Here is a 72,089-nt window from a genome sequence, read left to right on the forward strand (position 1 = left end):
GCAATATCAAATACAACTGGATATTAATCAGGCCTAATTAACAAGCTGAAAGAAAAGAAGAAAAAGAGGGCGCACCAGCCTTGTGCATTATCCTTAAATGTCTTTTTATTAAAAATTCGATAAAAAACTACTCACAAACATGTGGGAAAAAGTTTGTAATACAAACGATCTCCAGATGACAGAAATTTGTTGACTGGCAAACAGACTCCAGATGGTAATGAGGGAGATATCAAGGGCCACTGCCGACTGACGCGTTTCGAAGCAGTACCTTCTTCCCAATTGCTCTCATCTGGAGATCATTTATATTGCGAACTTTTTCACACATGTTTGTGAGTATTTTTTTAATCAAATTTTTTATAAAAAGACATTTAAGGATAATGCACAAGGCTGGTGCGCCCTATTTTTCTTCTTTTCTTTCTGACTACTAGGATATCCCTATCCTTGAGGGCAGCAAGGCCTGATGCATCTTCCACCACAAACTCTAGTCCATCTGGTAACTCACTTGTGCACAGGAGTGTTTGTTTTTCTGCCAAATAACAAGCTATAGCAAGTCTAGTGCTGAGAATGTAAGGCATGTACACAGGACACTGCTAAATGTACGTTCAGAGGCAGTTGGACACTTTTTTCAACTGCCCCTGAACTCATTCAATGTTATCCTATGTGACCATGTACACAGTCTCGTTTATTGCCATTTTTAGGCAGTTGTATTTAACAGCATTTCTTTGAAAGCAAAAAAAATGGGTTCAGACGCAGAAGATTTCCACATTTCAAACGCAACTAAACGCGGCTAAACATGGTACCGGCATTTAGACGCATTTTAGTTTATACGCGTTTTTAAAGGTACCCAATATTGACCTGAAAAGACAAAAAAATATGATAGAAAACAATTAAAAAACATTAAAAAAATAGTTTAAAATGTTTTAATTACTTGCGATGATTCATAGACCATATATAGCCCTTGATGCAATGCAATAAACCACTAGAATTGCTGTATCCAAATTTTTATTGGAATTTGACCCATATGTTCAGATTTGACCAAGATGACCCCACCATTGAGCTTGATCCCCTACATGATATATTATAAAAAATGTAATTAACGTTTCAATTTGCATAAAATAGACACTTTTTTTTTTAAAGTAATTACAAAACAAAAATTCAATAAATATATTAATATTTAATTATTTAAAATATTTAAAATATTTGCCAAAAAAAGTTATACATTATAAAAAATTGAATTAATGTTTAAATTTGCATAGAATAGACAATATATATATATATATATATATATTTAAAAAAAAATATATATATGCACATACCTGATCGTCACCAACAGACGATCCTCATGTTGGTGTCCATGCGTGTCAGACTGGGTTGTACTTTTTCTAGTAGAAGGTCAAATGTGGCAATGGACATGTATGTGAAATTAAAAAATTTGTCGGGTAGGTATGCAGCAGTACATACATGTTGGAAAAATATCCTAGCAATATTCGCTGCGCAATCAATGGTTGGGTCCAATAGCGACGAACTCTGACTCTGGACCTCGCACGCAATTTTCTACATCATTCTAGCCTCATCAAGGACAACGTCAGGAGCATTTCCTCACATATGCTCATTATGGGATCCATTGCAAAAGCACAGAAATAGAGGCAAATATGCTCAAATTCATACATACAGTGGGGAAAATAATTATTTGATCCCCTGCAGATTTTGTACGTTTGCCCACTTACAAAGAAATGAAGGGTCTATAATTGGGTCAATAATCTTTCCAACAACTATGGCCATTGGTTGTCGGGGTCTGTGGGAGGGGGGCTTATCAGAATCCGGGAGCCCCCTTTAATAAGGGGCCCCCATATTCCAGCCCCCCACCCTATTTGAATGAGTATGGGGTATGATGTACCCATACCCATTCACCTGGGGGGAAAAAATGTTAATAAAAAAACACAACACAGGTTTTTAAAATACTTTATTAGACAGCTCCGGGGGTCCTCTTCCGTCTTCGGGGATCTTCTCGCTGGACTCCTCCACTAGCGGGGGCTCGGCAAGAAGAACCCAAGAGCAGGACAAGACCCCCGAAGTCAGAAGAAGACCCCCGGATGGCGGCGGAGACGAAGGAGAAAGCCTGGCTCTTCTGCTAGTAAAAGAGCTAGCAAAAGAGCAGAAGACAGCGGAGGAGTCCAGCGAGAAGACCCCCGAAGACAGAAGAAGACCACCGGAGCTGTCTAATAAAGTATTTTAAAAACCTGTGTTGTGTTTTTTTTCTTAACACTTTTTTCCCCCCAGGTGAATGGGTAGGGGTGCATCGTACATAGGCCGGAATCTGGGGGCCCCTTATTAAAGGGGGCTCCAGATTCTGATAAGCCCCCCGCCCGCAGACCCCAACAACCAACGGCCACGGTTGTCAGGAAGAGGCCCTTGTCCTCATCAACATTGGGACACGGCGCTTGTTGAGGGCATGCTGCCTGGTATGGCTGGGGGGGGGCGCTTGCTCGCCCTCACCCCCTTTCCTGACGGACCAGGCTGCGTGCTCGGATAAGGGTCTGGTATGGACTTTGGGGGGATCCCATGCCGTTTTTTCTGCATAGAGGTTCCCCTTTAAATTCATACCAGGTGACGGGGCTAGCAAGGTGTCAATCTCGCCCATGGAGGCGGCAACATTGATTTCCTTCGCTAGTCCTGTTTACCTGGAGCCACGGTCAAAATGAACAGACTTTACTCCGTGTGTGGGCAAGTCTGTTCATTTCAAAAGTCTGGCGGACTAGCACACAGAGGGGTGGATTGTCCGTTGGACTGCCGGACAATTTTGAGTCAAGACTTTTTTCTAAGTCAGCCGGACTTTTGAGAAAAAATCCGATAATCAGATCGTGTGTCCGCGGCATAAGGGGCATATTTATAATTTAATCACTGTCATTGCACCAGAAACATTTGTGCACAGTGAATATTTGGTGATTGTCAGATCAATATGCCCCTAAAAGGTACATCTTTTGTTGGCACTTTAAAATAAAATAGTGACCAAAAAAAAAAAACCTGATGTGTGTTTACACGTCTTATATGCGGGTTATAGCTCACATCCAGCCTTGCCTCTGTAATTGTTTCTCAAGTATATCTGCATTTTTAAGAAAACAAACCTGTTTTGCTTGTGTCTGCACAGTTTTGACTATCTTGGATACAAACTACCATCTTGCTTAAATTTTTGTAAGTGTCTCTGGCACAGCAAGCTTTTATTTTAGGTGTAACAAAACAGCTGCCTTATGTACCCTTTTCAATCGACTCAAAAAACTGTCATGCTGCTAGTCAATTTTTTGGAGATGATACACTTGAATTGGTTAACGCATTTTAGCAGATTCTACCTGGTCATTGTAATCTCATGTTGCTTACCAATTTTTTACAAGCCACGCCGAAGGGCTATAACTGACATTTTGGGAAAATTGGGCATATGGGGATATAGCAGGGTGTTGCAGTGAATCTGGGCTAAGGATATGCATTGTTTTGGATGCACAGTGGGGTTTTTGTTTCTCAAAAGCTGCAGAGAGATGATGTGAAAAAAGTAGCTATTAAAGCGGAGGTCCACCCTAAAATGGACCTTCCGCTCATCGGAACCCTCCTCCCCTCCGGCGCCACAATTGGCCCCTTTCAGGGGGGAGGGGGGTGCAGTTACCTGGATAATCCAGGTAACTGCACCCACTTCCGGGATAGCTCTCTGCGGAAAGGGGCGTCGATTACGCCCCTTTCCGCAAGTGCCCGCCCCCTTCCGCAAGTGCCCTGCTGCCTGCTGGGAAACACACAGATCCCAGAGGCAGCGGGGACCGTCCTTATTGCGCAGCGCTACTCGCGCATGCGCAGTAGGGAACCCGGGAAATGAAGCCGAAAGGCTCCATTTCCTGATTCCCATACCCAAGATGGCGGCGGCAGCACCCGAGTACCGATCTAGAGATCGGCTTCGGGTGCCGACATCGCGGGCGCGCTGGACAGGTAAGTGTCACTATTTTAAAAGTCAGCAGCTGCAGTATTTGTAGCTGCTGGCTTTAAAAAAAAAAAAAAAACGCGGAGTCCCGGCGGACTCCCGCTTTAAGTGGACTATCAACAACTGCCTAATGATCTTGTTTTATCCAAGTTAAACAATATAATAAATGTAACGCTACCCCTGTAGGAGTCGCTGGATAGGATGGGCCCTCTGTTCTTTACCTCAACCTTCTGAAGAACCTTAACCCCTCTGGTTCGCGAGGTCACACATGCAATATCACAGGAAATCACTAAAAGCAATAGTTAGTACCCAATAGTAGTGATATATCAAAGAAAACAGGCACCAAACCGGTTAGTAAAGGCAAACTTCATATATTGTCACCCAATATGGTTGGTAAGTAGGCAAGCATAAAATGGATTAACAATGGTAGTAACACAAAGTGAATAACAATAAGGACTAGGCATAAGATTGGTGTCCAGATCAGCATAACCAGTAGGAGGGCCACCTCAGGTGCAGCAGTGAGCAGTAGTAATGTTTATTCTGGAGTGCTGGAAGAATATTGCCAAAACACATTTATGGCTGAGCTGCTAGCCCTAGACTGACAGGGTATGCACTGTCCAAAAGAAAAGGAGGATGGTGTCCCAATATGAGGATTGGAACACCCGGGACTGTAAAACCCTGGGTCTAGAGGGGTTATAGGAACAACTAAATGGGTGTGCCAGGGTTACAGGTCCTAGAAAATACAGGAGCTGTGTGACTGCATGCAAACAGAAGTGTGTCAGAGTCACAGGATCTCAGGAGTTGCTGCACTGGAGGTGTGGCTGTTGCACTGTGAGGCAGCCCCCAGGTTGCTGCTCTCTAACACACCCATGCAGGCCCAGTGCTAACAAATAGCACACTGGAAGAACTCAAAGTACACACTGGATACAAGGTACCAAGAAAAGACTACGGCAGAAAGCTAAGAAATGACACTAGGGGGAGGATGCAGGGAACAAGTGAAGCACAGGAGAACGGGGGAAGTTGGGCAAAAGTGCATAGAAAGATGAACACAGCAAACAGGAATGAGGGGAAGGAGGAAAAACAAACATTGCAGTCGAGTGCACCCACAGTAACAGAAAACAAAGGAATACCCAGATACCTAAAGGAATAAGAGCGCAGCAAGAAAGAAAAAACTGAGAACAGCGATCAGAGTGAACAAACACACAGAATACAAGTGTACTAAAGGAGCAGCAAACATCAGAGGAACAGGGAGGTCCAGCGTCAGTGTGGAAACACGTTGCTTGAACACTAACCCACAGGTGCAAACGCTTAATGTTACTTAGGTTCAAGGCAGATTGGCAGGAACCTGAGAAGCTCAGACGGGGTAAAACCCAGATCCGGAGCAATGTACACGGAACTGTGACATTACACCTCCTTTTTCGGGGGCCTCTCTAGCCACTAAGGTCCAGGTTTCAAGGGAAAGCAAAGGTGGAATCTTTTCACCAGGCTAGTGGCAGCAACATTAGAAGCAAGAACCCAAGATCTTTCCTCAGGACCAAGGAAGGTAGGAATCTGTGACAGACCTACTCAGGACGGGGGCTTTTGGAGAGGTGACTATGGGCCCTGGCTTTTGGGTGAACACTGTTCTTTGGAAGGTGTGTGCCTGGGGGGTCCTTGGAGTGGTCTTGTTTATTCGGGTTTATGTCTCCCCGGAACACACATATTCAGAGTCTAGGCTCGGGATCCATGTTTAGGATCTAGATGCCACATTTCCAGCAATGACTGCCCCACACTGTAGGACTCATAGCAGATGTTAATCTCATCAGCTCAAACCATCTGCTTTTTACCCATTCTTAATTGTGCTAATTTACTCACCTTTTGTCTGCTAGCAAACTACTGTGGGGATTTTGAACTTATGACAATGTGTAGTGCACTTTGAGGTTGGTGCCAGCCAGTCTGACCTGGATCTCTAAGATCTCTGATTAATCGTAACATTGTCCAGGTGGTTAGTTGTTTAATTAACTTGATGCTTATAGTATATGGTTGGTTGTTGTTTAGCTATGGTAATTATATCCCTGTGTACAGTGTGTCCTCATTCCCCAGCCACAGATCACAGAAAGCATGGATTTAATTGACTTTTCATTGAAAGATGTAACATTTACTGAAATTCCAGCTGAAACACTGACAACCGGACAGAGAGTCTAGGACAGTGATGGCGAACCCATGGCACGCGTGCCGCTCCTGGCACGCCGAGCCCTCTCTGTGGGCATGCCATGAAAGGAGAGCCATTAAATGAGAAAAGCACACAGTGAAAGCATAATCGTCCGCAAACTACATCTCCCACAGTTCTGTAGGCGAGTGGGCGTGACAAAGAATAAGTGCCCAGAGGTGACGTGCGCATGCTAATCCAATCATAGAGGCTGTCTCATCCACACCGCACCCACCATCAAATAAATCAGCGGTGACGCGCTGGGCGTGACTGGGAGAACATGCGGCTGGGATCAGAGGAGACTTGTGGGCGGGAATGAACTACCGGAGAGACTGGAGACAGGTAAGATCAATGTGGAGTGGATCCATTATTTCCCTGCATCTAAACATTTCTAAAGTAAGCCTTTCACTGTTAAAGTTTATTGCTTGTTTAACAGTATGTAACAATCTCCAAAAAAATAATACAAACCAACTCACGAGAATGCTAACATTGTGCTCTGTACAGTTACAGATTTTACTCAATTTTGCAAAATAAAGGTGTTAATTCGGTGAGTGCATGTGTCAGGTAGGTGAGTGCATGTGTCAGGTAGGTGAATATATGTGTCGGGTAGGTGAATGTATGTGTCAGGGAGGTGAGTGCATGTGTCAGGGAGGTGAGTGTAATGGTCAGGCAGGTGAGTGCAATGGGTCAGGTAGGTGAATGCATGTGTCAGGTAGGTGAGTGCATGTGTCAGGTAGGTGAATGTATGTGTCGGGTAGGTGAGTGCAATGGTCAGGTAGGTGAGTGCATGTGTCAGGGAGGTGAGGGTAATGGTCAGGTAGGTGATTGCATGTGTCAGGGAGGTGAGTATAATGGTCAGGCAGGTGAGTGCAATGGTCAGGTAGGTGAATGCATGTGCCAGGTAGGTTAGTGCAATGGTCAGGTAGGTGAGTGCATGTGTCAGGTAGGCAAATGTATGTGTCAGGTAGGTGATTGTAATGGTCAGGTAGGTGAGTGCAGGTGTCAGGTAGGTGAATGTATGCGTCAGGTAGGTGAATGCATGTGTCAGGTAGGTAAGTGCATGTGTCAGGTAGGTGAGTACAGTGGTCAGGTAGGTGAGTGTAATTGTCAGGTAGGTGAGTGCAATGGTCAGGTTGGTGAGTGCATGTGTCAGGTGAGTGTAATTGTCAGGTAGGTGAGTGCAATGGTCAGGTAGGTGAGTGCATGTGTCAGGTAGGTGAGTGTAATGGTCAGGTAGGTGAGTGTAATGGTCAGGTAGGTGAGTTCATGTGTCAGGGAGGTGAGTGTAATGGTCAGGCAGGTGAGTGCAATGGTCAGGCAGGTGAGTGCAATGGTAAGGTAGGTGAATGCATGTGTCAGGTAGGTGAGTGTAATGGTCAGGTAGGTCAGTGCATTATGAGCACAACGCATTGCTGATCCCTGCATTCTGAGCGAATCTGCTAGAATTGTAGGTTTTTGGTCCCTTAGGATTTATTCAGAGGGATGATCAGTACCATCCTCTGTACAGAGCCGCTGGCAGGTTTAATTCTGTGTTGGCACTTTGAAAGAAATAAGTTGGTTTTGCGTTGCGGTTTGGGCACTCGGGCTCAAAAAGGTTCGCCATCACTGGTAAAGGACCTCTGCCCCACACCCGCGGCAGTTCCGGAGGCCCAGGGTGAGAGGGTGGCAGTCACACCCCAGCAACAGATCAGGATCCAGGGGGAGAAGGGAGAGGAGGTGTTCGTCCTCCTTCCCCAACGGCAATGTAGTGAATTAAGAGAGAAGGAAGTCACCCTTGCTCCACAGTGGGAGTCCAGGAGTCTGGTTGATGGAGCAAATGGCTCATCTCCCTCACATAAGATACACAGTTCAGAAGAGACGGTGGTCATCCTTCCTCCTCATGGCAGATCCACAGTCTGGGAGGGGAGGAAGCCAGCCTTCCTCCCCAACAATTAGCCGGAACGGATTATGTGGGGTCCCCAACAGAAGTGCTGGCAACAGGATAAAGTGCTACCAACATCTGCCCAGCACCAGCAACAACTGTGGAGTTCCAGGGAGCTGGGGGAGTCGACCCCTCTCCCCAGTGACAAGCTGATGTAGTGAAACTTCTACACCCAGCTGAAGCACTGGCAACCGGACTGATGACAACTATTCCCTGCAGCCAAGAATGGAGATCATGTGGACTGACTGTGAGTTCACTGTGGCTGACTAATGTAGGTACAGACCAGGTGGAGGTCTGGGACCTTGTTAGTTTACTTTTGATGGGGGAGAAATGTGACAGACCTAACCAGTAGGGATGAGCTGAACACCCCCGGTTCTGTTCGCAGAAGAACATGTGAACAGGCAAAAAATTTGTTTGAACACAGGAACACCATTAAAGTCTATGGGACACGAATGTGAAAAATCAAATGTGCTAATTTTAAAGGCTTATATGCAAGTTATTGCCATAAAAAGTATAAAAACACCAGATATCCGTGCTTAGGAAGAAATAACTGCAGCCTCCCCAATTGGGAACACCACCAAGGTGGAGTCCTGAAATATTAAAGCCTTAGTGAAGGGAAAATGGCGCTGTTCAAAAAAATATATAAATAATAGAAAAAGGAACCTATGTGTAGCTTCATGAATATAGTCTACTAATGTGAGTATTGCCAACGCTCCTTGTAAAGTGAATGGTGCTTCAATCAAAAATAAATAAACCAAATGTGTATAACATTCAACACATATGTAAACCAAAATGTAAAAAGATATATATATATCAGTCATACTTCAACACACCAAAATAATTAAGTGACAAATGCTTAGTCCTGCGTGAATCAGTCCCTAAAAATATGTGTGTGTGTGTGTGTGTGTGTGTGTGTATACAGTGCCTTGCGAAAGTATTTGGCCCCCTTGAACTTTTTAACCTTTTGCCACATTTCAGGCTTCAAACATAAAGATATAAAATTTACATTTTTTGTGAAGAATCACCAACAAGTGGGACAATTGTGAAGTGGAATGAAATCTATTGGATTTTTGAAACTTTTTTAACTAATAAAAAAATTAAAAGTGGGGCGTGCAAAATTATTCGGCCCCCTTGCGTTAATACTTTGTAGAGCCACCTTTTGCTGCGATTACAGCTGCAAGTCGCTTGGGGTATGTCTCTATCAGTTTTGCACATCGAGAGACTGAAATTCTTGCCCATTCTTCCTTGCAAAACAGCTCAAGCTCAGTGAGGTTGGATGGAGAGCGTTTGTGAACAGCAGTTTTCAGCTCTTTCCACAGATTCTCGATTGGATTCAGGTCTGGACTTTGACTTGGCCATTCTAACACCTGGATACGTTTATTTGTGAACCATTCCTTTGTAGATTTTGCTGTATGTTTGGGATCATTGTCTTGTTGGAAGATAAATCTCCGTCCCAGTTTCAGGTCTTTTGCAGACTCCAACAGGTTTTCATCCAGAATGGTCCTGTATTTGGCTGCATCCATCTTCCCCTTAATTTTAACCATATTCCCTGTCCCTGCTGAAGAAAAGCAGGCCCAAACCATGATGCTGCCACCACCATGTTTGACAGTGGGGATGGTGTGTTGAGGGTGATGAGCTGTGTTGCATTTACGCCAAACATATCGTTTTGCATTGTGGGCAAAAAGTTCGATTTTGGTTTCATCTGACCAGAGCACCTTCTTCCACATGTTTGGTGTGTCTCCCAGGTGGCTTGTGGCAAACTTTAGACAAGACTTTTTATGGCTATCTTTGAGAAATGTCTTTCTTCTTGCCACTCTTCCATAAAGGCCAGATTTGTGCAGTGTACGACTGATTGTTGTCCTATGGACAGACTCTCCCACCTGAGCTGTAGTTCTCTGCAGTTCATCCAGAGTGATCATGGGCCTCTTGGCTGCATCTCTGATCAGTCTTCTCCTTGTCTGAGCTGAAAGTTTAGAGGGACGGCCAGGTCTTTGGTAGATTTGCAGTGGTCTGATACTCCTTCCATTTCAAAATGATCGCGTGCACAGTGCTCCTTGGGATGTTTAAAGCTTGGGAAATCTTTTTGTATCCAAATCCGGCTTTAAACTTCTCCACAACAGTATTACGGACCTGCCTGGTGTGTTCCTTGGTCTTCATGATGCTCTCTGCGCTTTCAACAGAACCCTGAGACTATCACAGAGCAGGTGCATTTATACAGAGACATGATTACACACAGGTGGATTCTATTTATCACCATCAGTCATTTAGGACAACATTGGATCATTCAGAGATCCTCGCTGAACTTCTGGAGTGAGTTTGCTGCACTGAAAGTAAAGGGGCCGAATAATTTTGCACGCACCACTTTTTTTTTTTTTTTTATTTGCTAAAAAAGTTTAAAATATCCAATAGATTTTGTTCCACTTCACAACTGTGTCCCACTTGTTGGTGATTCTTCACAAAAAATAAAAATTTTATATCTATGTTTGAAGCCTGAAATGTGGCAAAAGGTTGAAAAGTTCAAGGGGGCCGAATACTTTCGCAAGGCACTGTATATATATACTATGTATGTGTGTGTGTGTTAATAAACACAAATAAACATGTTAGGAAAAAAAAAAATCCCCAAAAATATTTTCCATGGGCTGCTTCTGCACACAAACCCTATGTATGATAAAGGGACAAGTGCTAATGCCTGGTTGATAAGTTCCAAAAAATATATAATCTGTATATGATTATACACTATTAAATAGCAGTCTGTGAACAGTGATCTGTGCACAAGTAAAATAAGGTGACTCTTCAGTGCTCCCCTCTTACATCCGCATCACCCTCTTGTGCCTGCACTCACCAGAGTGCCTCACCCCTGCAGGAGTAACAGGCGTAATCCAAATAGCGATGTCCAATATCTGTATTCAAATGGCGATGTCCCCCTTTAATGAGGTATCCCTCTAGTACAGCTGCAATCCACCTCAAGCACCACATGGCATCTTTTTGTCGGACTGCTTGCGTAGCCCCTTGAAGGCTTACTGAGCACCGCTGGTTCAAAGGACAAATCTACAGAAGAGGCCATAGAGGAAGAAGAAGAGGAGGGGGTGGAGGAGAGATCTGTGGCAGAATCACCACTAGCATTTTAGAGGCATAGTGGCATAACAAGCTCCAACAATACTGAACCCTGTCCTGCATCCATCCCAGCTGCCAGCAGAGTTACCTAGTGCACCGTGAAGGAAAGGTAACTCCCCTGCCCATGCCTGCTCAACCATGAGTCAGCGGTAATATGCACCTTACTGCTGACCGCCCTGTCCAACGAGGCCAAAACGTTGCCTTCCACATGCCAGTAGAGAGCCGGAATGGCCTTCCGGGAAAAGAAGCCAGGTTTTGGAACCCACCACTGAGGTACAGCACATTCCACAAATTCAAGAAAGAGGGAAGAGTCTACCAGCTGAGAAAGCAGCAGTTGCAGTGCTATCAATTTGGCAAAGCTAGCATTTAGACATTGAGCATATGGATGGCTGGGACCGAATTTCTTTTTACGGTTCAGTAACTGGGGTAGGGAAACTTCCCTGCTAAAATCAGATGGTGATGTACTGCTAGCAGATTGGCTACACGTACTTAGGACACTTATTGCTATACCTTAATTCCTCTCAGTGCAAGTTTAGTGGGGTTGGACTGCATGGCAGGTCATCATATGTCTGGTCAGGCATGTGGTGCCCAAGCGGCTGCTGTTCTGGCCATGCTTGATCCGCTTCAGACATAGGTTGCAAACAGCAATGGCACAATCTGCTGCACACATGTCGAAAAAGGCCCACACCAAGGAACTTTTAAAAGTCAGTGGGGAGTCAGCAGAACCCTGAACCTGCGGAGCTCTGCGGTGTGATGTAATAGCATGGCTGCCCTTAAGCAGCCCCCTAGAGGACATCCTGCCACATTGATGTTGTGTCTATTCCTCCTCCTCTCTTCTCTCAGGCACCCAAGTGCAGTCAGTGACCTCATCATCTCCTCCCTCCTCATCACTGGAGAAAACTTGGCAGTATGCTGCAGCTGAGGGAACATGACTGCCATTTTTTTGTCTTTCTTGGGCATCCCCTCTCTTTAGGCTCACGTTACTCCCTTCCTCAACCTGGGAACCAACATCGGAGCCTTCAAATCGCTGCGCATTCTCCAACAGCATGTATCCGACACTGTGGTCGAATAATTCCGGGGACTCCTCCGTGCACGATGGTGGGGCTACGGAAGGAGTAACTGTGGACAATGAGCTGGTGAATAGGCTGCTTTGGCAGCTGCGTTAGAAGACAAACTACTCTGAGTCTGGGTGACAGAGGATGAGGACGGCTTTGTTATCCACTCCACCAACTCTTCTGCCTGTTCTGGCTCAATAACACGGCCAACGGCAGAAAAAAAAAGGACAACCCTGCCCCACGGCCACCTGTAGAGGAGGCACCATGTCCATGACCAGCAGTGTTGACTGTAGACACAGAGGCTGCTTGCCCTCTTTTAGTGGACTGTGAGCGTCTGCCTCTCTGGTGGCCTTCCAGACATGATGTATATTTTGTTTTGCAACACCACACTACACTGTATTAGATACTGTGTACACCACCAGAAGTGTAGTAGAAACTGTACATACTGTATTAGATACTGTGTATACCGCCTGCACTGTATTAGCAACTGTACTACGGCTGCACTGTATTTTATACTGTGTACACCACCAGACGTGTATTAGAAACTGTACACACTGTATTAGATACTATGTACACCACCAGAAAAGTAGTATAAATTGTACTATGGCTGCACTGTATTTTGTACTGTGTACACCACCAGAAGTGTAATAGAAACTGTACACACTGTATTAGATACTGTGTACACCACCAAACAAATAGTAGAAACTGTACTACGGATTCACTGTATTGTGTACTGTGTACACCACCTGAAGTGTCATAGAAACTGTACACACTGTATTAGATACTGTGTATACTACCTGTATTGTATTAGCAACTTTACTATGGCTGCACTGTATTTTATACAGTGTACACCACCAGAAGTGTAGTAGACACTGTACACACTGTATTAGATGCTGTGTACACCGCCTGCACTGTATTAGCAACAGTACTATGACTGCACTGTATTTTATACTGTGTACCCCACCAGAAGTGTAGTAGACACTGTACACACTGTTAGATACAGTGTACACTGCCTGAAGTGTATTAGAAACAGTACACCATGCAATGCACTGTAGATATAGGCGACACTGGATGCAGAGTATAAGAGTATATATATATATATATATATATATATATATATATATATACTGAATAACCTACCTGCATAATATAGCTGAAGCTATCTCTCTGTCCATAGCAACAACACTATGTTCGACTCGAACATCAAGCACATCCCTACTGTCGGGTATAAAGTATGTTTGAGTTTCAAATCATTCCTTTGGTTTTTACTAGGGATTAGACATGTGCATTCGTTTTCGTCCGAATGCATTTTGCACCCCTGAAGGGTCTGGTTATGGATATTTAGGGGGAACCCCACTTCAAATTTTTTCCTAAATTTGAGGCAGGGTTCCCCTTAATATCCATATCAGACCTGAAGTGCCTGGTAATTGAATTTGGGGGACCCCCACGCTTTTTTATTATTATTATTTTTTTTTTTTTTTAGCAATGACTTTCAATGAGTGTTCTCTGTATTACGGAGCCAACAATTCATAATAGCTGCGAGTGATTTTAAAGGACTTTTTTTACTGCATAAATGACACTTTGTGCAGGGACAGTTCTAAGCACCAGAAACATGAGCCCCTTCATGACACCGGGGAGGGAAAATGGCTAATTGGGCCTAATTTGGACATTTTCACTTAGGGGTGTACTCAATTTTGTTGCCAGAGGTTTAGACATTAATGGCTGTGTGTTGAGTAATTTTGAAGGGACAGGACATTTTACACTGTTATACAAGCTGTACACTCACTAGTTTACATCGTAGCAAAGTGTAATTTCTTCAGTGTTGTAACATGAAAAGATATGGTGGTGGTACTATACCTCCAGTCCTCTCAAAAAACTGCACTGAGAAGAATGAAGGTATAGCTGTAGGTGTCCCAAGTACTTGCATCCAACCTGATAGCAGTACACAACCATCTGATTTTAGCAGGCAAATTTCTCTATCCCAGTCGCTGGACCATAAAAAGAAATTCGGTCCCAACCATCCACATGCTCAGTGTCTAAATGCTAGCTTTGCAAATTTGCTAGCACTGCAACTGCTGCCTTTTCAACTAATAGACTCTGCCCCCTTTTGTGAATTTGTGGAATGTGCTGTACCTCAGTGATGCTCAGAGGTGGTTGATGCCACACCAGCTTCAGCAAGTAATGGTTGTATGCGACAATGGCACCAACCTTCTCTCCACCCTCCTACGGGGACACTTTACCCATGTTCTATGTTTGGCACACGTCCTGAATTTGGTGGTGCAACAGCTCTTGAGCAGGTACCCAGGCTTACAAGATCTTCTGAAGCAGGCTAAAAAAGTCTGTGGTAATTTCCGCCGGTCATACAATGCCAGTGCTCTGCTGGCTGACATTAAAAGGGAATGCAACCTGCCCACCAACCGTCTCATTTGTGTCATGCCCACCAGGTGGAACTCAACGTTGGCAATGCTGCAGCAGCTGCACACACAGCATAGGGCCATCAATGAGTACCTGTGTGAGTATGGCACCGGGACAGGGTCAGGGGAGCTTGGCTTCTTTTGGCCATGCCAGTAGCTACTGATCAAGGATGCATGCAGTGTCCCGTCACCATTTGAGGAGGCCACAAGGATCGTGAGCAGTGACAATGCATGCAACAGTGACACTGTCCCTCTCGTCTTCCTGCTGGAGCACGCACTTTGTGGAATCATGGACAGGGCAATTGAGGCAAAACAGGGGGAGGAAGAGGAGGACTTCCTTTCCTCTCAAGGCCCCCTTTATCTAGATAGCTTTCCTGTGGCCCCTCCAAACACACAGGAAGAAGAAAGAAGAGGAGGAGGAGGATTTTGTCAGCATGGATGTAGAGGATAACACTCAGCAGCAGTTTTCAAGGGGTGGTTTTCATTCCCCAGAAACACAAGGAATTGTACGTGGCTGGGAGGAGGTCGTTATATATAATATGATCCCTAGTGACCCAGAGGACTCGAATGCCTCTGCAAAACCTGCGAAAGGACCCTAGGATTGCTGGTATCAAGAAGAGGGATCCCCTTCTTGATCCACTTTACAAGGGTAAAGTTGCAAAACTCATCCTGCCTTCTCAGAGGGAGCAGAGGATGAAACATCTTCAAAAGACCTTATAGAAAGGTTTGTGTAGTGCATTTCCAGACCCAGGGAGGTTACCATTTCCTGATGCTGCACAACATGTTGCTGAGGCTTCGTTCAGTTAGAGGTAGAGAGGTGGAGAATGTTGTCAGCTGACCGATGCTTGTAAACAATTTTTCAGTCCTCAGAGTCAAAGTCTGATCGCTTCAAGCAACCATCGCCAGCGTCTGCATTATATGGTGCAGGAATAATTGATAAAGTATTGAAAAACCGCTGGGGCATTACAGAGGCTAAATGGCATCACTAGATATTCCTAATGGCCATCCCTGGTGATGAAAGCAGTCTTCCATCATCTCCATCTTTGATTATATGTGCCTCTTAAATCGAGTTTTGTGAAAACTTGTGCCCCACAAAGTCGATCACACAACTCAGTAATGAGTGGCAGCAGATAACGGTTTTTAACTGTAATGGCATTTAAACCCCTGTAATCAATACAAGGTCGAAGAGAACCATCTTTCTTCTTGCCAAAGAAGAACTCCGCTCCGGCAGAAGAAGAGGATTTTCAGATAAATCCTTTTTGGAGATTTTCTGTAACGTACTTGGACATGGCTTTGGTCTCGGTGGGATGCTGGATCCCGGGATAAAGTCTATGGCAAAGTCATAAGATCTGTGGAGTGAAAGTTGGTCCACCTTGCTTTTGGAAAACACATCTAAAAAGTCAGAGTAGTGCATTGGTACCAGGGTAGAGACCTTGACAGATGCCACTAGAAGGGATTTGGCTGAAACCAGCTTGGCTAGGCATCTGGTGTGACAGGTGGGACCCCAGGATATGAGCCAGACCTTGATGGGAGTGGTGCAGGGATGAATAGGACTAGAGGCCAGAATGGTACCATCAATAGCTGAAACTTGAAGGGCCTGAGGAAGAGGTTCTGTTCAGGCAAATTTATTTGCCAAGGACGCAGAGGGGAAATTGTCTGCTGCACAAGAGGCAATGAATGATTCCATAGTGACATTGGAAGTGGGAAAGTGCAACAGTAATAATAGTACGTAGACTTGAGGTTGGAAAAATGAAAGCATACCTCCCTCTGGGTACAGTAGACTTTTTGAAGTTTCCCAGGCGCTGTGGGTACTGTTTCAGGAAATGTGCCTTTTGTCCACAGTAGATGCACAGTCCCTAGTACAGGCAACGGTTCCTTTCCTCAATGGATAGGCGTGAATGGTCCACTTTTTTGTAGGCTCATTTTGAGAAGAGGGAGCGGGATGTTAGAAGGTACTAACGGGTACTGGAAAGTTGGAGCCAGACGAGGAGCCAAGAATTTGTGCTGCCGAGCCCTTTCTTGGAAGCGCTCCTGGAACCAGGTTTGGATCTAGACGGCCATAGAAATAAGGTTATCCAGAATGGTAGGAATTTCCTGACCAGCCAATTTGTCTATAATACAGTATGTTCCGCCAACCCTTGTGAGAAGGCTGCCGTTAAGTGCTTCATTGTATCAGGACAGTTCAGCTTCTAGGGTGTGGAACTGAATGGCGTACTGTTCAACAGTGAGGGTGCCCTAATGGAGACAAAGAAGTGCACCTGCAGCAGGGGATGCATGGCCTAGCTCATAAAAAATTATTTTAAAGAGAGCAGGGAATGCTATGATCTCATTGGTTACTAGATCAACCTTTTCCCACAGTGGAGAGGCCCATGCCAAAGCCTCTCCAGAAAGAAGGGAAATCATATGTGACCTTGACCCGATTAGAAGGACATTTCCACAGCTTTAAATCAAAGTGAATATTACGTTGGTTAAAAAACACATGGCAGGCCTTAGGATCTCCAGGGAATCTTGGTGGAGCCAGAAGATGAAGCATGGACACTGCCGGCACAGTGGTGTAGTGGGTAGCACTCTCACCTAGCAGTAAACACCACCTGCCTGGAGTTTGCATGTTCTCCCTGTGTCTGTGTGGGTTTCCTCTGGATACTCCAGTTTCCTCCCACACTCCAAAGACCTGCTGGTAGGTTAATTGGCTTCTGTTCAAAATTGGCCCTAGTATATGAATATGAGTTGGGAACCTTGGATTGTGGGCTCCTTGAGGGTAGGGACTGATGTGAGTGTGCAATGTATTTGTGGAGCGCTTTTGACGGTGCTATATGGGTACCTTAAATAATAATATAATAGATAAGCATTTTATTGAGACACAATGTACAGGAATAGGGACAATTGCAGACACACACCCACACTCACTCAGGTTGAACTGGATGGACTGGTGTCTTTATTCAACCTTACTAACCATGTAAACTATGCAGATGCCAGAAGTAAAGCTTTGAGTTGATCCAAACGAGTGGTTAGAGTTTGGAGGTGACAAATAACTTAAACTTGACTAGATTCTTGAGCACTGAGCCTTTGGAGAATTCGCTCATTAAAGTCTGCAGGAATTTGTCTGTCATAGTTCGAGCAAACTGTCACGATCTGAGGATTGGGACTGTAAAACTCCAGGTCTAGCGGGGCCTGTCAAAGTCACAGCATCTAAGGAGCGAAGTAGCAGCAGTACAGGCTAGTTCCACACTTGCCAGCCTCCCTCTGTACCAAGTAGTGACCGGTTCATGCACGTGAATAAAGTCTTCTATGCTATGTCTGTTATATGTATGGGTATCCAATCCCAAAAAGGTTGATCAATAATGAGATTGTATTATTGTACTGATGTTTAAATATGTTTATATTATAGAACATGTATGCTTTAGATGACATTGAGCATATGAAGAAGGACATAAGAGTCTGAAACATGTCAGGTGTCATCTTTAACTAGCTACATGGATGAGTCTTTCATACTAGAGGGCAACTATGGCCAGACCAGACCATACACGCACTGTCAATCAATTTTTCTGCCTTCTAATATAAGGACACTTACCTTTCCAGGGATCCAGCGATGCCGGAATCCAGGCAGATTTTTCAATCAGCTTCACGTGCAGGCGACGGGTTGTTAGGTAAGGGAAACCGACAGTGAATCCTTCCGACTTCACAGCCGGTTTCCTGCTGCATTTGTACAAGTTGCGCTGCGCTTTGTGTATGGTCCCCCAGGTGGCTGTGTTGGAGAAGGAGGAGGGGCCAAAGATCAACGTAGATCTCTGCGTCGATCTGAGCCAGAGGTAGGAGCAGGTGTGGTTCAGATGTGGTTCAGATGTGGTAATAATGCAGTATAGGGTTGATATAGATGCAGTCTAGGTTTGGAATTAGTGTGGTATAGTACATACTATGGGTTGGATACACTTGGTGTCCTGCTCTCAGTTACTCAGTCTGCTAACAGTGTCAGCGGTGGGCGAATAGTCCTCACACCAGTCCCTAGACCCTGGATGCTGCAGTGATCTCTCGCTGTAGAAGGGGGACCCCCTTGATCCCTTTCCGAAAGCCTCTGGTGATCAGTGGTGGGAAGCAGAGGGGGAGTAGACAGTCCAGCCGTGCAGGTGCCATGATGTGGGTGGTGCTGCACTGCCCCCAGGTGTCCTCACTCAGTTTCAGGCTCAGATCTCCTCTGATATGGTCTGTTATGGGCAGATGAATATCAAGACAGAAGTGCACATTCTCCACCTCCCTCGCTGCCAAAAAGATGAGCTTTCCCAGGCAGTTTAATAAATGTAATCTCTCTACTCCTCCAGCACCTGGCTACATAAAAAAGGAGTGCGACTAGACTGGATAACTTATCGAAGGCTCATTACTTTCCCTATCTGACGCGGATGTGGAAATATTGAGCTTCGTATTTACATCAAGGGTCTTCAAGGGAACTATTGTAGGGAAATTCTAATTAAATCACCACGCCCCGTTAGATGTATGTGTGTGTGTGTATTTTTATATATATATATACAGTGTATATATATATATATATATATATATATATATATATATATATATATATATATGTATATATATAAAATATAAAATGTATGTGTTTTTACAGGAAGATGATGTACATAATATATTTTATGATATTATGATGAGATATGGGCCTGACTCACAAGACTTTTTCCTGTTTCTCAAAAGCTGTTTAATGTCTTTAACCACTTGACCACTGGGCACTTAAACCCCCTTAATAAACAGACCAATTTTCAGCTTTCGGTGCTCTCACATTTTGAATGACAATTACTCAGTCATGCAACACTGTACCTATTTTAAATTTTTGTCCATTTTTTCACACAAATAGAGCTTTCTTTTGGTGGTATTTAATCACTGCTGGGTTTTTTATTTTTTGTGCTATAAAAGAAAAAAGACCGAAAATTCTGTAAAAAAAAAAATAATGTTTTCTTCGTTTCTGTTATAAAATTTAGCAAATTAGTAATTTTCCTTCATAAATTTTGGCCAAAATTTATACTACTGAATATCTTTGGTAAAAATAAGTACAAATTGGTGTATATTATTTGGTCTGTGTGAAAGTAATAGAGTCTACAAGCTATGGTGCCAATATCTGAAAATTGATCACACCTGAAGTACTGATGGCTTATCTCATTTCTTGAGACCCTAACATGCCAGAAAAGTAAAAATACCCCCCAAATTACCCCCTTTTTGGAAAGAAGACATTCCAAGGTATTTAGTAAGAGGCATGGTGAGTTTTTTGAAGTTGTATTTTTTTCCCATAATTCTTTGCAAAATCAAGATTTTTTTTTTCCTTTTTTTTTCACAAAATTGTCATATTATCGGGTTATTTCTCACACATAGCATATGCATACCACAAATTACCCCCCAAACACATTCTTCTATTACTTCTGAGTATGGCGATACCACATGTGTGAGACTCTTACACAGTGTGGGCACATACAGAGGCCCAACATGCAGGGAGCTCCATCAGGCATTCTGGAGCACCTAGGCCAATGATATTTTTCTCCTACACGTAAAAATCATCATTTATTTGCTAGAAAATTACATAGAACCCCAAAACATTATATATGTTTTTTTAGCAAAGACCCTAGAGAATACAATGGCAGTCGTTGCAACTTTTTATCTGACATGGTATTTGCGCGTTTTTTTGGAAAAGAAAAACAAAACAGTTTTGTGCTTTAAAAAACAACACAGTAAAGTTAAGATAATGTGAAAGATGAAGTTACGCCGAGTAAATAGATACCTAACATGTCATCCTTCAAAATTGCACACACTTTTGGAATGGCGCCAAACTTTGCTACTTAAAAATCCCCATAGGCGATGCTTTAAAATTTTTTACTGGTTACATGTTTTGAGTTACAGAGGAGTTCTAGGGCCAAAATTATTGCTCTCACTCTAACGTTCACAACGATACCTCGTGTGTGCTTTGAACACCGTTTTCATATGTGGGCGGAACTTACGTATGCGTTCGCTTCTGCATGCAAGCACACGGGGACAGGGGCGCTTTAAAAAATATTTATTGTTCATTTTACTTTATTTATTTTAGTTTGACACTTTTTTCCCCAAAAATAAATTTTTTGATCACTTTTATTCCTATTACAAGGAATGTAAACATCCTTTGTAATAAGAATATGGCATGACAGGTCCTCTTTACAGTGAGATATGGGGTCAATAAGACCCCACATCTCACCTCTAGACTTTGAAGCCTGAAATAAAAAAAAAAAAAACATTTCTGGCTTCGATCGTAGCGGTAAGTCAGTAGAAGCACCGGAGGGCGGCAGGAGGGGTGGGATGTCCCCTCTCGCCTCCCATAAGAAAGATCAAGCAGGGGAACAGCCACTATGATCATTCTTATGGTGTAGGGAATCGCTGGCTGAAAAAGCTGATATCTGAATGATGCCTATAGCTACAGTCATCATTCAGATATCCCTGTACAAAGTCAAAGACATCATATGACGGCCAGTGGGCGGGAAGTGGTTAAAATGCTTTTTTTTTTAACACAAAGTTGTCCATTTATACAATATTTCTAACACATAACTTGTACATACCAAAAATGACACCCTAAAATAGATTCTCCTACTCCTTCTAAGTACAGTGATACCACATGTCTGAGACACAGGCTAGCCACATACAGAGGCCGAGTACAGCTGAGTATGGCCGAGTATAGCCGAGCATGGCCGAGTATGGCTGAGCATGGCTGGGTATCACCGAGTATTGCAGGGTATCACCGAGTATGGCTGGGTATTGCAGGGTATCACCGAATATGGCTGGGTATTGCAGGTTATCACCGAGTATGGCTGGGAATTGCAGGGTATCGCCGAGTATGGTCGAGCATGGGCAAGTATGGCCGAGTATGGTCGAGCATGGCCGAGTATAGCCGAGCATGGCCGAGTATAGCCAAGTATGGCCGAGTATCACAGAGTATTGCAGGGTATCACCGAGTATGGCTGGGTATTGCAGGGTATCACCGAGTATTGCAGGGTATCAACGAGTATGGCTGGGTATTGCAGGGTATGGCCGAGTATGGCCGAGCATGGCTGAGCATGGACGAGTATGGCCGAGCATGGCCGAGCATGGCCAAGTATGGCCAAGTATGGCCGAGCATGGCCAAGTATAGCTGAGCATGACCGAGCATAGCCGAGCATGGCTGAGTATGGCTGAGCATGGCTGGGTATCACTGAGTATTGCAGGGTATCACCGAGTATGGCTGTGTATTGCAGGGTATCATCGAGTATGGCTGGGTATTGCAGGGTATCACCGAGTATTGCAGGGTATCCCCGAGTATGGCTGGGTATTGCAGGGTATCGCCGAGTATGGCTGAGCATGGCTGAGTATTGCAGAGTATGGCCGAGTATTGCAGGGTATGGCCGAGTATGGCTGGGTATTGCAGGGTATCACCAAGTATGGCTGGGTATTGCGGAGTATCACTGGGTATTGCAGGGTATCACCAAGTATGGCTGGGTATTGCAGGGCATCACAGAGTACGGCTGGGTATTGCAGGGTATCACCGAGTATGGCTGGGTATGGCAGGGTATCACCGAGTATGCCTGGGTATTGCAGGGTATCACCGAGTGTGGCTGGGTATTGCAGAGTGTGGCTGGGTATTGCAGAGTGTGGCTGAGTATTGCAGAGTGTGGCTGAGTATTAGCAGGGTATTGCAGAGTATTAGCAGGGTATTGGCAGGGTATTGCAGAGTATTGGCAGGGTATTGCAGAGTATTTGCAGAGTATGGCCGAGTATGGCCGACTATGGCTGAGCATGGCCGAGTATTGCAGAGTATGGCCCAGTATTGCAGGGTATGGCCCAGTATTGCAGGGTATGGCCGAGTATTGCAGGGTATGGCCGAGTATTGCAGGGTATGGCCGAGTATGGCTGGGTATTGCAGGGTATCACCAAGTATGGCTGGGTATTGCAGAGTATCACTGGGTATTGCAGGGTATCACCAAGTATGGATGGGTATTGCAGGGCATCACCGAGTATGGCTGGGTATTGCAGGGTATCACCGAGTATGGCTGGGTATTGCAGGATATGGCTGGGTATTGCAGAGTGTGGCTGGGTACTGCAGAGTGTGGCTGGGTATTGCAGAGTGTGGCTGGGTATTGGCAGGGTATTGCAGAGTATTAGCAGGGTATTGGCAGGGTATTGCAGAGTATTGGCAGGGTATTGCAGAGTATTTGCAGAGTATTTGCAGAGTATTGCTGGGTATTGCTGGGTATTGCAGAATATTGGCAGGGTATTGCAGAATATTGCAGAGTATTGCTGGTTATTGCAGAGTATTGGCAGGGTATGGCAGGGTTAATTGCCAGTGAGCAGCGCTGTGGGCACTACAGATCTAGACCACAGCGCTGCTGTCACTGATCTCTCCCTTCTCACACTGTACCGATCGGTAGGCAGGAACCGGCATCATGATATGACACCGGTTTGTTTACAAATGATCGCTCCGCGATGAGCGTCAGTTTACCGTGTTTTGTGATGCGCCGGGTACTGTGGACCTGGTGGTCACGGATGTTCTCGAGTGCATGCCCCAGGGGGGCGCACGAGAGTGGAATTCTAGGAGTTAAGCAACTGCCCTGTAGCCGTCATTCGGCTATGGGCCGGTTGTTAACTGGTTAATAGTCAGGTGATAACTAAGTTACCCTTTTGTTTGTAAAGAGCCATATCAGACTGTGTCACCACCTGGCCAGGGGTCCTTGACATGCTAATGTCGGAACTGGTTTTACTAGGATCAAAAAGGGTTGTTTACTTATCAATCATAAACATGGTAGACAGGAAGGCACCAAAAATGTGAGAAGCATGATGACCAACTAGGATTGAATTTTAGCCAATCAGGATAAAATGCCACATCTGAACCAATGAAACATCAAAATCAAAGCGCCCATTGATGCGGCCTCTCTCTTAGCTCTGTGTGGCTCCCGGCAAGCACGTGTCAGGGCTGGGCTCCTTCTCTGAGCTGGCGGCTCAGCTGTCGGCTAATTGCCAGCTTCCATCTCTCATTCACAGTTGCCCAGCTGTTGATGATCCTGCTTGTCAGTTCTGCCTACTTAAGCCATCCAGTCCAGAGGAGCTATGCTGACATCCCTTCTGGTTCCAGATCCTGCTGGCTGTTCCACTACTTTCATCCCTGACTTCTGCTTGGCTGACTATCCGCTCCGGTTACTGAACTTTGGCTATGTTTTGACTATGTTTGTGCTTTTTACTCTTAATATTTAACAAGTGTGATTTAACTGTACTTCTGTCTCCCATGAATTCAGAGGATACAGTCAATCCACTTGTTGGTAATATTTTTTCCAGATTGGATGAACAAGATCACCACATCGGTTTGCCATAGCATTACAAACGCTCCTGAGTCACACGGCTCACCTGGAATCCCCCACTGTGGCTGCTCCGGTACAACCTGAGTTGCAGGCCACCCCTGCTGCTGCACCAGTCCCTGTGCAGGCACCAGCCTCAAGTAATAACTCTATAAGAGGTATGTCTGGTTCCGCTCCACTTCCCCAGCGATTTGGGGGTGATACAGTTCAATGCAGAGGGTTTCTCAACCAGGTTGAAATATACTTTAAGGTGCTGCCCCAGGCTTTTCCCACTGACAGAAGCAAAGTAAGTTTTGTGATAACTTTGCTTTCTGAGAGAGCCTTGGCCTGGGCAAACCCTCTATGGGAAACACAAAAACCTGTTGTCTCGAGTTACCCTGAGTTTACGGCCTCCTTTAAAAGGGTATTTGACATTTCCGCATGCTCCCTTTCTGCTGCCAAGTGCCTCATGTCCATCAAACAGAGTATGAGAACTGTTGCCGACTATGCCATTGAATTCCGTACTCTGGCAGCAGAGGTTGCTTGGAACGAGGCCCTCGTGGCTGCTTTTTCTCGTGGTCTCAGGGATTCCATCAAGGATGAGATAGCAGCCCGAGATATACCAACTGAGCTGGAGAACTTGATCTCGTTTGCCATCCTCATTGACTTCAGACTCAGAGAAAGACTTTTTTTTAAGGAGCGCTTGCGGAAGCCTCCTGTAGGTTTGCCTCCAAGCTGTGCAGTCCCACCCGTGCCGCCCTCACCTCCCATGCCTCCTTGTATCGAGTCGGTCAGCGAAGGTGAACCCATGCACTTGCGCTTCACGCGTCTCTCTGTGGATGAGAGAACCTTTAAAGGAGGGAGAGATTGTGCCTTTATTGTGGCCAGGAGGGTCACTTTTTTGAATTCTTGTCCTACCCATCCAGGAAACACCCAAACCTTGAGGTCCTGTCACGGACAGACCTTAGGTGGCATTGTTTTGTCCCCAGTTATCTAGAAGGATAAGGATAAGCCCCTGATTTTGGTCAACCTTTCTTGGGCTGAGTCATCCATCGAGATACAGGCTCCAATCGACTCTGGGGCTGCAGGCCTTTTCATTGGTGCTGCCTTTGTATTGAAGCATTCGATTCCGCTGCAGCTCCGTGACACTCCACTTGCCATTGAGGCTCTTGATGGGAGACCTCTACAGCCTGCTCATGTGACTCATGAGACGGTTCCGTTGTCCATGGCCGTAGGGGCTCTTCACCATGAGATAATCCAATTCCAAGTTATTTCCTCACCTAAGTTTCCGCTGGTTATTGGTTATCCTTGGTAACAGAGGCACAACCGCTTTTGATTGGCTCCATGCTGAGGTTCTCTCCAGGTCACCTCAATGCAGTGAGACATGCTTCCGGAAGGTAGCCAAGGTCCTGTACATCTCAGGAGTACCGCGATTTTAGCGGTGGGCTTTTTTTTTGTCAAGTTTCAATTACATTGTCTCATTCTTACCCAGTACTAAGAATGTAAGGGCTGACTCCTTGTCATGACAATTTTACTCCACTTCCAAATTGGAGTCGGTTCCGGTTCCTGTGATTCCTCCTGATCGTATTCTGGCTGCTGTTCACATAAGTCTCACTTCTCCTTTGGGTGACAAAATCCTTGCTGCTCAGGTCCATTCTCCTCCTGAGAAATGGCTGTGACCGCTGCTTTGTCCCAGAGAGTCCCTGTACTGCCGTTCTCCAGACTTACCATTCTCCCAAGGCAGCTGGCCACCCTGGAAAGAATCAACTTGTTTGGGCCATTTCCCAACAATTCTAGTGGCCTAGTCTACGTGCTTATGTAACTGCCTTTGTAGCTGCCTGTTCCGTGTGTGCTCAGAGTAAGACTCCATGACACCTTCCAGTGGGCCTCCTACAACCCATACCCAATGGAGAGAGGCCCTGGACCCACCAGTCTATGGATTTCATTGTGGAGTTACCCAACTCCCAAGGCAACACTGTTATCCTTATGGAGGTTGACCGATTATCAAAGATGTGTCATTGCATTCCACTTAAGAAGTTGCCCACTTCTAAGGAACTGGCTTCCATTTTTGCTCGGGAGATCTTTTGCTTACATGGGCTACCCAAGGTGATTGTCTTGGACAGGGGTAATCAGTTTGTATCCCGGTTCTGGCGAGCCTTTTGTGCACAGTTGGAAATTCAGCTTGCTTTTTCCTCTGCATATCACCCGCAGTCTATTGGGGCTGCAGAACGAGCCAATCAGTCCTTGGAGCAATTCCTACATTGCTATATTTTTGACCATCATAACAACCAGTCAGACCTATTACCGTGGGCAGAGTTTGCTCACAACAGAATTCTGCTTCCCGATTGTCCCAGTTTATGGCAAATTATGGTTTCCAACCTTCCATGGTGCCTGACTCATTTGTTCCGCAGAGTATTCTCGCGTTAGAGGAGCATCTCCAAGGTGTTCGTTCAACTTGGGCACAAGTCCAGGAGGCTTTGCGTCATGCTAATGATAGGTACAGACTCCATGCTGACCGCAGACGCCTGCCTGTGCCTTTCTACCAGGTTGGGGACCGGGTCTGGCTGTCATCTTGCAACCTCCGACTTCGTGTTCCCTCACTAAAGTTCGCACCTCGGTTTATTGGGCCTTTCCGCATCCTTCGCAGGATTAACCCAGTGGCTTACGCATTAGACCTTCCTTCTAATATGTGTATTTGCGAATGTATTTCATGTCTCCTTATTAAAACCTTTGGTCTGCAAGCACCACGTCCTTACCCTGTACAGGTTGAGAACCATGAGGAGTATGAAGTACAGTCCATTGTTGACTCCTGTAGGTTCCATGGGTGCATACAGTACCTGGTGCATTGGAAAAGGTATGGTCCAGAGGAACGCTCTTGGAACTCATCCTCAGATGTACTTGCCCCGTCCTCCTCCATGATTTCCATAGACGTTTTCCCCTCAAGCCTGGTGGTCCTCTGAGGGGGAGGGGTCGTTGAGGAGGGGGTACAGTCAGGGCTGGGCTCAGCCCTTCCTTCTCTGAGCTGTCCGCTCAGCTGTCGGCTAGTTACCAGCTTCCATCTCTCTCCACAGTTACCCAGCTGTTGATGATCCTGCGTGTCAGTTCTGCCTACTTAAGCTGTGCAGTCAAGAGGAGCTGTTCTTTCGCCTTGGTCACATCACAAGAAACTATCTCCTGCATATCTTACAAAGACTGGCTTTGCTGACATCCCTGCTGGCTCCAAATCCTGCTTGCTGTTCCACTACTTAGGTACCACAGATATTGGGGTGCTCCTGTACCTTTAAGAAGGGGTGGCTCCCCTTCAGTCCACCTGCTTTCACCTATCCATCAGAATGCATGTGCCTCCACTGTGGGGACACTTATAAGGTAGTGTTAGGTACCACAGATATTGGGGGGCCATGGCGCGGCTCTGTGGCTTACGCATGCATTTGAAAATGAGGGCAGACTAAACCCCTGTTTTTAACGCATACTGTTAGACAGGTTATCTGGTTGTCTGTGGGCTGGTGGTAAGTAAAGCTTGGTTTTTTCCTCGGTTTATCCTTGGGTTTGTTTGTATCTGTTGTTAGCCTTCCAAGCTTCTTACTGCGATAGCCAGCTCTAGGTGTGAGCGGGTGGTGTCTTTTTGTGTCACAGGTTGTGTTTTTTGGTCAGGCATCTCACTGACACCTGTGTTGCCATTGTGCTGGGTGTTCAGTGTGCTCCTGTACCTTTAAGAAGAGGTGGCTCCCCTTCAGTCCACCTGCTTTCACCTGTCCATCAGAATGCATGTGCCTCCACTGTGGGGACACTTATAAGGTAGTGTTAGGTACCACAGATATTGGGGTGCCTTGGCGTGGCTCTGTGTGTTACGCATGCATTTGCAAATGTGTGCAGACTAAACCCCTATTTTTAACGCATACTCTTAGGCCGCATACACACGCGCGGACTGTTCGCCCAACTTTGTCCGTCCAACAGTTTCAGCAAACAGTCCGCTCAAAATTAGCATGGACGGACATGGCCACACACGACGAACGAACAGTTTGCTGAAACCGTGCGCGATGACGTGAACGGCACGTACGACGGGACGCAAAATACGACGTCCTATACACTGCATTATAGCTTTCGGCGTGAAAATCCTTTCTGAGCATGCGCGCAACTTTGTTTGACGAACAAGCCTACACACGAGCGGGCTGTTCGCTGAAACAAGGTTTCAGCGGACAGTTTTTCGGAAATTCCGAAAAACCTTGTCCGTCCAACTGTCCGCTGAAACTGTCCGCTGAAAGCCCACACACGAGCGGACTGTCCGCCCAAACACTGTTCAGTGGACAAAGTTGGGCGAACAGTCCGCCCGTGTGTACGCGGCCTTAGACAGGTTATCTGGTTGTCTGTGGGCTGGTGGTAAGTAAAGCTTGTTTTTTTTCCTCGGTTTATCCTTGGGTTTGTTTGTATCCACTACTTTGATTCCTGACTTCTGCTTGGCTGACTATCCATTCCGGTTACTGAACTTTGTTTATGTTTTGACTATGTTTTTTTTTTTTACTTTTATTATTAAACAAGTGTGATTTAACTGTACTTCTGTCTTGGTCTAATTTCATGGTTTCTGACAGCATGGTAACGTAAGATATGTGACACTCCTTGCTACTACTTGGATACTTTTAAGTTTATCAAGGAGCTGGGGCTGCATGCAGTTAAGCCCGATTTGTGGAAGCCAAAAACTATCCACAAGTTGATTAGAGCATCAGACATTGTTGAGCCTGTTCCAGGCCTCCCTTCAGCCACTTGCAAAGTGATCTGGAGGAATGTTTATTCAAAGAAACTCACCAAGAGGCACACAGATCTGACATGGATGGCAATCTAAGGGGAGTTACCACTCAGGACATTCATGCATGCCAGAAACCTGTGCGGATACAGGCTCTGCCCTTTTTGTATCATCCAGGAGGAAACCGCTTTGAACGTTTTCTGGGTGTGACCCTTTGCACAGGGCCTGTTGAGGGCCATGGAACACGAAACTTAAGGACTTTTTACCACAGACTGCAATCGCACACTTCGGTATGTTGAACGGTCTCTTCTGTGAAACTCTGTGAGACATTGACAGTGCCTGGCGGTTGCTGTGTTGCTTTAAGGATGCTGTATGGTGCATCAGAAAGTGCCTCATCCACCAGCGGGAGAGAATGTCCAACGAGGACTGTCACAGACTGGTTCAGAGTCTGTATCCTTTGGCAGTTCAATAACACTTCTGGCCTGTGAACTCTTCCCCCCCACCCCCCATCACAGCCATTGCCTGTTGAAATGCAATTTGTCTGAAAAGTTATATGATGTGCTAATTACATGTTTTTAGTTAATGCTTTCAGGGTAATGCGGTAACATGCATGATATGATGTTTCGGGGTATTATTACTCTGCACAACACATTAGGCATCATACCGCAGGATGAATGTAATTGATTTGTATGCTTGGAACTGTATTGTATTGTGGTGTATTTATGAGCTGCGTTGCAGTACAGAGTGGAATGTACCCCGTTGAAGTGTTTGTTTTTTGTATATTTTTATGCAAATGAAAGTATACATTTTCATTGTAACAACATTTTTTCATTTTCTATTAATTATCTTTGTCCACTGGCAATACTGTATTTGTGTAATCTGTTATGTTTGGTAATATCTGATTATTCTAATGTTTGTTTTCTGTATAAATTAGATCTTTGTATTTTAGCACTTATCATTCCTTATTGATTTCATGGGTTATAGCTGCAACCGCATTGGTTGATTCTTATATATACACACAAGGTTGTAATCACTTATGGTATATATCGTTAGGCGAATGAGTTAGGTAGAAATCACCATCACAGATAGTGCCCCGTGTGAGAAAGTTTAAAGTTTAAGTAAATGTTAATTCTTGTATGGAAGACAGAGCTGCTCTATACAGTCCTAACTCTAAGCATTTTTTTATGTCTTTGTTTTCACCTGTCTCCCATCTGAATACCCAGACTAACAAACTTCTCAGAACTTTCCTTTTTACTTTTGGTCTATACTAATACTTTGTATATATAAAATAAATTGTAAGTGTGAAATATAAGGGCTCCATTTGGAATCGTGGAGGCAGTGGGAAAGGATATGTGCTTCTTTGCAAAAAAAGCAGGTCCAGTTGACCTGTGACTGAGATTAGGCCAATTTTTGTGATTGAAACGCACCTGTGGGCCCAGAGCTACATTTCCACTGGTGCAACTTCAAAATCGCATGGTTTAGAGTGTGACTGTGAGGTGCAACTTTAGTGTGACTGTAGTGTGCCTTTGAATTCGACTTTGATCCAAATTTACACTCTGGGTCGGAGTCGCATCTGGAGTTGCATCAGAGTAGTGCAGGTATCTTTTCAGAGTCGCTGAAGCTTTGAGTCGCATAGATTAGAACAAATGCTTTTGAAATCAATGGACTGCGACTTGTAATGCAAAAACAGGGGTGAACAGCAGCGCTAGATATGGTGATAACGTAATATTATATAGCAACTGGAATATAGGTATACATAAAATGTGTGTGAATAAGCTCACATAATATTAAAACATTTGTTTAAAACATAATGTCCATAAATGATCCGAGATCTTGTATGATTAGCACCTGGAGGCTGCTCCCTTAGAGTGAAGGGATGGGCTCTGTGTAGAAATGGGAACAGAGGGCGCCAGACTCAGTGCAGTATAAATCATATATTTAATAAAAACAAGTAGTAACTCACAGGTTAAATTAGATGAGTTCAGTATGTGGTGAAAATCGCCAGTCCCGGAGTCTCATAAATGTCTTCCCTTTGTAGCCTGGGGCACTGGTGTGATCTTACAGGCATCCAGAGAATGCTGGGAACCAGGAGGCAAGAAAAAAGAAGCAGCTGGTTGTAACTTCACGGGAACCGGAAATGTGATTATCACATTTCCTGTTCCTGTGAAGTCAAGAGGGGGGATTTAACTAATAAAGAGTTTGCGGTATCTCAAGGCTGACTTGAAGGACTATAGTCAGGAACAGGGAAAATATTGTCCTGACAAGTAGTGAAAAGCAGCAATGGTGATGGGGCGGTACCTGTCAACACAATCACGGTCCAGAGAGTAGCTACCTCTGGAGGAGCAACCTATAAAAGGTTGGGAAATTAAGTCAGGGTCCAAGTGTTCGTAAGGATGGGTAATAGAATCGATTCAAAGAGGTGTCTGAGTGGGGTAAACCCTAACAACTGACCCCAAGGGAAGAGATGATATATAAATATGGGCACTGGATGGTAAAATATTTTTGTGATTGTGATTGTTGGACTGGGAAGAGTTTTTCTAAGAAAGGTACATTTAAAACTTAAAGTATGGGAAGATCTGTACTGTGCTCATCACAAAAAGATGACACGGCCATATGCAAAAGATACTTGGGGTATATGGATGCTATAGTTAGTGAATAGAACAGAGGAAATTAATGTTTTTACTATGGGATTTAAGGAGAAATCATTCCAAAAAATGCTTGAATGTAGGGACAAGCAGAAACCATCACAACCTTCAACAAGTGGTGACAGTTTCAGGGAGACATAGGCGCAATTGTCAGGACTTGGGCCTTATGCAGTTGCCCAGTCCTTGACAGCAGAGTGCTCAGGGGCTGACATGAACTGTCACCTTTCAGTGGCTGTGAAAAAGGGAGAGCCACAACACAATTCTGATACCCCAGTAACATGTGAATTACAGGGGGACTGTGAGGTACAGGAAGAGGAAGGCAGAGAGGTGGTACATAGAGAGGAAATGGCCATGCTGGCATTAAGGTAGGAAAGTCTCCAGGCAGAAGGGACACTTTCTGTCCCACTGATGGGAGAGGATGTGAAATAAAATTTCACTGGAAGAAGCTGTGGTAAGCGCACAGAAAAAACGCTACTAATCTTTGCGGCCAGGTGGTTAGCGAAACAGTATGAACATTTGAAAGTGCAAAATACATCCCTAAAAGAAGCGCTAGAAATAACCAATGGTAACATCAGTACTTTAGAAGCTTCTATGTCAAATTCTGAGGCTGTCCACCAGTAATTATTACTAGAAAACCAGAGATTACAGAAAGAAGTTCATCAGTTGGGGAAAAGACTGAAGGATGCAGGAGGTGAAATTAAGCCATTATCTGTCAGCTGCCAGGAGCCATTTGCCCAGCTTTCAGATAGAGGAGATTACAGAGCAACTGATTTGGGTAGGTCTGAATTCAGGGGGACATCCTATACACCTAAGGTATGTACCAACAAAGCCCCATACACTATCAGATTGTCTGCTGATTTTTGTCATCAGGTTTACCAAAACCATGAAGTAGAAGGGCCTGCCTGATTGCATACAAATTGAAACTCCTAATGTTTGACCTCATATTACATGGTTTTGGTAATTCTGAAGGAAAAACTCAGCAGAAAATCTGATAGTGTGTATGGGGCTCAAGAATAAATCCTGGAAGGTAAGAGCTCTTTAAAAATTGCCCCTATATTTTGTAAGCTGCAGGTAAAAACTACTTTTTTTTTCGATTGAAAAAGCCTATGGCGTGCAAAACACACCCAAAAACTTCCACCCGGTGCCAAAAAAAGTGCACACACATAAAGAGTGAAACACAAAACTACTAATCCAGAAAAGCCATTCCACCTTCTCAGTAGTCTAAAACAAAGCCTGTCATTAAGAGATGTTGTACCACATTAGATAAGATAAAATGTCACTTATGGTGGGGTATTTGGTCACATATCTAAATTCTGTCTATCCACTCCCATTGAAAAAAAATCGGTAAACGTAATCCATATAGGACTACAAGACGTGATTTTGAAGTGTACTGTGCACGCTCCGCCATGTGGCCTAGGTGTAAGAAGTATGGACCACCTAGGTCATGGGTCCCATTCCAAAATCCTGAGAATGCATCCATACGGGCTGAAAAGGAGCTAATGAAATGGGATGGATCTCTGAAAGAATTTCAACCTTATAAAACAGATGTTATGGGTTTAAGAAGTACAGGTTATTATAGAAAACATGCTGATATGTGTGATGTCTAGAGTTAGTCTTTGACCTAGGTAATTGTGTGAGGGTACATGGAATATGGAATATATGCTGTGTCATCTAACTCTGAAGTCTGTTGTCTCAGCTGCTGAGAACCCACCCAAATGACTCCTCTCCCCTGCTTTCTGACCAGGTCTGTGAGAGTGTAAAGTAAACTGTATTGACATGCAAATGACCTGAGCCAAGATAAATATCCGTAATAGTGAATTGAAATGTGTATTTGCTAAAATGTGTTTGTTTTGCAGAGAGACAGTTCTGGAGATGTTCTGTATTATGATTTGTAGATAAATGGTACAGCGAAAAGGTTTATTACAAGTTGCTAAGTTTTTTCCTCAACATGGTGAATACATTTTTTTCAGGGGGGAATTAATGGTATACCATAAAACATAAATCCACATGGTAGTAATTAAAGCTGAGCTCAACAATTTTTGGTATTTTGTGTGATTGTTGTGTTTTCATATGCTAATGTTTTGTTACAGGTATATAACCATTGGTTTATTTTGTTTCTAGGTGTTTTATCCCTCAGATTCAATAATAGGGTTTCATGGCTTTCAGAATAAAAGGAAATCACAGCCTCCATAGACAACTTTATATAAAATCATTTTTCTTTTTCCTGGTTTGTCGGATTTCAAATTGGGATGCTTTAGGTTTCATCACCATTATTTAGTTGGTGCTTTTATTTGTCAGTGCATTTGGCTGTGTTTTGTGACTACCTAATGTGTGTGTTGTATGTTCTGATCCAGGACCTCGGAGAAGTGACTGACTCTTTCCCAGTGGGAAAATTTCCACTTTGCAAAAACAGGCAGGTGGGTGTAGTATTCAAGTTGACTATGTGTCGTATAGATTGGTGGATGACTCAGTTCCAAGGGTTGTCAAAATCTAACTTGGACTATTCTCAATCCTAATGGCAGGGATGGAACGTTATTCATATATCCTGGTCAATTTGAGTCCTATCAAACTCAACTGGGTTACACCCTGGAGTCCATCTTGTTCTGATGGTTTTTTAGTCTGGACAGCAGCCTCAGATGACTGGTATTGATGAGTGCTGGAGAAAGGAAGGTGTTGTGCTATGTCAAGGGAAAGGGATAGAATCATGAGACAGCAATGCTGGCCCAGGAAGGGGCCATGTCTAATGGATGCCGGGGTAGTGTCCCAACTGGTCCTAAACAAAGTTAAAAATACTTGAGACCTGAGACCAGGGTACTAGTGCTGGTATCACATGCCTAATGATGCACTGCTTTCAGCATCAGGTTAAAATGTACTCAGCAGGGTACACTACCTTGGGGAATCTATTGTACATCTCCTCTTACCCTTGGCATGGATATAGCAGGAACATTAGGTTGTACCCCGATTACCCTTTAAGAAAGGTTTTATAGAAAACCTGACACCCCCTTAAACCTACAGGTAACTTCCATTGGGATTTGGAGAGGAGTTAAAAAGCTGGATAGTTAACATTTGGGCAACAGGATTTAGATATTAGTGCCAACAGTTTGTGCAGGGCGTGAATAGAAGGACCCTGCTCAAGGGGTTTACCTGTATAAGCATAAATCATAATAAGGGTAAGGCGGTGGTACAAAAGTAATATTTGATGGGAATTATCTGAGATGGAGCTGGCTGAGGTCAGGTTTTAGGTGGAGGTGGGTTAGGCCTCCCCGAATAAAAGAGTTTTTAGGGATCACCTAGGTGTGAAAAGGGTAGGGCCTGGCCGGACATACTGGGGTAGGGAGTTCCAGAGGTTCTGGAGCAGTCCTGAGGTTTAGCATGTGAGGAGGTAAGAAGGGATATGGAAATCAGGATGTCTTAAGAGGAGCGAAGTGGACGATTTGGGTGATATCTCATGATCGAAAGAGGTTGATCCAAATTCAAACTAAGGTTTCTTAATGGTAAAAGTTTATTCAGGTACCGTCCAAGGGCCACAGCTTTAGTAAATTCCACTCTGTTGCTGTCCTGATGTGGGTAACTTTTAAGAGACCAACATAGGAGATTGCGTGCATTTAAAAGGAGGACTTTAGAACTATATTTTCATTTTTGTTGTTTTGGGGAAAAGCCTGTAAAAAAAAAAATTGAGTAATAAAGTGCAGTTGGGTTTGACTAAATTCTAAAAGTTTTTGGCAACCATTGTTTTATTCTCTCCTTTTTAATATTTGTTTGTACCCGACTTATACATTTTTAGTGACAGTGATCCTGTTCACCTGTTGATCCCTAATATGAGAGAGTGTTCTATTTTAATTTTCTTGCTCCTCTTTATTATTATTTTTTTGCTAAGTTGCTGCTGCAACAGCTGCAATGTATTATTTTTCAAGGCACTTTATAATAATTTTTCAGGACAGTTATATATTGTTCATTTGTGTTCATGAATGTAGATTAAATGCGCTTTGGCATAAAGTGAAATGTGTGATAAATGGTCTGGGTTGAAGCAGCATTAAATCTGTATGTTTTTTATCTTTTTGCTTATTTTAATTTTTCTCTCTTTCCTACTTACTTTGTTTCATATTCTTATCTTTAATTACTTTAAGTGACAGTACCAGTCCATTAGCTGATAATCTTCTATATCTTTAAAAGGTAAATGTATTCATCTTCTGGAACTTTTGTTTGAACATCAGAGATGAGCTGTGAATTGTAAGGCTTTACCATTTCTACCTGACTCCATTTTTAAGAGTCCAGTGGGTCCTATATAATGGTTTCCTGAAACATACATGTACCATGTTTCACAAAGTATCCCTGAACATCCAGGTCTTATGTCTCATTGTAATTCTACATCTCCCAGTCTGTCTATTGCTTTAACCTGAGCCTCGTGAGCAAGTGTGGTGTACCCAGGGACCTGGCAATAGCATGCAGTGTTGACTAACCCTACCTTTAAGGGCTCTACTGGATACTGGCTGTGGCTCGGACTCCGTACCCTGTAGGGATCCCATTTTACTCATACAACTTATACCCCTTATAAGTATTTAGCCTTAATGGCCACACTGCTGCTCCTGTCTGGCATTCTTCCAATAACTATACACTGACGTCCTCCTTTCCTTTTTTTATAGTCATACACCTGAAGAAGCAACAAAAACCACCATGCCCTATCTTGAGACAAAAGGGACAATGACTAGACTGTCCTCAACTTAGCTTCACCATGCTGAACAGTTCCGCCTCGCGGTCCGATCCAATCTTCGCAAAAATCACACAGTATTCCTAAGTTATGGGTCTAAAAGATGCCAGGATCCCGCCATCAATGTTGGAGTTCTGCTCTTCCAAGGTAGAGGGGCAATGAAACATTTCAGTACAAGCACTCATGTTTTGGATGTGAAGTCTCAAAGGCACCATCATTTCTTTGCTGTCTCAAGTCTACCTTGATGGGTTTTGTCGTGCTCGAGACCAGAAGAGGAGTTTGCAGTGGTGGTGGTTAGCGTGTTAGGCCTTCTGGGCTGTTGTGGTTGGGTGCAAGATCCTTAAGGGAAGGCATAAGTTCAAGAATGAACTTCATGGGGAGCTGATGTAGAAATATTGAGCTTTATATTTATATCAAGGGGCTTCAAGGGAAACATTGTGGGGATGTTCTAATTAAATTATTAAGTTATCATGACCCGTTAGATGTGTGTGTGTGTGTGTGTGTGTGTGTGTGTTTTTACAGGAAAATTATGTGCATAATATATTTTATGATATTATGATGAAATATGGGCCTGGCTCACAAGACTTCTTTTTCCTGTTTCTCAAAAGCTTTTTGATGTCTTTAATAGTCAGCTGATAACTAAGTTACCCTTTTCTTTGTAGAGAGCCATATCAGACTTTGTGTCACCACCTGAGCAGGTGTCCTTGACATGCTAATGTCGGGTACTAGATAACTTTGTCCCAGCACTGCCCCTAGGGATCTTTTGGAAAAAGGAATTACAGGAGGAGGAAATTGTTTTCAAAATAAAGCAAGCAAATTGTTTCAAAGCACTGGGCCCCGACAGGTTTATTGCTTCCTATTATAAAAAATTTGCTTCACTACTTTTACCTCCTTCAGAGTTTCTTTAATGCTACCAAGATCTGATAAGTATCACAGCTTGGAGACTATTTAACATACTATTGATAAATTGAGATGTATCTGTTTGGTTGTTGATGAAAATATATGCCAATCAATACGTTTCTTGAACACTATATCCATCTTGATCAGACGTGTTCCCAGGCGCCAGGCTGTGGACCAGATTAGAAGAGCTATAGCTGCTATTTCACTTTTCCAATCTAATTGGGACAGCGTGGGGATTAGACAAGGAATGCTATTATAGTTGGATTTACACAAAGCTTTTGATTCCTTGTCCTGGCCCTACCTTTTCCATATTTTACATAAGTAGAATTTTGATCCTAAATGTTTGCTGAACCTGCTCACTTTTTACTGCAACCCTACCACCCACATAACTGTTAACAGGGCTGGACTGGGACAAAAATTTGGCCCTGGACTTTATCCAGACCAGCCCAAATACGAACATATATCTGTCCTCTAAGTTTTACAACATTTATCTCTCTGTATGAAAATGTATTAACTGAAAATATATTCTAACTCCTGATTAACCTCACACGGGGGCCGCAGCTACGTTAGCGCTAAAGCTATGAGCGATCATTTTAGCTGCTCTTTAGTGCTGTTTAAGCGGTACTTTTCACTCGATAGCGGGGTGCTTTTAACCCCAAATAAGGGGTTACGGCAACATCCAAATCGGTGCAATTCAGACTTTGCGGTACCTAGTTCCTGCACTACTTTTAGCGAATTGGGGGGCGATTTCAATAGACATCTGTGCATGAACCCGCACAGATGTCCCTCAAATCACCCCGAAGTCGGACTAAAATGCCTGTTTGAAATCGTGCGAGTTCAGCTGCAACTGAAAATTTTAAACCTGCATTCAGTGTGAACCTGCTACGGGTACACAGGGGGATCTTTCAGGATGGAGAGTGTTTACTAAGATTTCGTTGAATGAACAGGAAGCTGCTCAGCATAGAGCACTTACCATTCATTCACTGTCTAATGTGGCTGAGGCTGCAGAGAAAGGAACTGAGGAATCTCTGTCCTCAGCCCCTCTCTCTGTCTCAAAAGTGAGACATTAGGGGTCTGTTAAGACCCCTGATATTTTACCAAAGCCCCCCAATGGGGCTCCTAAAAAAAATGCAAAAACAAAAAGAAAAAAGTAACATTGTAAAAAATAATAATAAAAAAAAGACTGACACCATCTCTGCCCTGCTGACACCATCCACTGCCCTAGTACTGATCCTCTGCACTACTGACACTCCCACTGCTCTAATCACTGACAGCATCCTCTGCCCTACTGACACATCCACTGCTCTACTGATACTGTTTACTGCTCTACTGTACACATTTATTTATAAGACTGTGTTTGTGTGTGTGTATGTATATATATAACACACACACACACAGGCATGTGTAATTCAATAGGCTGACTTTAAAGTGCTTCTAAAGGCTAAACATTTTTAACCTTAATGCAATCCTTGCATTAAGGTAAAAAATGTTTAGGTAAAAGTATTGGCACCTCATCCCTCCATTACTTACCTGAGTCTTTACTCGATCCAGCGCTGTTCCATCCTTTAGTGTATGGGCAGTGCAGAGCGGGCACATCCTTTTTGACTCCTCCAAGCTGTAAGCCCATGGGGTTCTTGGGCTACACCAGGCAATGCGGGTGCGGTCACTCGCCCTGCGTGGGGGGGGGGGGGGGGGCTGCACCCACTCCACCAGTCCAGCGTACCTCTGTTACCTCACTCTCAGTAACAGAATGGGGTCCTGCCATGCTTCATTTACCTCGTGACCAGGCCATAGATCTCCATAACGCAAATTTGGTTGCTCTGAGATACCAACCACTAGGAAGGGACCCAGGACATCGATCCCTTTGCTATCGGAGGATCTGCCACCTTACCAGGTACCATGCCTAATGGTTGCTTTGTGTCCTTAACAGATTGAGTGCAAATACAGTTCAATGCATCTAACTAGCTACTCTAGAGTGTTACTGCCTGGGCATTCCTTGCAAAGGTGAAAGTCCATTATATAGTACAATTCCATGCTGTGGTAGGAGAGCTCCTGGGTGGCTGCTGGCTGTAAAGGGTTAAGTCTTCTTCTGTGAGCCTCTTCCTTCTGTTCCCATGTGGATGGAGCTGGAGCTGGAGCACAGTCCTCTCTGTAAAGCGGCTATAGATTATATCTTTATGGCTTGTCTCCATCCTCTTCCCATGCAGACTCCCTTGTAAGCAGAACCAACCCCCCCCCCCCCTTTTATAACAGCACACGGGGAGAGGCAGAGCCCAGAAAGGGCAGGAACTGCAGAACTAGCATTGACCCTTTTCTAACCTGGGCTGACTAGCCAGTTTACTAACATGGTACATTAAGGCACAACAGGTCTCTTTTGCTTCATCCACTCTCCCCTTAATGAGCTTGCCACAAACCCCAGGAAAAAGGGAAAGGAAATCCAATAGTATAATCCTATAAAACCATATTTTCATTAAAAAAAACAATAAAATGTCATTCACAAATTCAGAAAGCCTATCAAAACTCCTAAGAAAGTTTTTGAGGGATCACTAGTAAGCCACTTATGCCGCGTACACACAACTGGACTTTTCTACAGACTAGGTCTGACGGTCTTCCGGCCGAGTTTCGACGGACTTTCAGAATGAACGGACTTGGCCACACACAATCGCACCAAAGTCCGATGGATTAGAACGTAATGACGTATGACAGGACTAGAATAAGGAAGTTCATAGCCAGTAGCCAATAGCTGCCCTAGCGTTGGTTTTTGTCCGTCAGACTAGCATACACACAAACGGATTTTGAAACATGTTATATTTCTAAAGACCGTCAGATTTTTGGACAGCAAAGGTCCGATGGAGCCCACACACAATCATTGTCCGATGGATTTGTTCCGTCTGACCTTTGCTGGTGAAAAGTCCAGTTGTGTGTACATGGCATTACACGGCGTCTCACCTGATCCCCTTGCTCACTAACAGCAGAGCGTCACTTTCCGATGGAGGTCTGTCGTTAATTTTGTCACTTCCGGTTGGCATGCAGTCTGTCCCTTTGAAAAAGTCAGAAGGCCAAATTAGTCAGGATCGAACGCATGGCAACCGGAAAGTGATGACAGACCCCCCCACCAGAAGTGATGTTCCGCTGTCAGTGAGCAAAGGGGATGAAATGCAGTGACATGACTGAAATGGACTTTTGAGCACTTCTATATCACTCTTATATTACATGGACACTAAAGGACATGGTGACCCCTGGAGGATTAGTGTGCTGCTCAGGCTCATGTGCTGGTTCGGAGAACAATGTAAATTATGGATGCATCCGCTGCTGCGGGAGTGCTAGCAAAGGAGTGGAGCTCGTCCCGGCTCCTGTGACCACTGGAGAAAAGAGGGAAGGGATCCCCAGTGCTACACATCCACACAAGTAGTACGGTGGTAGGAAAGTCCACGTCAGCCTGAGCTGCCTTCCAGGCCACACCCCCAATGCATTTCACTGCACCCCTGGAGCTTAGTCATGGGGATCAAGAGACATGTTTGATTTATTCTGAACACTAGAATTATTGTTTATGATTTAAGTCACACAGCAGAGCTGGTATCTAGATTATGAATGAATGTGCATATGTGATTTATACTGTATATGTTATGGTTTTTGGTTTCAGCAGTGATTGTCCTACTTTAATTATTATTAAGGGGAGATGTTATTCACTTTTTATTTTATTGACTTGCGCAGTGTGTTTGTAATTTTGAATCTTCTCAGGAAGCCAGGGAAACAAGCAGTCTTGGGGTCTAAGGGAATATACACAGGAAGCCAGGAACATGAGAAAGCATCGGGAAGTGCACTAGAAATCTACCCTGCTAGAAATCATGGGTCATGGGACCGGGCATTAGGAACACTAGCTGTTACTCAGGGAAAGCCTGAGGCAATAGGCCCAACTCAAAGCCTAATTTAACCCAAAACCCCAAAATTTATATATTGCAGCTTACCTATCCTTATGCAGTATTAAATGCTAAAGCAAACAGGTATTTTGCAGCTTACCAATTCTTAGATGTGATGACTGCATTTGTTTTCTTTTTTAGGCTTTCTTTTATTTCTTTTCACCTGGTCATCCAGCCAGTAAGTCTTTTGTTTTTCAAAAGAACTCTCTTTCAGATGTATCAGTTAACCTGTTCCCGACCAGCCGCCACAGTTGTACTGCAGCAGAATGGCACGGGCAGGCGAATCGCTGTCATGCTATGTCGGGCACGTGGCCGCAGAGGGAGCGCTCGACGGCCGTGATGATCGAATTCGATCCAGAACCGATCAATCTCCAGGCCCAGGCAAATTAAATCTTGCTTGGACCTGGTGATCGGTCCTGGCAAATGAGATCCTTTCCCTCTCTGTATAACTGTAAACACTGACAGGGGAAGTGATGTCATCTCTCCTCGTGTCGGTCATTTCCGTTCCAGACCGAGGAGAGAGAGCCTCTAAAAGTGAGTTGCACAAAACTACACTGACACCAGGTCACGTAGGCACACAATTCACCCCCGATCACCCCCCCCCCCAGTTAAATCCTTCACCACCTGTCACTGTGTCACCCAGTACAGCATTCAGATTTTCTTTTGATCGCTGTACTGTTGTCATTAGTGACAAAAATCAACTTAAGGTTAATTATTCTTAGGCCCAGATAGGTCTAGGGACCCCCCCAATAAAGGTTTAACCCCTTGATTACCCCCTCTCACCTGTGATCACTGTATAAGTGTCACGGGTGATGCAGTTTAGCTAGATTTTTTTATATATAGCGTCAGGGCACCCGCCGTTTTTTACCTAATAATGGTTTAACCCTGTGATCACCCAGCGGGTGATATAAGTTAGGTTTTAGCGTCAGATAGGGTCTACGACACCCCAGGCAGTGTCAGATTAGTGCCAGTAGCGCTAACACCCACGCAAGCACCATACGCCTCACTTAGTAGTATAGTGTCTGAATGGATCGATATCTGATCTGATCAGAACTATATTAGCGTCCCCAGCAGTTAAGGGTTCCCAAAAACACAATGTTAGCGGGATCAGCCCAGATACCTGCTAGCACCTGCATTTAGCCCCTTCGCCCAGCCCAGCCCACCCAAGTGCAGTATCAATTGATCAATGTCAATGTCAATTACAAAACACAACACACATAACTGCAGCATTCCCAGGGTCATGTCCAATCGAAGGTACACTAGTGAAGAGGCCTACACATTTCTGAGCATGACAGATAGTGAAGAGGAAGTCACTCATCTATCAGATTCAGGCTCAGAATACAAACCTGTAGACAGCAGCGGCACCCTGGCAGATAGCTCTGACGACTCATTTGTAGTCCCTGCCAAGGTCAGGCGTACCAGACCCCGTTTTTCTTCTGCTGTCATTGAAGTTCCTTGTATGAAGCAGAGAGCCAGTACTAGTGCCGCTCATCCTTCTGGTGAACTGGCAAGCACCAGTGGCCTAGTACTTCCTGGTCGTACATGCAGCACTGTAGTAATACTTGGTGACATGGTGAGCCCCATAAGTGCAGTTCAAGCTAGCGAGGTGGCAAGCACAAGTAGTAGATAGGCCCGTCGAGCCCATAGTGCCCTTCCTGCTGCATTCGCCAATCCTAATTGGGAACCCACCACTTCTGCAGCACCGTACTTCCCCCATTCACTGGCCAACCCAGAATTCAGGTGGAAAGTGATTTTTTTATTCTGTGTTTTTCACCAAAGATCTCTATAGATCTATTGTGGACCAAAGCAATTTATATGCTGGTCAATTAATCGCCGTTGATCCCCAGCTGACCATTGCCAGAGAATGGAAACCAATTACGGTTTCCGAATTAAAGACCTTCCTGGGCTTATCCCTCCTCATGGGCATAACTAAAAAGAGTGAGTTGCGGTCATATTGGTCCACTGACCCAATTCACCATATGCCCGTGTTCTCTGCCTCCATGACCAGGATACGATACTAGCAGATCTTGCAGTTCATGCATTTCAATGATAATGAACTCTGTCATCCTCGGGGTGACCCTGAATTTGATTGGCTCTACAAAATTCACCCCCTCGTAAACCACTTCAACCAACGTTTTGCAGCCTTGTTTACTCCCCATCAAGTTGTCTGCATTGATGATAATTTGCTCACTGGGAAGTGGATGGATGATAAGAATGTTTTCGTTCTGTCCTCCCTTCATGCAAACACGATGGTCCAAATTCCTACGGTGACTGGTGTTATGGAGAAACCTCTGTGTCCATAACTATAACCTTAATACGGTAGGGGTGGACCTCAAGGACCAGTTGTTGGCGCCTTACCTAATTGCCCGTAAGGTCAGACGCTGGTACAAAAGTGTCTGTTTATTTCAATTGATTTTGCTGAATGCTTTTGTGCTATACAAAGCTTCAGGATGAACTGGATCCTTCCTTAACTTTCAGGAAGAGATCATCAGAGCCCTTCTGATTCCAGACGGTGCTTTGGCACAACTTCCCAACGCAAATGCAGTAATCCGGCTGCATGAGAGGCATTTTCCGCATGTCCTCTCTGGTACCCCTACCCAAAGAAGCCCCCAAAGAAGTTGTGTCTGTAGAAAGCACAGATATAGGCATGACGCCCATTATAATTGTCCCTCCTGTCCTGACCAATCTGGTCTTTGCATTGGTGACTGTTTTGAACGCTATCACACACCAGTTGAGTGTTAGCGTAGGGTACAGCACCACACAGTCCTAGGCACACGTGTACTGGGTCTTAGGGTCTCGAAAGATGTGAAGGCCATCACATTTTGAGAGACCCTAATCTGCAACGTTCAGTTTGAATTTTTTTTTACGGTTTTTATAAAAGTGAAAAAGGTGAAAAAAAAAAACCACACACAAAAAAATAAAAAAGCCAAAAATAGTTGTGGTTGTATTTTTCTTCTCTCTCTCTCTCTCTATTTTTCTCTCTCTTATGTTTTCTCTCTACAGTCCACTCTATTGTTCACTCACTATTGTTCTAAATCTATCGTTCTTTCTCTGTTTTATTTTTACTGTGTTTTATTGTATTTGCTTTGCAGGTATGGTATGTTATACTGTAATGTTTGTTTTATTGTTAACCATCATTTGCTTAGCAGGTATGCCATTCAGCTGCAGCATGAGTTTATTTATCTTGACAGCAACAGCGTTTACTCCCACGATACATAAAGCCGTGACTCCAGCGCTGTCAGAAAATAATGGTGCCTGTATGCCCATCATTAGAAGTGGGTGGATGAATGGCGGTATTCTAATGGTGGGCATACTCTTTTTCGTTCAGCCCACAGGCTGTATGAAAAAAAAAACATTACAATGTATGCCCAACAAGGACCAGCAACGTACTGGTATGTTTCTGGACTTTGAGTGGTTATACCAGAATGATGCCTGCAGGTTTAGGTATCATCTTGGTATCATTCTTTTCAGCCAGAGGTTGGCTTTCATATAAAAGCAATCCTCATGGCTAATTAGCCTCTAGACTGCTTCTATAAGCAGTGGGAGGGAACCATCCCCCCCACCGTCTTCCATGGTTTTTTATTTTTTGTGCTATAATCAAAAAAGAGTGACAATTTTGAAAAAAAAAAAAACACATAATTTTTTTACTTTTTGCTATAATAAATATGCCCCAAAAAATATATCAAATAAAAAAAATATAAAAAACTTTTTTCCTCAGTTTAGGCTGATACATATTCTTCTACATATTTTTGTTAAAAAAATAAAATAAATTGCAATTAGTGTTTATTGATTGGTTTGCGCAAACATTGTAGTATCGACAAAATAGGGGATAGTTTTATGGCATTTTTATTAATAATTTTTTTTACGCGATCAACGATTTTTATCATGACTGCAACATTATGGTGGACACATCGGACAATTTTGACACATTTTTGAGACCATTGGCATTAATACAGCGATCAATGCTATAAAATTGCATTGATTACTGTAAAAATGTCACTGGCAGTGAAGGGGTTAACCACTAGGGGACAGGGAGGGGTTAAGTGCACAATACTTTAATCAATAAAGTGACTCTGTGCAACAATATAATGTAACGTGTAAAGTCTTATCACATCAAGTCCTTATTAAAGTGCTCCATTTTAATACAAAAACACATACAAAAACATAAATTGCGCTAATTATTGTGACCACTCTAAATCCCAAGGGACATAAAAAAGAGTGACAAAAATATAATAAATTCATATGTGTACATATACAAGAAACGCTGACATCAAAATATATAAAAAAATGAATAAATACGTATTATATAAAGTCCATCAGCAGTCCAAATCAACAGAATAGAAATTATATAAATAAATAAAAGTCCACCAATATCCAAACAAAAAAAAAAAAAACAGGAAGTCTTAAGTTTTGAATGGAGAACCTTCACCAGAGCTTGTAGTAAGAAAGAAGGTGGAAGACGAGATGGGGATAATTCAAAATGTTGAATGCACTTAGCAGACACAATGGATCCCCTATGAAGCAAGGTCTAAAGCGCAGGCAGATATAACCCTCTGCACATGTGTATTGGTTATCCAATCTGCTCATCCGCATCAGGAGATCAGCAATACAGGAAGCCAAAATTCCATTCAGAACAGCCACTCGCTCATCAAGTAGACTATAAATATTTGATTACAATTCATATGATGCTGGTACAAGATGATGACTTGATTCAGACAGAGAATGTTCCAGCTCCCCGGTTAGTGATGGACAAACTTCCGATGGGACGTTTCGCGAACGCAAACTGCAAACGCGGCCAAAAGTTCGCGAACCGCAAAGGTTGCGGCGGACCCCATTGACTTTAATGCAGGCGAACCTTAAAAACCTCTAGGTCATATTTTCAACCACAAAATACTTACTAGCTGTGCACACATAGTCCCACAACATGGACACTGACATAGCAAAAGTATTAAGTGAATCTGGGATCGACAACTACAAGCATTCTTTTTTTATCTGTGAAATTTTGACAATTCAGGAGTGCATTAAGGCCATGGAGGAGAGGCAAGGTCAGGCCAGGCTATGAAGGGGGTGCAAGAGATGATCAGTGCCACAGTCGGGGCAGCGCAGTCCTGTGCCAGTGTCCCAGTGTGCCAACCTGTGCTTGAGCCCCTCCCTCTGCCCGGCCCTTACCCCAACCTATGCAGGGCTCAACTGCGGTGGTCCGGAGGTGCCAGTTCAGTGCTGATCCTCAGCCATGGTGCTGGCACTGCCTGCTGATTGGCTTCTCCGCTGCTATCTCCCTCACTGTCTAAAACCAGCACCGCAATAGAGACTGAGCACTGACACCAGCACCGCGATAGAGACTGAGCACTGACACCAGCACCGCGATAGAGAGCACTGACACCAGCACCGAGATAGAGAGCACTGACACCAGCACCGAGATAGAGAGCACTGACACCAGCACCGAGATAGAGAGCACTGACACCAGCACCGAGATAGAGAGCACTGACACCAGCATCGAGATAAAGAGCACTGACACCAGCACCGAGATAGAGAGCACTGACACCAGCACCAAGATAGAGAGAGAGCACTGACATCAGCACCTAGATAGAGAGAGAGCACTGACACCACACCAGCACCGAGATAGAGAGAGAACACTGACACCAGCAGCGAAATAGAGAGCACTGACACCACACCAGCACCGTGATAGAGAGCACTGACACCAGCACCGAGATAGAGAACACTAACACCAGCACCGAGATAGAGAGCACTGACACCAGCACCAATATAGAGAGCACTGACACCAGCACCGAGATAGAGAGCACTGACACCAGCATCGAGATATAGAGCACTGACACCACACCAGCATCGAGATAGAGAGCACTGACACCAGCAGCGAAATAGAGAGCACTGACACCACACCAGCACCGTGATAGAGAGCACTGACACCAGCACCGAGATAGAGAGCACTGACACCAGCACCGAGAGAGAGCACTGACACCAGCACCGAGAGAGAGAGCACTGACACCAGCACCGAGAGAGAGAGCACTGACACCAGCACCATGATAGAGTGCACTGACACCAGCACCGAGATATAAAGCACTGACACCACACCAGCACCGAGATAGAGAGAGAGAGAGCACTGACACCAGCACCGAGATAGAGAGCACTGACACCACACCAGCACCGTGATAGAGAGCACTGACCCCAGAACCGTAATAGAGAGCACTGACACCAGCACCGTGATAGAGAGCACTGACACCAGCACCATGATAGAGAGCACTGACACCAGCACCGTGATATATAATATGCTTTCTATATTTGAAAGAAAGTATATTATATGTGTACAACCCTATATACTGTACACCTATAAAAGGACCTTTGTGGACCTAGTAGCTAGTGATTTGCAGACTGTCCCTGCTCCAAACACCAAACTGTCCCTCAGTCCCTACACTGATAAAAGACAGCTGCAGAATCGGGCAGCAATCAGCTCAGCAGCACAGCAGTCAAGTATAATATGCTTTTTATACTTGAAAGAAAGTATATTATACGTGTACAACCCTATATACTGTACACCTGTCCCAGTCCTTAAAAGGACCTTTGCGAACCTAGTAGCTAGTGATTTGCAGACTGTCCCTCAGTCCTTACACTGATAAAAGACAGCTGCAGAATCGGTCAGCACTCAGCTCAGCAGTCAAGTATAATAGGCTTTCTATATTTGAAAGAAAGTATATTATACGTGTACAACCCTATATACTGTACACCTATACCAGTCCTTAAATGGACCTTTGTGGACCTAATAGTAATAGCTAGTGATTAAACTGACTATCCCCGCTCCACACAGTGTCCTGCCCCTACACTGACAAAAGACAGCTGCAGAATCGGTCAGCAGTGCACTCAGCAATCAGCAGCACAGCAGTCAGCAGCAGTGCACCAGAACCCTATATACTGTACACCTATACCAGTCCTTAAAAGGACTTTTGTGGACCTAATAGCTAGCGATTTGTGTCGCTACAGTCTGTCCCTGCTCCACACAGCAACCTCTCCCTACACTGACAAAAGACAGAATGTAAAATGGCCATCAGATCAGGTCTATTTATAAGGTAGGGGGAATGTCCAATTGTCCATGTGCTGAAATGTCTCAATTGAATGTCCTGTACCCCATGGTGGATGTGTCATCATGGGTCAAAGTTCTTTCACAATGTAAACGCATATGTCTGCCGCACGAAGTTGGACGGTTTGGCGAATCGCGAACACGCAAAATTCGCCACGAACCGACCACCGGGCGAACCGCAAGGCCATCGCTAGCCCCAGTTTCCAAGGTTGGTATATTAAGAGTAGAATATTTTACAGTTTTCAAAGTATTAAAGTGTTTTTTGCACAAAAATATTTATGGACAGGCACATATGTTGAGCCTATAGGCAGGCAGTTAAATCACAAAATACCAATCCAAAAAATGGCATGAGTAAACACCTGGCTGAGGGTGTATAGATCAACACCTGGCTGAGGGTGTGTGGATCAATGCCAATAAGTGGGAAGATAAAAGGAAGCAGTCATGCATTGGTTAGGAAATCCACAAGAAGCAGCAAACCTCAAACCAAGATCCCAAAGGTCAAAGGGAAAGTAAAATCATCACTGCTAATAACCATACAGGCTTGGCGTGCAGCCCCCAATTCAATGCAAAAAAGTGTTCCAGTGCACTAAAGTGCTAGGTGAAAAATTCTATATGATTCATGTGAAGACATGCGTTGATAAAATAAAAAATATAAAGTCCATTTCAAAAAGCAATAATCAAATAGCAAGCGTGTTCTTGTGTCCACTAAGGTGCTCCCCCCTTCAGTGTATGCGCTCACCTTAGAGCTTGTGACCTTGCAGTTAAACTTGGTCGAAACAGGCATATGAACCACTCCAGGGTTAAAGCGGAGGGCCGGTTATAAAAAAAAAAAAAAAAAAGTCAGCAGCTGCAAACACTGCAGCTGCTGACTTAATAAACACACTCACCTGTCCAGGGCGCCCGCGATGTCGGCCGCCCGAGGCCGACCCGTCCCTCGGCTCTTGGGTCCCGGCGCCGCCATCCCTTGTAAGGGAAACAGGCAGCGGAGCCTTATGCCTTCACTGCCCGTTTCCTACTGCGCATGCGCGAGTCCCGCAGCTACTGCGCATGCGCGAGTCCCGCAGCGCTTTCTGAATGGGACGCGCTGTGTTCTGGAACACACAGTTCCCAGAACACAGAGCGACTCATTACCCAGAAGACGCCGCGACGAAGAGAGAAGACAGAAGATCTCCGCGGAGGAGGAAGAGGAAGATTAGGAGAAAGTGCCTAGCAACAGGCATTTCTGGTAAGTAAAAAAAAAAATTTTTTTTCATTTTTTTTTTTTTAGATTTTTTGTAATTTTTAAAATTTTTTTGTTTTTCAGGGTGGCCCTCCCCTTTAAGTATCTGTGGTGGGATCCTGGGCTGATTAATAGCACGTTTTCCACATACATATATGACAAAGGAAACTAGATAGTGTGATATCATTTTTATATGATTTTATTACTAAACACTAGTCCCTTTACTAGGGTACTCACATTTCATGGGTGCTTCAGTGCACCACTCTTTAACCACTTCAATACCAGGCACTTAAACACCTTCCTGCCCAGACCAATTTTGAGCTTTCAGCGCTGTCGCATTTTGAATGACAATTGCGCGTCATGCTACGCTGTACCCAAATGAATTTTTGATCATTTTTTTCCCCACAAATAGAGCTTTCTTTTGGTGGTATTTGATCACCTCTACGGTTTTTATTTTTTGCTTCACAAATAAAAAAATACCAAAAATTTAGAAAAAAAAATGTTTTTTTTGTTTCAGTTTAAATTTTTTGTAAATAAGTAAGATTTTTCCTTCACTGATGGGCACTGATGGGGCTATACTGATGGGCACTGATAAGGTGGCACTGATGGGCACCAATGAGGTGGCACCAATGAAGTGGCACTGATGAGGTGGCATTGATAGACACTGATATGTGGCACTGATGGGCACTGATAGGCGGCACTGATGGGCACCAATGAGGTGGCACCAATGAAGTGGCACTGATGAGGTGGCATTGATGGACACTGATATGTGGCACTGATGGGCACTGATAGGCGGCACTGATGGGCGACACGGATGGGCACTGATAGGTGGCACAAATTGGCACTGATAGCTGGCACGGATTGGCATGGATGGGCGGCATGGATGGGTATGGATAGGCTGCACAGATGGGTATGGATAGGCGGCACAGATGGGCAGGGATAGGCGGCACAAATAGGCATGGATGGGCACTGATAGGTGGCACGGATGGGCACCGATGGCGGCACAGGTGGGCACTGATAGGCAGCATTGTATTATATTATACTGTACTAATGGCCAAACAATAATGCATGCCAATCAGTGATGCCCATTATGGGCACTGATTGGCATCCATTGTGGGCACTGACTGGCATCCCTGGTGGTCTAGGGAGGATTACCTTATGCTGGGCATCCCTGGTGGTCTGGTGGCATCCCTGGTGGTCCAGTGTGGGCATCCTCGGAGGGGCTGCACTGATAATCGATCAGCACAGACCCCCCCTGACAGACGTGAGTGAGGAAAAGCCGATCACCGGCTTTTCCTATTTACACTGTGATCAACCGTGATTGCACACAGCTGATCACGTGGTAAAGAGTCTCCGTTGGACTGACACCCCCCGCAACAACGATCGCCACGATGCGTGCCCCCGGGGGGGGGCGCGTAGTGGCTCAAGATCCTGATCACGTCATATGACGTCCGGTCCCGATTTTGAAACCACTATGCCACCATGTATCTGTTATAGGGCGGGCGGCAAGTGGTTAAAAGCTTAAAAAACACTGTGACCGCTGAAATGGTGGGTCCTTTCCGTGTTGTGACTGATTAGCTATCTCCTGCACCATCCTGTCCCCTCCCCAACGCATGTCGATATAGGGATTGTGTTGAATATTTCCCCTGTTCGGGAGTTCTGCTGCGAACCAAACAGGGAGGTGTTCAGCCCATTCCTGCTTAAAACCAAGTTAAGGCCTTTTTCACACAGGGCAGACTCTGGATGGACTCTACTCAGTAGGGGATCTGTGCACTGATCTCCCGGAGTCCAGTATGGAGCGGGCGGATGACAGGTCTATGGCCATTCCACTTATGCAGAGTGGACACAGACCGCTCTGCACGATGGGTGGTCGGATGTAAACACGCCAACTTTCCTTTTACATCTGACTGCCCTCCGATCTGATCTACCCAGGTGAAAGAGAATAGGTCCTCTTCAGTTTGTTTTTGGTGGATCGGATTGTAGGTAGGCGGGTGTAGACAGTCCATTTACATCTTCTACTCTATAGAGGAGAATGAAGGGTCTGAGCTAGTCCACGTGAAATATATATATATATATATATATATATATATATATATATATATATATACACACACATGTACTATGTGTACTATATATATAGTACATATGTACTATATATGTGTGTGTGTGTGTGTGTAATAATATATATATATATATATATATATATATATATATATATAATTGTAATTATATTATAATATACTTTATATCAGCACTGCAATGGGAGGAAGAAAAGTCTTTGAACAAAGTCAGTGTTTGCATACCTTGGGGGGGGCAAGCAGTACAGGAAATCAGGGTGTACTTTTGAAATAATTACAGTTGTAATTTTACAGTTTATTTTTTTTATTGATTTATGTTTATTTATTTAGCACGAAAACTGTAGAGCAGAAGTTTATAAACTGTTTAATTCTGTTTCAGCTCTTCCCTATGCGACCTCTGTAGCTGCTATGTTGTAAATTTTAGAAAATGACATGCTAGGTTTGCAAGTATGAATACAGAAGGAATTAAGAAATAGAAGATCCATAGGTAAGTCAGATGTGATGGAAGGCAAGAGCTGCGAAAACTGCAGCCCGGTCAAACAGAGTTGAAAGGGGGGCCAGAATCGATGCATGTCCACTGTGCCCATGAGATTTAATCTGACTGCCTGCAGCCCTTGTTGATCAGATGCAACCTGACATTCTCATGGCAAATGCACAAGAACTGAGATAAGAGATTGAATGATATCTACAATCAGCAACAACTACAGTCGCCAAACAAAACCTTTTACCACTGACAAGCTAGGCAAAATGTATTCTGCTTTTAAAAAATGCATTGCAAATTTTTATATTTCTACTACACTTTAATGATAGTGAATGTCATGGAAGTTCATTTTTAACTAAAAGACTGATTGATTTTGTTGTTACATTTGTGTAACATAAGTTATTTTATAACTGCAGGTTGTTAAAAAATAAGCACATAAATAATTGTATTTTTCTACTGTTTTACTTACGTTTGGTTAGCTTATTACTTTTACACAAGTACAAAGAGTTTTTTTTTTCTTTCACACAAACATGCATGCTCGAATCATACAGACGTGTGTGTGTGTGTGTATGTGTATATATATATATATATATATATATATATATAAATAATATATATTACCAAAAGTATTGGGACTTCTGCCTTTACACGCACATGAACTTTAGCTTTAGTCTGTAAAGTTCAATATTGTGTTGGCCCACCCTTTGCAGCTATACCAGCTTCAACTCTTCTGGGAAGGCTGTCCACAAGGTTTAGGTGTGTGTCTATGCAGGCCAGTCAAGTTTCTCCACCCTAAACTCGCTCATCCATGTCTTTATGGATCTTGCTTTGTGCACTGGTGCGAAGTGATGTTGGAACATGAAAGGGCCATCCCCAAAGTTGTGAGCATGACATTTTCCAAAATGTCTAATAAGGCTTACCTGTAGGTAAAATTAATATCTCCTGAACCTACACAGTTTAGGAGATATTCAATCTGCATGCAGCCGCTGACATCAGTGGCGCATTTGCTCTGAAGATCTGACAAATCGTGACGGAACTTGCTGGAATGGAGGACTCCCGCGCGCACATGTGAGTGACGTGATCGCGGCTCTGGCCACCCACATCGCCGGAGCCAGCGAACCCAGGAGAAACGCCAAGATAACATGTCAGTTCCCTCACGAGTGACCGGGCACACTGCGGGGGCCTCGTTCTAAGGTAAGTATTTTATAATGTGCTAGTATGCGATGCATACTAGCACATTATCCTATTGTCTTGCGGGTTTTTTTGTTTTGTTTTTACTACTGCTTTAAGAGTTCCCTTCACTGGTACTAAAGGGCCAAGCCCAACCCCTGGAAAAAAATCCCATGCCATTATCACCCTCAACCAAATGATTTGGTCCAGTGCACAAAGCAAGGTCCATAAAGACATGGATGAGTGAGTTTGAGGTGGAGGAACTTGACTGGCCTGTACAGAGTCCTGACCTCAACCTGATATAACACCTTTGTGATGAATTAGTGTTGAGACTGCGAGCCAGGCCTTCTTGCTCAACATCAGTGCCTGACCTCACAAATGCGCTTCTGGAAGAATGGTCAAACGTTTCCATAGACACACTTCTAAACCTTGTGGACAACCTTCCCAGAAGAGATGAAGCTGTTATAGATGCAAAGGGTGGGCCAAGTCACTATTGAACACTACGGACTAAGACTGGGATGCCATCAAGTTCATGTGCCTGTAAAAAGAGATGTCCCAATACTTTTGGCAATGTAGTGTATAGGTGTAGCTCCCTCCTAGGTAGGTGCTAGAGTGAGTGTAATATAGTTTTATGTTTCTTTGCCTAACAAAAAGATGTTAGGCATATATATGTGCTGTCTGCTTAACAGAGAGCTGTGATTGTATAACTCAGTGTGTTCTGGCTCTGCTCATGCTGTCCTGAAGTACACACTGGTCTAGTAGCTATAGAATGCGCTAGACAGTGGGTGGAAACCATGCAGATGAGAGCATGAATATCCATACAGCCCTAGCCAATTAGAGGGGTGTCATGGTTATGCAATAGAGTTCGTCTGCTTACCTGTCTCCATGTGTTCATTTCTAGAGACCAGCCGACCCTCACCTGACTGCTTTTATAATCCATCCTCTGGCATGGCTCCACCCTAGTTCCTATCAGAGAACTCTATATTAACCTGTGCACTGCAGGCCAGCCCTGCTGATCAACCTTTGTGTGTTTAGCTTCCTGTTACCTGCCGTGTGCTCTGCTGTTATTCCGTTACTGACTTTGACGTGTCCTTGACCATCCCTGTTTGCCTGTGATCCTGACCTTTTGGCGTGTTCCTGACTATTTCTGTCTGCTTGTGGCCCCGACCTTGGCTTTGTCCCTCACCATCCCTATCCTCCTGTTGCCTACTGTGGGTGCGAGCTGGGGGGCCCTGGGGGTCACGACCTGGTGCCAGTTGCAGCCAAGTCCATCCTCACCACTCGAGGCTCTGGTGAACACCTGCTGGCTCTTAGACTCCGCGCCCCAGGGAATCTTACACTCTATCCCCGGTGGGATCCATCTTGGTGTTCTAGCGGCCCTGCCTTCCTATCACCTTGACCTCTGTCAGCCGTAGGGTCCACAACCTTGCGGTGCACTCCTAATCCCTACGGTGTGCATCTGTCACCTGGCCTCAAAGTGACCTGACAAGGGGGAGGTGCCCCAATGCATGTTGGGTTGCTGTATGTATTTTTGATGAGCATATGGGCTCTGGGTCTTCCTCTAACATTATATGTTTACAGTTCTATATGAATAAAATTCCTTTTGTTCAGCTAAATTGCGTCAAATTGTTTTGGAATTTTGCACGTCGGAATTTGTAGAGACGATCGCATTTTCAGATAGGAACTTTTCCCGACCGAAAAATAGAGAACATGCTCTCAATCTTTTGCTGGCTGGAATTCCACCAGCAAAAGACCGATGGAGCATACACATGGTCACATTTTATGACAAAAAGCTCTCATCTGAGTTTTGCTGGCGGAATTTCCGATCTCGTGTACATGGCATTAAAGTCCCTAAAATCCTCCTCTTTTTTTTATTCAACACAATTAGGGATGGAAGCACATAGCAATGCCCTACCTGTTTACCCTTATTACATCTCTTGCATCTAATGACCTAATGTTTAGCCTCCCCTGTTTTTATTTGCTTTATCGCTTTATAAATAGTATTTTTGTTATTTATCATAATTTGAATACCAATCCAATTTGATGTACACAATTTCGTAGCGCTGGTTTCTGGTGCGTGTGGTGTGGCCGCCATGATGTCTGGCCTTCTCTCCCTGCTCGGGGGCCGTGACGCGCATTGCAGGCCTCCGCCCATGCCCGCCTCCTTTCATGCCTGGGGGGCGGATGTGCCGTCACTGCACGTCAACATCACACACTCCACGCCTTACATGCGGGGTCCTCGGCGCTGTCACATTTTTGCTGTCGGTTGTCCACACTCATGAGTAATGGGGGAGCTACCTTGGTGCTGGTTGGCCGGAGATGTTTTTCCAACTAACGGTGCCCCTCCCCTGAATCTGTGCTACACGGCGTGAAGGTGGTGACGCATATATGGGCATCTCTCCGGGCGGTCCTGACACTCGAGGCTCCCTGCACATTCTACCTTACACAGCTTGGAATCTTATTCCCTCTAGTTGTTTCCTCATCCACACGAGGTACAGTTGAACTCTTTCACTCTCTTTCACTGGTAATCTAGTCTCCCACTCTTACCACCTGCTTCACTATGGTTCTGTCCCCACCTTCCCTGGCAGCCTCCAGCTGCCAGCTTTCATTTTAGCAACATCCTTCCTCACCAGCACGGGCCCCTTTTCCATATCCTGACCCTAGCTACCTTATGTGACTCCCAAACCTAATTTAAATTAACGTTCATTCTCCCACAGAGATGCCTCATGGTCCTATGCCCTCCCTGATGGTTGTCTGTGTGGGTTGTCCTTGTCGGGTTGTCCATCACGGCTTCTGGTTGGGGGTGTTCCCAGGTGTCTTTTGGGCCCTGCCACTGCGCCATTAAACAGTAAACCTCAATTAGTAAGTGATCTATATTCAGATCTTTAAACTATTATACAATCTCTACTTCCACAGGTCCAGTGAGGCCATAGGTCCTGCGGGCATTAACTTGCAATTATGATTTTATCCAATCTTGCTTTTGTTGAACTACGGAATTTTATTAAGGTCTTATTTGAGACATTAAATGCCATTAATTTGTCTGTTGTTCAATATTATGCCTATATTGTTTACCTTGACACCAGTGGTTACATTTTGAGACACTTTTGCTATCATCATGGCTACTATTGTTATTGTGCTTAAAGTGGAGGGCCACCCTGAAAACAAAAAAAATATTAAAAATTACAAAAAAATATAAAAAAAAAAAAATGAAAAAAAAATTTTTTTTTTACTTACCAGAAATGCCTGTTGCTAGGCACTTTCACCTAATCTTCCTCTTCCTCCTCCGCGGAGATCTTCTGTCTTCTGTCTTCGTCGCGGCGTCTTCTGGGTAATGAGTCGCGCTGTGTTCTGGGAACTGTGTGTAGAACTGGGAACTGTGTGGGAACTGTCAGCAGCTGCAGTGTTTGCAGCTGCCGACTTTTTTTTTTTTTTTTTGTATAACCGGCCCTCCTCTTTAAGACCCCTTTCACACCACACCGCCCATAGCATGGGCGGTAAAACGCTGCTATTTGCGGCGCATTTCGGCCACTAGCGGGTGCTTTTACCCCCGCTAGCGGCTGAGAAAGGGTTAAAACCGCCGGAAATACGCTGCAATAGCGGCGTTTTGCCGGCGGTATTACAGCGCTGCCCCATTGATTTCAATGGGGAGCAGCGGTGGAGGAGCGGTAAACACACCGCTCCTTCACCGCTCCAAAGAAGCTGCTAGCAGGACTTTTTCCTGATGTCCTGCCAGCGCACCACTGTAGTGTGAAAGCCCTCGGGCTTTCACATTACAAACAATGGTGCAGCTTTTTTAGGGCGGATTGGAGGCGCTATTTATAACGCTATAGTGCCTGCAAAACGCCCTGGTGTGAAAGGGGTCTAACAATTGACCTGATATTAACATTATATGTATGTTTACAATTCTACATTAATAAAATTCCTTTTGTTCAGCTAAATTACTCTCTCGCTACCATGTGCTTTATATAAAGTCCCACTTCACTTGCTCCCCTCCTCTTGACTCTACAGAGAGAGGTCCAGGTGGGTTGGGGGCATGCCGCCCCTCCTCCGCACAGGCTGCCATACGGCCTCAGGTGGGAGACCTGAGGGCCTGAAACATTGAAGCTGAAACCCATGGTTCTCCTAAAAGATGACTGAGGGAGGATGTCCATGGATCCTTTAGGGCGTCTTGTGAGTACAGACCCCCTAAAGGGATCCTAGAGACTGGTGTTGCTAAATCCCCCCTTTGATGCTAGAAGTCACCATACTGTTTGTAAGCTAAAGGGGACACTGACTAGTGTCTTGAAGACACAGAGTCTACTAAATTCCTTCTGCTACAGAAGAACTTTCCTCTATTCTGTACAGCCTACTGTGTAGTTCTACTACTATTGTTCTCTATTGAGAAAGTTGTCCTCGCTTGTCAATAGTTAATGTGGGGTATCCTACTAATCCCTTCTCCTATCCAAGTTCCCAAATAACACAAAAAAAAACACATCCCCTAGACTAGTTATTGAAGACAACGAGCGGAATAGTGTATGCACCTGTCTGTGGGAAAATACCCTGTGACTGGCTGTGGATTAATCAGTGAGAGACCCGGGCACAAATATTCAAGTGGCTTCTGCAGGGGTAGCATTATATATATATATATATGTTTTTAATGCATTGCTCGTCCTTTTTTTGGAACCATATTCTTACCTAAGCATATATCAATGACTGCAAAGCACATGCAAAAGAATTCCTGAGATATGCGTAGCAAAGTCCTGGATCCTCTGAGGCCTAATGGTGACCTCCAGAATCATGGGCACCTGACATCCTTCTGTGTAGAATGGGTTACAAGGCATGGTGGGTGTACTGCAAGATGAAATGGTGGGCACTCGACACTTTTTTTAATTTTTATTGTCTCTTGAACAGAACTTGGGGAGCGAGGTTTAGGGCCAAGACACCCTTAAGTAGATGCAATGGTTTGGCAGACTCTGAGAATTCTATAGGTAGACAGCTATACAGTGTAAGGCCTCCAGCCGGATGACACTTCTGTATAGGTAGGACCGCTGTCTCCTATGGCAACTAATCCTGTAGCAGTTACTAACGCAACTTGTACCCAACTATTTGCAACACGAACAGTTCTCAGCTTACCCCACAATCACTCACTGTGGGTCTTCACTCAACGAGCTCCCAGTCTTTCTCTGAGCTTCAGATCCACTAGCCACTGGAGCTCTTCCACTTCTAGCACTATCTTCCTCAAGCGTCACCCCGCTTCCCTGCTGGGTCCCTGGCTTGGCACTCACAGATGCTCTTCTAGCGTTGCCCCCGCTGACACGCTAGGTCCCTGGCTTGGCACTCCCTGATGCTCCACAAGCGTCACCTCTGCTGTCCCGTTGGGTCCCTGGCTTGGCACTTGCTAAAGTTTTTCCACTTCGTCACCATCCCCGGTTGGTGAGAAGACTGCTCAGGTACTGGCTTCAGCTTACTCAATGTCTCCAGTAACAAGGTGGATGGTCCCTTAGTGGCGACAGCTTCCCCTCTACCTCCGACCACAAATGGTTGCCCGTTTAGCTGAACCTTCTCAACTCAGTTGGACTCCAATCCTACAGTCCCCAACCCTACGCTGCTTCTCCTGCTCCTGGATAGACCTCAGGCAGCCTAGTGGCCAGGTGTCCCCGGGATAGGCCTCAGGCTTCCAGCCTAGCAGCCCGGGGCGACATGACACACGTCCACCCAGACAGCCGTCCAGGTGGCACAGAACCCTGATCACCTGACTCCACCCAAATAAATAGGCTCTCCAAGCAGGCCAAGGGACTAAAGAAACCCCCGCCAATTGGCTGAGAAACCCATCCATTCATGATCAGACCTTGCTAAGCCCCTGCCATTCTAATGTCACCAGCCACGTTGCCACCTAGTGACAGAAGAGAAAAGGTGCAGCAATTCCTGAGTTACAGAGGAATCAATTGATCTTCTAACAATTGGCCAAGGCAACTATCATCTGGCAACTAAATTTAAAAGCAGCCCTGCCTAAGCATCAGGGTGCTACATCTGTTAAAAAAAGAAAAAATAACCACTTGCTTACTGGGCACTTAAACCCCCCTTCTGCCCAGACCAATTTTCAGCTTTCAGTGCTCTCACACTTTGAATGACTTACTCAGTCATCAGATGACCCAAATTAATATTTTTTTCATACAAATATAACTTTTTTTCGTGGTATTTGATCACCTCCTGGATTTTCTATTTTTTGCGCTATAAATGAAAAAAGACCGAAAATGTTGGGAAAAAAAATTTTTTTTCTTTGTTTCTGTGATAACATTTTGCAAATGATTAATTTTTCCTCGTAAATTTTGGCCACAATTTATACTACTCCATATCTTTGGTAAAAATAACTAAAATTAGTGGATATTATTTGTTCTGTGTGAAAGTTAGAGTCTACAAGCTATGGTGCAAATCATAAAAAAATTGATCACATCTGATGTACTGAATGTCTCATTTCTTGAGACCCTAACAAGCCAGGAAAGTACAAATGCCCCCCAAATTACCCCTTTTTGGAATGTATACATTCCACGGTATTTAATAAGAGGCATGTTGAGTTTTTTTTTTAAGTTGTCATTTTTTCCCACAATTCTTTGCAAAATTAAGAATTATTTTTTTTTTTTTCACAAAATTGTCATTGTAATAGGTGCATACCACAAATAACACCCCAAAATACATTCTGCTACTCCTCCTGAGTATGGCAATACCACATGCGTGAGACTTTTACACAGCCTGGCTACATACAGAGGCCCAACATGCAAAGAACATGCCAGGTGTTCTAGGTACACATAGCATGCATATACCAATAATTAGACTCCAAAATACATTCTGCTGAGCAAAGAGTAAACAAAAGATTATCTGTGGTTTTAGTACTGCAGTTTTCCACATCAGGATAACACTGGTCCAGGCAGCAGGCAGGGACTTGGACAGCAACAGCAAACACAATTGTTCAGGCAACAGGCAGGAATACTGCCCATAGTCAGTATAGGCAGCAGACAGGAATACTGTCCATATACAGTCCAGGGTCAGTGCAGGTAGAGATATTGTCAGCAGTGCCATAATATTGGACCTGGTAGTAGGCAGGAACATGGTCCATGTGGTGTGTTCAGTTCATGCAACAGGCAGAGGCATGATGGCAGTAAGTCCTACAGGCAGCAGGCAGAAGTAGGGTCTTGTTCAGGATAGAATGGGGACAAGGGTAGAGGCTTCTCCCACCCAAATCTCTCTGAAGCCTCAGAGTCTCCAGACCATAATCTAGGAATGCGAAAACAAAAAAAACAAAAAATATTTTCTTCATCCACAAAAACAATTCAGGAGCCCCTCACATATGTGAGACCCTTGTGTTATGAATCCCACAAGTCCAGTAGCAAGGTACAAGATCAGTCGAAGAGGCAGGCAAAAACATTGTCAAACAGTCCAGGGTCAGTTCCAGATCAGGTAGAGGTATGTACAGAAGCAGTAGGCAGAAGCGTGGTCGAATACCAGTCCAGGGTCAGTCCCAGATCAGGCAGAGGTATGTACAGAAGTGGTAGGCAAAAGCGTGATCGAATAACAAGCCAGGGTCAGTCCCAGATCAGGCAGAGGTATGTACAGAAGTGGTAGGCAAAAGCGTGATCGAATAACAAGCCAGGGTCAGTTCCAGAGCAGTTAGTGGCATAAGGGGTGTGAAGGTAAATAGTAGGAACTGAGGATTACATTTACTATACTTTACTAATAATTACTAATATTGAAGTATGGTAATGGCGGAAACAGTCATCTATCAGAGGCCTGTTTGGGAAGGACACTGAGGACAATAATAATAAGAGGTGTCTCTTCTAACTCCTCCACTGGTACACACCTTCCATTTTTTCTGATGTCTTTGGCCTGTTGGTTTAGGAGGGATTTTATTGGGAAAGTGGCGTTTGGAGAGTCTTCTAAAAACATAGGATCAAATGTTTTCTGGCGGGCCGTTCAGGAATATGAGGGCAGTGATAATTTTCTCCTGGTAGCCAAGGAAGTGTTGGGGGCTTTCGTGGAGTTGCGGTAAATTATATAGGAGTTGTATATGGCCAATGGAAAAAATAAATTGCTCCTTTTTTTACCAATGGTATGTTCATCTTGTGGCAAGGTAGGGTTTGAGAATTTGGTCTTTGAAGTCGACTCCCCCATGAACAAATTGTATTCGTGGTCACATGTTGGCTTTTGGATGGAGCCATTCCTTCTGGGGATTTCCACGTAGGTGTTATTGTGGATTGAAGACAGCATGTAGACTTCAATTCTGTCCCTCCACTTTACTGCCAAAATTGTCCTTGTTTCGCAGACTCGCCGTCTCCCCTCTTCTTAAATTCATATTGATGACCCTTTGAGGAAAGCCCTTCCTGTTCTTCCTGATGGTGCCTCATGCTGGCGTCTTCCTCCAGTGAAGGTTGTGGAACAAGGGCAGGCTCATGTAGAAGTTGTCTACATACAGGTGATAGCCTTTCTCCAGTAGGGGGTATATGAGGTCTCAACCAAATTTCCCGCTTGATCGTAAGTAGTCTGGACTATTAAGTGGATGCAGCTGGGTGTCCTTCCCTTCGTACACTATGAAGACATATGTGTACCCTGTGTACCCTGTGGCTCGGTGACATAATTTGTACACTTTCACCCCATAGCGGGCCCTTTTGCTGGGGATCAATTGCTTGACTCTCAGCCTGACGCTAAATTTGAAAAGGGACTCATCCACACATATGTGTTGGTCCTGGGTAAACAACTGGGGGGAAAATAATTTATAAGTGGCTGAATTTTGTACAGCCTCTCATAATTTGGGTTATTTTGGGGAGTGCACTAGGTATTGTCATTGAAATGTAGGAACCTCATTATCAAGATGCTGGAGAGTTTAAAGTGGATGTAAACACAATGTCATCCTTTCTAAACTACTGCCATAGGGGTTATCTATAAGGATATACATGCCTCCTGCATGTATCTTTACCTGTCAAATGTCTCCCCTCTGTCTTCTAGAAGACCTGAAAAACTGCAGATTCTGTGGGTGGGTCTGTTGTCTGGAGCTTGGTGGGTGGAGTCGTGATGTCAGTAGACTCCCCGCCCACCTCTACACTCCCCTTGTCAATATGCACATTCTCCGGTGTATTTCTTACACTGAACTTCTGCTATGATCTCTAACATCCAGTGAAAAGACAGGAAAGTAACCACATGACTTCAGCATGCCAAATCATGTTGAGGTGGGGAACATCCAATTCTGGCAGAGCAGCAAAAGAAAGGAGTGGGAGGGAATTAAAAAATAATGCATGTCTCTTAGGCTAATGCACGAGATATGTAAATCACCTGTCACTCACAGCAAGGGGGAGGATTTGACAAAGATTTTCTCTGTTTGTCAAGATTTATCTCACTGAACAATAAAAGAGGATTGCTCAGAGATGGCATGACTCTTTGTGGCAAGACTGGGCTCAAATGATAGGAAATCTTATACTCTACATTATGACATAAAAAACACATAGACATGTTCTTGCCGAAAAAATATTTTAAACAGACAGCATGGATTCATAAAAGACAGAAGTTGTCAAACAAAGCTGACTTCTTTTTATGAGGAGGTAAGTAAAACCTTGGACCGAGGGGTGGCTGTGGACATGGAATACTTGGATTTTGCAAAAGCGTTCGACACAGTTACCCACACACGGCTCATGTGTAAGGTAAAGTCTACTATACAGCCTTGGAAAGATCAATTTGTAAATTAATAGAAGTCTGGCTAAAAGACAGGATTCAGAGAGTAGTGGTTAATGACTCTTACTCTGAATGGTCTAAGGTTATCAGTGGTGTACCCCAAGGTTCAGGGACCCTTACATTTTAATATCTTTATGGGTCTGGGATTAAAAGTACCATTTCTGTCTTTGCAGAAGACCCTAAGCTATGCAGTGGACTAACGTCCTTACAGGATGTCTCCAATTTACAAGCTGACCTCAATGCACTGTCTAATTGGGCGAAGAACTGGCAAATGAGGTTTAATGTTGATAAATGTTAAGTTATGCACCTGGGATCTAAGAATATGCATGCATCATACATACTAGGGGGAGTACAATTGGGGAAAGCAATGATGGAGAAGGATCTGGGTTTTTTAGTAGTTCATAAGATGAATAATAGCATGTAATGCCAAACTACGGTTTCGAAAGCAAGCAAAGTTTTTTCTTTCATTAAGAGAGGTATGGACTCCAGAGAGAGAGATATCATTTTGTCCCTTTTCAAATCATTAGTAAGACCTCATCTGGAATATGCAGTTCAGTTTTGCGCACCAGTTCTCAAAAAGGATATCGGATCTTGAGAAAGTACAGAGAAGGGCAACCAAACTGATAAGGTGCATGGAAGAGCTCAGCTATGATGAAAGATTAGAGGAACTGAATTTATTCCCTCTTGAGAAGAAGAGGTTAAGGGGGTATGATCAACATGTACAAATACATAATTGGTCCAAAGGGATGGGCCGGACAACCCCCGTTCGGTTCACACCAGAACATGCAAACAGGCAAAGAATTTGTTCGAAAGCGTGAACACCGTTAAAGTCTATTTGACAGGAACATGAAAAATCAAAAATGCTAATTCTAAAGACTTATATGCACGTTATTGTCTTAAAAAGTGTTTGGGGACCTGGGTCCTGCCCCAGGGGACATTTATCAATGCAAAAAAAAGTTTTAAAAACAGCCGCTTTCTCGGGAGCAGTGATTTTAATAATGCTTAAAGTGAAACAATAAAAGTGTAATATTCCTTTAAATTTCATAACGGGGGGGGGGGGGGGGGGGGGTCTATAGTATGCCTGTAAAGTGGCACATGTTTCCTGTGTTTAGAACAGTCTGACAGCAAAATAACATTTCTAAAGTAAAAAATGTAATTTAAAACTACTCGCGGCTATAACGAATTGTCGGTCCTGGCAATACACAGAAAAGTTTATTGATAAAAATGGCATGGGATTCCCCCACAGGGGAACCCCGAACCAAAATTAAGAAAATAAATGTATGGGGGTCCCCCCAAATTCCATACCAGGCCCTTCAGGTCTGGTATGGATATTAAGGGGAACCTTGCCCCAAAATTTAAAAAAAACATGGCGTGGGGGTCCCCCTCATGGATATTAAGGGGAACCACACCCCAAAATTAAGAAAAACAGGGAGTGGGGGTCCCCCTCAAAATCCATACCAGACCCTTCAGGTCTGGTATGGATGTTAAGGGGAACCCCGCGCCAATTTTTTTTAAAAAATGGTGTGGGGTCCTTCCAAAAATCAATACCAGACCCTTATCTGAGCACGCGACCTGGCAGGCTGCAGGAAAAGAGGGGGGTGAGAGAGCGGCCTCCCCCCTCCTGTACCATACCAGGCCACATGCCCTCAACATTGGGAGGGTGCTTTGGGGTTTATATTTGAGATTGTTTCTCATTGGACATGCCGTTCACTTGGTAAATGTCCACTGTGATTGGCCATTTACCGCAATCTGTGATTGGCTGTGGTCCAAGGGACAGGCTGTGTCCTCGTGGTGCCTACAACCCCCCCGTGGCAATTTTTTTTATTTAAACTGTTAATATTTTTTCACAGTGCTTCTGGGGAAGGGGGTGGGGGTATGTGGCAGTAGAAGGTGTCAGTATTTTTTATTTTTTCTGTTTTGATTTTTTTTTTCAATTCAATTTGTTTTTAATTATTTTCACAATGCTTTTAGGGAGGAGGGTGTTGGGGCAGTGGACAGTGTTGGTAGGGCAAGGGGGAGTTATGTCAGTATTTTTTCTTTTTTTTTACAATTTGAATTTTTTAAAATATTTTTTGCATTTTTTTATCAGCCCTGTTGGGGGGCTTTGGTGAGATATCAGGGGTCAACAGACCCCTGATATCTCCCCTTTGAGACAGAGAAAGGGACAGAGGACACAGATTCTCTAGTCCCTTTCTAAGCATTGAAGATGAATGGACAGGAGACAGAGGCTCCTGCCATTCATAAACTGAAGCATAGTAACCCACAGTTTACTATGCTCAGTTATCACAGGACCCAGGAGCGATCCATATGGAATGCTTTTCTATTTCCCATTCAGAAAAGGAAGGGACCGATAAATGACATATTTACCGGTCCCTTCCTCTGCTCTCCATCCTGACAGATCTCCCCCAGCTTCCAGCGGGAGAGCAGAGAAGGGGAGCCCGCTGCGGGGGACAAGGAGGAACGGGGGGGCCGGAGGAGAACAGGGGGGGCGGAGAAGGACACGGAGGGGGGCCAGAGGACAGGGGACCAGAGGAGCGGCCAGAGGAGGAGCACACAGGAAGCAGCTGTGAATGATCAGTGTGGTGGGAGGGACAGCTGTGAACACCGATCTCCCTGTATAGTTTTTTTAGCCAACAGCCGAGGGAGAGAGAGAAGGAGAAGCTTCTGTCAACTTAAAAGCTATACAGCGAGATCGGTGTTCACAGCTGTCCCTCCCGCCACACTGATCATTCCCGGGATATTAGGAGGCGCTTGCGGATGTCCAGGAGCAGCAGCAGAAATGCGAGAGACTGGAGATGTCTGGTGTGGCTAAATAATGCTACATTTTGGGCGTGGCTTTTTAGATTAGAAACAACAAATACAGAAAACCAGGGAATTATCCCAAATTTAATTCACCCCTATACACACTGCCCCCCCTCATATACACTGACCCCCTGTATACACTGACTCTTTTCACCCCCCACTCGAAACAGGACATGGTTGCATGTCCAGGGCTTATATATATATGTGGATTAAACACTTGCCGTTTTTGTGTCAGGCATAGTAAGGAACATAAGAGTGTAGTATCCTGTACTACAGGCAAAAAGTTTGACACTCAAAACTATATTAACCACAAATGTAGTTTATCTTATTGAATGCAACAGTAGGGATGAGCACGATGTTTGAGTCGAATGTAAGTTTTATTCGAACATTGGGTGTTTGGCCGTTCGCCGAACAGCGAACAATATGCGTAGTTTGTGGCAAATTTGAAAGCCGCGAAAGGCCATTAAAGTCTATGGGACACTAACATGAAAAACCAAAAGTGCTCATTTTAAAGGCTTATATGCAAGTTATTGCCATAAAAAAAGTGTTTGCAGACCCAGGTCCTGCCCCAGGGGATATGTATGAATGCAAGAAAAAGTTTTAAATACGACTGTTTTTTCAGGAGTAGTGATTTTAATAATGCTTAAAGTGAAACAATAAAATGAAATATTCCTTTAAATATCGTGCTGGGGGGGGGGGGGTGTCTATAATATGACTGTAAAGTGGAGCATTTTTCCTGTGTTTAGAACAATACCACAGCAAAATTACATTTCTAAATGAAAAATTGTCATTTAAAGCTGATGTATTGTCGGGTCTCGGCAATATAGATAAAAATCATTGAAAAACACGTCATGGGTCCCCCCCCCCCAGTCCATTACCAGGCCCTTTAGGTTTTGTATGGATATTAAGGGGAACCCCGCACCCAAATAAAAAAAATTGCATGGAGGTCTCCCCAAAATCCATACCAAGCCCTTACCTGAGCACGCAACCTGGCAGGCCACAGGAAAAAGGGGGTGGATGAGACCAGGCCACATGCCCTCAACAGGGGGAGGATGCTTTGCCCCCCCCCCCACATATTCACCAAAAAAAGGTGTCAATGTTAAAAATTACAGTATTTATTTAGAAAAAAAATTACTGTCCCGCAATGTCCATTCACCTTCGATCACGGCATCCAAAGACCCAATAAAAAAAGCCTCTTTGCACTGGCAGCTGTTATATAGCTGAGGGCAGGGCCACTCGATGACGTAAATGGGTGATCCCGCCCCTTCTGATGGCTGGCCCTGCTCTCAGCTATATAACAGCTGTCATCGTGAAGAGGCTTCAGTCAGCGGGAGCCTCCCATGGAGTTTTTTCAGTTTTTTTTTTATCGGGTCACCGGGCGCTGTGATCAAAGCTGATGGGACATTGCAGGAAAGGTTTTTTATTTTTTTATAAAAGACTTGTCCCAAATTGTCAACTGTCATTTTTAACATTTTGACACTTTTTTGGTGAATGTATAGGGGTACAATGTACCCAATGCCCATTCACATGGGGGGCCGGATTCTGATAATCCCCCACAGCCACCGTACAAGGGTTGTATGAGGCCCTTGTCCCCATGAACACGGGGACAAGGTGCTTTGGGGGGGGCCTTAAAGCACCCTCCCCATGTTGAGGGCATGTGGCCTGGTACGGTTCAGGAGTGGGGGGCGTTTTCTCATCCCCCCCTTTTCCTGCAGCCTGCCAGGTTGCGTGCTTGCATAAGGGTTTGGTATGGATTTTAGGGGGGGGGGGGGGGGCTACAGCATTTTTTTTTATTTTGTCTCCAGGTTCCCCTTAAATCCATACCAGACCTGAAGGGCCTGGTATGGATTTGGGGGGGGGGGACTCCTACGCCATTTTTTTATATTTTGTTGCAGGGTTCCCCTTAATATCCATACCAGACCTGAAGGTTTGGTTTTTATTGAGGACCCCAGCCAATTTTTTTTTTATTTGGATTCGGGTTCCAAGTGAGGCTGAATATGATGTGCAAAATGTTTATTCTATAAAATAAGGCTTGCTGGTGTAGATAAAATTGTATGTACATGAATAGGAAACTGGTTTCGTGAACAGGTCCAAAAAGTAGTGATAAAAGACTTATTTTCTGACAACTATGATAATATAATTAGACAGCCCATTTGTTCCTAATTTCTCTATATCTTTTAGTAACTGCTTCTAACCACATGCCAACTGTTGCTTATTTACTGGACCTATTATGTGTTTACAGAACATAATGCAATCTCTTCATTTACTGTCTGCAGTGTTTGTTATATACCTGTTAACTCTGTATACTTTTGCAAATGATGCTTCTATACCTGAAGCCTGCAATACCTTTAAAACATACTATAACTGTGGTTGTCCACACCTGAGTTCAATTTCTCTAGCCACACCCAGGCCTGATTATTGCCACACCTGTTCACAATCAAGGCATCACTTAAATAGGAGCTGCTTGACACAGTAAGGTCCACCAGAAGATCCTTAAAAGCTACACATCATGCCGAGACCCAAAGAAATTCAGGAACAATTGAGAAAGAAAGTAATTGAGATCTATCAGTCTGGAAAGGGTTATAAAGCCATTTCCAAAGCTTTGGGAATCCAGCGAACCACAGTGGGAGCCATTATCCACAAATGGCGAAGACATGGAACAGTGGTGAACCTTCCCAGGAGTGGCCGGCCGCCCAAAATTACCCCAAGAGCGCAGCGACGACTCATCCAAGAGGTCACAAAAGACCCCACAACAACGTCCAAGGAACTGCAGGCCTCACTTGCCTCAGTTAAGGTCAGCGTTCATGCCTCCACCATCAGGAAAAGACTGGGCAAAAATGGCCTGCATGGCAGAGTTCCAAGGAGAAAACCACTGCTGAGCAAAAAGAACATCAAAGCTCGTCTCAATTTCTCCACAACACATCTTGATGATCCCCAAGACTTTTGGGACAACATTCTGTGGACCGATGAGACAAAAGTGGAACTCTTTGGAAGGTGTGTGTCCAAGTATATCTGGCGTAGAAGGAACACTGCATTTCATAAAAAGAACATTATACCAACAGTAAAATATGGTGGTGGTAGTGTGATGGTCTGGGGCTGTTTTGCTGCTTCAGGACCTGGAAGACTTGCCGTGATAAAAGGAACTATGAATTCTGCTGTCTACCAAGAGATCCTGAAGGAGAATGTCCGACCATCTGTTCGTGTACTCAAGCTGAAACGAACTTGGGTTCTGCAGCAGGACAATGATCCTAAACACACCAGCAAGTCCACCACCGAATGGCTGAAGAAAAACAAAATGAAGACTTTGGAGTGGCCTAGCCAAAGTCCTGACCTGAACCCTATTGAGATGTGGTATGACCTTAAAAAGGCCGTTCTTGCTCGAAAACCCTCTAATGTAACTGAATTAGGACAATTCTGCAAAGATGAGTGGGCCAAAATTCCTCCAGGACGCTGTAAAAGCCTCATTGCATGTTATTGCAAACGCTTGGTTGCAGTTGTTGCTGCTAAGGGTGGCCCAACCAGTTATTAGGTTTAGGGGGCAATCACTTTTTCACACAGGGCCATGATGGTTTGGATTTTTTTTCACCTTTAATAATAAACACCTTCATTTACAAATTGCATTTTGTGTTTACTTGTGTTGTCCTTGACTATTGTTTAAATTGGTTTGATGTTTCGAAACACTTAAGTGTGACAAACATGCAAAGGAACAGGAAATGAGGAAGGGGGCAAACACTTTTTCACACCACTGTATATAAATAGTTCTTGCTTTACACCGCAGTACTATTATAAAATCATTTTTAAGGCATAGCATTAACATTGGCATGTACATATCAGGCTCTCTAACCCTATTTGTCTATCTGTCTCTGCAATACATGCACATTTCCCATGCATAATTCCTTTTAAAGACCCTGCAAGTGCTAAACAATGCCTACTGATCTGCTGGAAAATGCACTCCCTGTATATTCTGTTTCCTGCGGAAGACATCTGAAAGTCTTTTGAAGTTGTCAACACTCTCAGCTAGTATCACCTCCTGGGGGAGGAAGTTGCACATTTTAACTGCCCTAACCAGTGCCGGGACAAGACCATCTAGTGCCAGGGCAAACATGCCAAACTACTGCCACAGTATGGGGGGGAGGTGACCAGGGGGGTGTCAGCATAAGTGTAGTGGCCATAACCCGTTGCAGGGGGGCCTTGACTGAATGGGCTTAACGGTTTCCTTCGCTTGGCCTGCTCTTCCACTTCTAAGGGTTCCCAGGGTTGATACCCAACGACTTGTACGCTGACACAGATGAAGTCCTTTAACAACCGGCCCATAGCCGAATGACAGCTACAGGGCGGTTGTTTAACTCTTGAGAGGCCATCATATGATGTCCTCCCAGAATTCCGCTCTCGCACGGCCCCTGGGGCATGCACTCAAGAGCATCTGGAACCGCCAGGTCCACAGGACCCGGCGCATCACGGATCCCAGCTCATCACGGCCGTTTATCATGTGATCGCTCCGTTAAATGACGGAGCGATCACTTGTATACAAACCGGCGTCATGTTATGACACCGGTTCCTCCCTCCCCTCTCTGTACCGATCAGTACAGCGGAGGGGGAAGAGATCGGTGTCAGCAGCGCTGTGGGCTGGATCTGCAGTGTCCACAGTGCTGCTCACCGAAAATTAACCCCTCAATTCCCTGCCAATACTCTGCAATACCCTGCAATACTCTGCAATATCCTGCCAATACTCTGCAATACCCTGCCAATACTCTGCAATACCCAATACCCTGCCAATACTCTGCAATACCCTGCAATACTCTGCAATACCCTGCAATACTCTGCAATACCCAATACCCTGCAATACTCTGCAATACCCAATACCCTGAAATACTCTGCAATACCCAATACCCTGCCAATACTCTGCAATACCCAGCAATACTCTGCAATACCCAATACCCTGCCAATACTCTGCAATACCCTGCCAATACTCTGCAATACCCAATACCCTGCCAATACTCTGCAATACCCTGCAATACTCTGCAATACCCGATACCCTACCAATACTCTGCAATACCCAATACCCTGCCAATACTCTGCAATACTCTACAATAGCCTGCAATACCCTCCAATACTCTGCAATACCCTGCCGCTTTTGGAGTGGTACTTGGTCACGCTATTCAACGCCACTTCCGGCCCTCTGGTTCGTCGGTCGGCAGGCCTGGAACGCACACCAATATCGATTGCGGAAGGACCCCTTCTATGATTCGGAGAGTGAGTCTTTTGGTCAGAGCGAGCAGTCCCAGTGCCAGGTTGGGCACATAACCATGTAAGGAGCCTTTTGGCTGTCTGTTTTTTTACGTATTTTTTATTAAAGTCAGTATTATGCTATGGATCTTTTTGTATTCTTCCACATTTGCAGCTTGAGTCTGTGAAGAGAGAAATCCCAGCTACTGTCATTTGCATCACTATCCATATGAGCAGGCATTTTCCTGTACAAGCGTTATTTGACTTACTTTTTAATTAAAGTGGTCAAACGGATCTGGTAAGCAGTTTGGACTTGCATCTTCACAACTGGTGTAGTGCTGCGTTTATGGTGGAGGGAGTCGCAAGCCTTTTTTCCCGACTTACTGTTTTATCACGATTAATATTTGTTTTCCATATTCTGGATCAGCAGAATTTATTGTAGATACACGTCATTTTGGACTTTTCTTTGCTAATTATTTGAATTATTTATGGTGGTTCACCAATGTTCATTATTATTTTTTCAGTGTAATGAATGTTATCATTATATGTGCATATTTTCACTCTGGTGATTATTATATTGTCTTAAATATTTTTTACACAGTTTTTGTAAATTAGTGGTTTAGTTAATATTTTTCTGTAGAGCGCCCCTAATCACTGTTATAGGTGTTTCTCTCACTTTTCTAGGGAGCTGCTTTTTATTGTTTATTTTTCATTTGTTTGTTTTTTTCACATGGCGCGGAATTTGAACAGCTGAATTTCAACTGTTTTGTTCACTGTTTATTAAGGGTGTTTAAGTGCCCAGTGGTCAAGTGGTTAACAAGGGTTTTATTTTGCAGTAGAACTTTCAATTAACACAGTCTCTTAGGGAACAGAGGGCACGGGTGAAGAACCTAGGCACCTTGAACTGCAGGTCTAGCAAAGTCTCTATTTCCACCCAGAGAGTAGCCACTCGCAGCTGGGCACTTCAAGGCTGAACAGATCTCTAGCCAGAGATCATGGCAGTCAGCACGTTGACTCAAACTTGAACAACTAACTAAAGGCAAACAGGAACCTTTTTCCTCCGTACCTGGAACATTTCCCGTATCCTTTATGATACTGGAAAAGTGTGAATTCGTCAATGTCCTTCTCAACTCAGTAACCAGGCACTTCTCAGGATGCCACTTGTCAGCCCTCCTCCGAAGAGTCCTCCCCGGTCACTTCCATGAGCTGCGGTGTCCCTCCAAACCGAGAGCACACCCGGACACTTTGAATCCTCCCTCAGTTACTGCGCCTCGGATCAGCAGGCTCCGAGACTCGGGAACAGACGGATCCCTACCCCAGACCAGGCAGGTCTATCAGGGGCCACTGACAGGAACATGTTGCAGGGTGTCGAACACCCCGTGACCAGGACCCCTCACGGGGCTACCCCGGTCCTGGAACCAGACCACACGGGTCTCTCGA

This window comes from Lithobates pipiens, unplaced genomic scaffold (assembly GCF_037356315.1).
Source record: "Lithobates pipiens isolate NorthernLeopardFrog02 unplaced genomic scaffold, aLitPip1_a1.2 Scaffold_19, whole genome shotgun sequence".
NCBI classification, from domain to species: Eukaryota; Metazoa; Chordata; class Amphibia; order Anura; family Ranidae; genus Lithobates; species Lithobates pipiens.